General features: G+C 37.7%; 3 protein-coding genes across 4 annotated transcripts in view; all 3 read left to right on the forward strand.

Annotated features, from left to right (window-relative positions):
- The first annotated feature begins 19,450 nt into the window (after positions 1 to 19,450).
- On the forward strand, positions 19,451 to 30,008 carry LOC105055845 (serine carboxypeptidase-like 18). Its single transcript, XM_073247395.1, has 16 exons — positions 19,451 to 19,727; positions 19,821 to 19,966; positions 21,392 to 21,468; positions 21,536 to 21,658; positions 21,763 to 21,865; positions 22,578 to 22,615; positions 24,338 to 24,439; positions 25,217 to 25,297; positions 25,378 to 25,533; positions 26,142 to 26,213; positions 27,613 to 27,731; positions 27,842 to 27,955; positions 28,065 to 28,110; positions 28,207 to 28,265; positions 29,387 to 29,497; positions 29,597 to 30,008. The coding sequence occupies exons 1-16, from the start codon at positions 19,558 to 19,560 to the stop codon at positions 29,748 to 29,750; spliced, it is 1,671 nt and encodes a 556-aa protein (XP_073103496.1). The 5' UTR covers positions 19,451 to 19,557; the 3' UTR covers positions 29,751 to 30,008.
- Positions 30,009 to 30,053: 45 nt separating this feature from the next.
- Positions 30,054 to 41,597, forward strand: LOC105055846 (serine carboxypeptidase-like 18). 2 transcript variants are annotated; one of them, XM_073247402.1, is made up of 16 exons: positions 30,054 to 30,070; positions 30,312 to 30,401; positions 30,799 to 30,978; positions 31,084 to 31,229; positions 34,448 to 34,524; positions 34,591 to 34,712; positions 34,801 to 34,919; positions 35,613 to 35,650; positions 37,544 to 37,645; positions 38,400 to 38,480; positions 38,561 to 38,716; positions 39,310 to 39,381; positions 40,718 to 40,836; positions 40,947 to 41,060; positions 41,170 to 41,215; positions 41,309 to 41,597. In XM_073247402.1, exons 2-16 carry the CDS (start codon positions 30,379 to 30,381, stop codon positions 41,390 to 41,392), a joined length of 1,479 nt encoding a protein of 492 aa, XP_073103503.1. In that variant the 5' UTR covers positions 30,054 to 30,070; positions 30,312 to 30,378; the 3' UTR covers positions 41,393 to 41,597. The 2 variants fall into 2 exon arrangements, with proteins under 2 accessions (XP_073103503.1, XP_073103502.1); XM_073247401.1 differs by lacking the exons at positions 30,054 to 30,070; positions 34,448 to 34,524; positions 34,591 to 34,712; positions 34,801 to 34,919 and having other exon boundaries at positions 30,306 to 30,401.
- A 28,360-nt stretch (positions 41,598 to 69,957) lies between these two features.
- Positions 69,958 to 72,089, forward strand: part of LOC105055847 (serine carboxypeptidase-like 18) — an 11,972-nt gene continuing 9,840 nt past the window's right edge. Inside the window, exons 1-2 of the mRNA XM_073247399.1 lie at positions 69,958 to 70,308; positions 70,415 to 70,560. Coding sequence (XP_073103500.1) covers positions 70,139 to 70,308; positions 70,415 to 70,560 — 316 coding nt within the window. The 5' untranslated portion in view covers positions 69,958 to 70,138. The remainder of the gene's footprint in view (positions 70,309 to 70,414; positions 70,561 to 72,089) is intronic.

The raw sequence follows: 72,089 nt of genomic DNA on the forward strand, positions 1-72,089 counted from the left end.
AACTCTCTTTGCTTTTTGTCTGATGGGGATTTGGGCCCTGTCATACTCCAAATCCAACATCTGGTTTGGTCACATAATACGGCCACACATTGCCTTAGAGATCATGCAAGGTTTTAAGATAAATAAAAATTCAAATATTTTTAGAATTAATAAATAAAAGTTAAGATATCAACTAAATAGATTTATTAGGATAAATAATCAACTTATTCAATTACAATGATTCAAGTATTCTATAGTATTGAAAACTGAACTAATTAATGATATTAATAAATTCAGTACTTGAATTTCACGTCCAACCCGACCAATGCTATGTGTCTAACGACTCTGTAAATAAAGAGAATCAAGGGGGTAAGCTTTACAACCTAGTGAGAAACCCCATACACTTACTCTAATATAAAAATATGATTCAAAAATAATAAATAAATAATAAAAAAAAATTATAAACTATTAAATCTCATGTCATGCATCATTTTTAACTCAATAGCTATATAAGCATATAATACACATCATGCATATGCACAAAACCATGTCTTATAAATATGATTAGGATCAATTAACAATTATCTTTGGGATTTTTGGACTAATCATGGTCAAGTTCCAGCCGATGACTAGCAAGCTCAAATACCACATTTCTATCTATGATAGGGCTATTCTAGTACTATGTTCCTATCCATAGTGAGACTATTCTTAGTGTCATGCTTCTATACCCATTGCAAGGTATCCTCAGTATCATGTTTCTGTCTATGGTGAGGCTATTCTCGGTACCACATTCCTACTCATGGCGGAGGTGGAGCTATTCTCAATGCCACGTTCCTTTCCATAGCAGACTATCTTCAATACCACATTCTTACTTGTGTCGGAACTATTCTCAATACTATATTTCTATCCATAGTGGGCTACTCTCAGTGCTATATTCCTGCCCATGACAGACTATTCTCAGTTTAACGTGGCTAGTCTAAACACTCCTTTTTTATTATTAATTATTAAATCTCATTAATTCCAAAAAATACTGTATCGTATCATTTTCATTTCAAGATTTTCAATAGTTTGTGTCATAATCCAAATCATCTAAAAAACTATCAATATTCGATATAGCATATAATATAGAAAATACAATCAATCATGTTGATAATCACAAAACATACACAAGCCACAAGAACCAAAAGTATGTGATATATAAATAAATACAATATATCGGTGATTATGTCCAAGGATCCTTACCTCTATTGACAGCGAATTAAATTCATAAATATCAATCTGCACCTTGGTTTACAAATTGGGTGCTAAAAGGCCTGCTCAATGATTTCTTGTTCAAAAAATTATGGTCTTACAAAATCAATCTAGATGTTAATAAAAAATATATATAAAGTATAAATCATTCAATTTAAACCCATTATCAACATACCACGGCCCAACAAGAGTCCCTTGAAATTTATTTATTTATTTATTATTTTTTTCATAATTTTTTCTCAACCTGATTAGTGAGAGAGAGGCAAGAGAAATTAAAATAAAAAAAGAAAGAGAGAGAAAAGAGGCACCCTTCTCACTCTCTTCTTTTTCTTTAAATAGAGCACCCGAACCCTTTATTCCCTCCCCTCTTCATCTGGCCATGACTGTGGAATCGAGGCCGGTAGCTAATGACAACATCTGACATAGATTGAGATATACCCCAATAGCAGCCACAGCCATCGGTGGTTGACAAAATAGAGGAAGAAGGCTCGCAACAAGGAAGACGCTTTTCTTGCCCAAAACCAATGGTTCGCTAGATCCAATCAATGGCAATAAGCTTAGAAAAGAAGAAAGATCAAGCCTTAGGTCCCATACTTAAGTCCGACGAGGTCAGATGAGGAAGATTGGCAATCTCTCTAGTGAAATCCCAAAAAAAAGATTTGAAAACTCGAAATCAGTGATGATTTCTCAAGAGATTTGATGGTGGAAATCTAAGAAAGAGGGATCAGTACTTAGACAAGAATTAGGATTGTTTTAATCCAAGTTTGGTAGGCCAAATCTGGGTCTTCAATGAAAATTGAAAGAGAAAAAGACTCCCGATCGGAGTCTTCCTCTTCCTCCTCTCATGTGCCAAGCATATGGTTTGGTTGGAATTGTGCTAGTTTAGTTTAGGCTGGCCGAAGAGCCTAAAGGATGGGCCATTATAGAGCCATCAATGTGATGGGCTAGTCCAGTGGACCAAGCCATCATAATATCTCTATTATTTTTTTAAGGAAAGACTATTAGTCAAGGATTGCAAAACCATCATAAACCGTCCAGTTTGGAGTATATCAAATTGTAGCAGTGGTAGATTGGGATGATTTCAGCAATCGACATGAGAAACCGGCAAAAAAGAGAGATGGAGAAGGAAATAGAGGAAGAAAGAAAGATGCATGGGAGAGGAAAAGAGAGGGAGAGATGGCTTTCGAAGATTGTAGGAGAGTCATTGAGGCCACCGCACCACTATTGAGATTGCTAGAAAGCTAGAGGAGGGGCTCCACCCTCCTTCCAATTGAAATAGAAATTTTGACTCTTGTTTCATTTTTTATTTTTGCCATTTTTAGGTAAAGTTGGCAACAAAGGCCTTTCTCCTTCTCCCTCTTCTTCCCTCCCTCCTCTCTCTCTCTTATCCTCTCTCTCATTCTCCCTCTACATTCTCTGCTATGTTGATTCGGACTTGATATAGAATGACATGAAGATATACCGAACTATACCATCAGCTGACTGATTTAGTCCCCAATACTAGCACAGCAAACTTTGCTACCAGTAGTATAGGTGGAATGGAAGTTAAATATTATCCAACTATTGACATTATAAAAATAAAAAAAAAAGCATTCACTTCTCCAACTATTATGAAATTTAAAGGTTGGTTTGTGTTTATGACTACATGGTGCTAGCCTCATGCTTCTTGGATTTAACTATTGTGGTCCATATAGCCTTGTTTCATAGCTCAAGGTTTTTTTAATTAGGGTATGCCAATTTACAACATAATTTGATGATATTTAGAAAATGATTATGAAAGAAAATAAATTTTATCTTATTTGGTTGGTAAAAAAATTATTCTAAAAATGGCATTCAAAAAAATTACTATATTTGATTGGACGTAATCTTATATGAAATATTATCAATTTATTTATAATACTTTTGAATGATATTCTTTTATTGTTCAGTCCATTTATGACCCATTGATACGAAGGCTATCAATATTGACTATTCAAATATTGAAATATGTTTACATGAATTTATATATATATATATATATATGTATGTGTGTGTGTGTGTGAGAAAATATTTTTCTTATTTTGCATAAGTTTTAGTATTTTCAAATTCTTATTAAGTAAATATATTTAAACACAACCACACCTTTAATTGTTAAATTTGGAAAGAATTAAGTTATTAGACAGAAAATTAAAAATTTGTATTAGCATGATCATATATTGAAGTACTGAAAATGGTTAGTTGACGTTATATTTTGAGTTAGGATTGTTGTGGGATAGACAATATTAAAAGAGTTTTTGTAGGGTGCTACTCCTAGATGAGGCTAAAGTAGGGCCATTTCGGAAATAAATGGCCCACTATTTCTTCCTCGTTTCCGCATAATGGGCACGAAGAAGGGCCAATCAAGTTTCTCTTCCTCATATTACCGCCCACGAGGATATTTTTTTTATCGTAAAACCAACCAATTAAAGACTTTCATTTTTCCGATAGAGGGATTTTCCAGTTTATTATTGCGAAATGTGAGGTTACACCACCCCCCCCCCCCCCCATGGCTCACGAAGTAATAGCATTTGTCAATTGAGAATTTGTTTAAGCTGCACCATCTCAATAAAATCTCATCTTATGCGTTGTATTTGAGGTGGTTTTTGAGTTGGTCCAGCTCCTCTGTCACCCTAAATGGAAGCGAAGCGAAGGAAAAGCATTTCCTGGTTTGGGATGGCTAGAAATTCACTGACGGATATGCTTTGGTTTATAGTGAGGTGGTAAAACACTGGAAAAGGAGATTTCAATGGATCATCTCGAATCCAAGAGTCATGCCACAATGCTATTTGCTTCCCATTCCCATGTTTAAATCTGTCACTGCTGAAGGAAATGTCTCTTACCGAGTTTATATCCTTCTACGTTATTGAAGCTCCCCTGAGGTATTGGGTGGAAGTTGCACTTTGGTAACTTCCCCTTGTAGTGCATGCTTCTTATGAATCAATTGCCGGGCGCTGACAGTCCATGGGACCTGCATGGACCAAACACGCGGTCCACGTGCAGTTCAGATAGTTTTTTGCACGATCGAACAGCCCAAAATGCAGTCGATCATGATCGAACAGCTGATGTTGATTCTGGGTGTGATCAGTTGGTCAGTGGCCCTGATGTGCACAATCGGACGGCTTTGGTGCGAGCCAATTACGATCGAACGGTCACGGATGATTCTAGGCTTGATTGAGATTCTGTTTCCTACTGAAATAGTATTTTTATGATTCTGGAGCCTATATAGCTCCGATTGACGAACTGTTTATTATGTCGAAGAGTTGGTGACATCCTGGAGGTGCAAAAAAGTTTCAGCAGAGGTTTCAGAGAGCTTTTGTGAGGATTTTGAGATTTTTTTGTGAGAGACTTTTGTACAAAGATTGAGTGGTGAGTCCCTCTTGTATTGATTTTATTTTATTCTCTCATAGTGAAGCTTGCACGCTCCGTGGAGGTACACTTGAAGCCAATCCACATATTTGTATTGTATTTTTTGTTTTGTTTTTTCTTTCTTTTTGTTGCACCGTGTGGTACCAGATCCTGGTGGCACAACAATTGGTATCAGAGCAAGATGGTGCTAGAGCATAGATTGCAGCGGTAGTGATCGAGATCGAAGATGGAGAAGACAAGCATAATCAAGATGAAAATCAACAGGTTTGATGGAAAGAGCAATTTCTCCTTATGGTAAGCAAGGGTGAAAGACGTGCTCATCCAGCAAGGGTTGATCGATGCTCTCTTGTGTGATGAGAAGCCAACTACCATGGAGGTGCAGGATTGGAGGAGGCTGCAGATGCAGGTGGTGAGTACGATCCACTTATATCTAATGGATGAGATGGTGATCTATGTTCTTGGCGAGACTTCTCTGACAATGTTGTGATTGAAGCTCGAGGAGTTGTATATGGCGAAGTCTCTCACAAACACTCTCTTTTTTTAGAATAGTTCTACCAATTATGGATGGCTGAGGGTTAGAGCATGCAGGAGTATCTCAACCACTTTCAGTAGATCCTCACCGACCTCCTCAGCATTAGTGAGAAAGTTGAAGAGAAGACCAGGACGCTGGTCTTGCCAGCGTCACTCCTCCCTTCGTATGAGTCCTTGGTGACTGTTCTTTTAGTGGAAAAGAGTACCATCAAGATGGACGAGATCACAGCGGTGATTCTCCAGAACGAGGTTCTTAGGAGGGAGAACCTAGTTTCAAGCTCAGGTGGCGGCAACTCAGCTTTGACGGTTTTTGGAGGAGTAGGAGGCGGCAGATAGAGCGATAGGAGATCGTGGTGAGGGCGGTCCAAGTTTAAAATGAGGGACTTGAGCAAGATCAGATGTTACCGGTGTGACGAGTTGGGACACATAGCCAGAGATTGTCCTCAACTCAGGGATTGGATGATGGTTATTGCAACGACGGCCAGTAGCGACTCAAAAGGTGATGCCCTAAAGATATCTGACAAGGTATCTATTTTTTTTCCAGCAGTGGATTTTAGATTCTGTATGCACCTATCATGTATATTGCAGAGAAGAGCAGTTTGACTCTCTAGAGAGCAGTGAGGGCACTATTTATCTGCTGGATAATTCGAGCTGTGCGATCAGAGACATCGGGATGGTTAGCTAAAGGACACATGATAGTGTAGTGAGAAGATTGGAGGATGTCCGATACATATTCAATTTCAGACGGAATTTTATCTCACTGAGCAAACTGGATTCGAGAGGCTACAGGATGATAGCTGGTGGAGGAATACTGAAGGTGTTGCACGCGATAGAATTATTCTAGAGGGGAACAAGAACACAAGAGGACATTACTATCTGATGGAGAACTTAATGCGAGGTGGAGTTTCATGAGCTAGAAGGAGCCCAAAGCGAGGTAGAGCTCCAGGTGGAGGTGAATCGAGTACTAAACGGGAGACTTAGGAGGATGAAAGGCGACATTGCAGAGTAAGATTCCTATTGCCTTAGGAGACTTCTCCGAATAGGTCTTTGATCAGAATAGACACAGCCCATGATGAAATAGGATTAAGCGGTCTGGCTCGACTCCCATATTTGCTCATTTATGAGACTGTAGGCATGCCCTAAGGCGTGGGGGTGAGACGGATCAAAAGCTCTCAGAGATAGGTGGAGGTCGAATATCGAGTCGAGATAGAGATTGTTGAGATTTTACATCTCAAGATTTGATCCATATTGAGCCAACAACGAGATTCAAGATGAAAAATGGAGTCCAACGAGCTCAAGAACAGTCCAAACGGAGTCCAGACAGTGAAGATACGCACGAAAGAAGGACTGCAAGGTGTACGAGGCGGCAGCAATCGATGGCAGGCTGGCAGAGGCCTGCAGTGGCACCGCCAGGCCCGACGGAGCAGCACGTGCGGGCGTGCGTGGCCCAGTATGTGGGCGGGCCCAGCACGGGTGCGTGCGTGGATTGGTCTAGTGCGCGTAAGCAACCCAACGCCCCTGCGCTATCCACAGTGGACCGTAGGGCGCTAGCGATCCATGGGACCTGCGTGGATCGATCACGCAGTCCACACACGATTCAAGTGGTTTTTTGCACTATCGTACGATCCAGAATGCAGCCAATCACGATCGGACGGCTAACATTGATTTCAAGTGTGATCAGCTGATCAGTAGCCCTGATGTGCGTGATCAGATGGCTCTGATGCAAGTCGATCATGATCGGATGGTCACGGATGATTTTAGGCTTAATTGAGACTCTGTTTCCTATTGAAACAGTATTTTTATGATTCTAGAGCCTATATAGCTCCGATTGATAAACCGTTTGTTGCATCGGAGAGCTGGTGACATCCTGGAGGTACAGATTTGGTGAGATGATGATGCAGGAGGTCTTGTCAGACTAAAACAACTAAAAAGACTGTGTCAAAGAGTGGAACGTATCAACACTAATAAATAGGGAAAGACATTTTGATACAAGAAATAAGAGGAGCTAGGGTAATATATAAAAGTCCTAGTATTTTACCTGCCAAAAATAGGGAATAGAATTATTGCGGCCAATCTCCTGTAGCTCTTGTCGCCAGTGAAGAGCACCTGCAAAAAGAAGTTCGCACTGATCAAAATTATATCCGACGAAGATCCTCCGATACTTAAGTCAGTGGAGTGTTGACGAACAGCAGATAAATAGTATTTGAAGTGACAAAATATCAGTCCAAAATTATTTTCCCAATGCTATTTGTTTACCTCTCTTTTATGGATAATTCAAATGTAACCATCGAGCACATGGTCATGCTTTTTATTAGACCATGATCATGGAGTTAATGGGCTATTTATACCTATTAATGGTTATAACACATAGTCGATAATCGTTCATAACAGTTAGACACGTGGGTTCCGCATATTCTGGCATTATGTGATCATAGGGTGTCATTGATCATGTTCTGACATTCTGCATTGGCAGTTTCAGATAAACTGACTGTATGTTGGTAATAGCAGTCGGTTGATCATATGTCGATAGTCGTAGAAGTCCGAATGATTATCGATCGATAACTCTGATATACCGATGGTCATCGATCGGAGATTAAGAGTCATCGTAGTTGTCTATTGATAGCTGGTAATAGCCGACTATCAGTTGGTCAATTGACTATTAGTCAGAGTATTGTATTCATAACGCCGATGTAGAGTCATAGTCGGGAGTCGATTGAATTATCCCAACAATTATCCTACACTCCCAAGTTCAAGGTGGTCTGACGTATATATCATCACATGGTCTATCACGTTGGACAAAGAGAGTCGTCACGTACCTTCTGGAGCCCCGATTCAACTGTTAGCATTGATGATTTCTTGGAATATGAGAGATCTCCAACTATTTTGTTGTTTCGATAGCTGTGAAATCATTATTGAACTATCATTTTGGAGAGTAATTCGACATCCAAAAAATCTGGATGATTTAATTCTGAGTACCAGATCATGGCCACATGTCCGAGCGCCATTGGCTCTGTGTCGTTCATGTGGATAACAGTGAGGTGGCACGATCTGAGAGCAGATGCATCGAGCCATTCGATCAATGGTTAGTGTAGATGTTGCCACATGTCGATATCTGAGGATATTCAGATTTGATCGATTTCATCCGGACCGTTGAGGGGTCTTATATATATACACAGTCATTTTCATCTAGGCTTTACTTTGCATTTGTCACCATCCTCTACAACAGAAGGTTCTGTCGATTGTCCAGTACTAGAAGCTCCCAGGCTTTGTTTTTTGTGCCATCTCTAATTTCAGGTTGGGTTCCCTTGTCTTCTTCTTTGGGTTTTCTTCCCCTTAGGGTTTTCCTTCTCTCTTTTTAGTTTTCTATTTTTCATGGCTAATAGAAAACCTTCTTCTTCTCGAGATAGTCGGACGGAGAATCCGACCGACGACTCCCTTTCGTGTCTAGAAACGAAAGCTTCTTCCTTATCCGAATCTAATGTTGAACGGCTTCAGAAATAATATCGTATCTCAAAACAATATCAGCTTTCTGCTCCTGATCCGAAGGGTCGGATGAACTCTCCTTCTTCGGGCCAGGAGGCATTTTATGTCAAGGACCTTTGGATCGATCTTCGATTTTTGATTTTGGAGTTCGTCTGGAATCTTCTGGATTACTATGGTATTGCCCTGCTCAGCTGGCTCCAAACTCCATCCGACTGATCATTAGTTTTGCTTTATTGTATTATCTTATACTGATTGTTCCTCATCCTTCCCTTTTCTGATTTTTTTTTATCCATCATCCCCATTCGAAGGCCAAGGATTGGTGGTTCTTCAACCCAAGAAAAGGTCTTTCTTTCATTTTCGATCTTCCGTCATCCATTCATGGATGGAAGAATCAGTTTTTCTTTGTTTCTTCTTCTTCTCCCTAGGGCTTCCCTTCGTGTTGGGATGATCCGAGGATTGGTCCCAATGAGAACAGTCGGATGGAGATCGATGATCGGAAAGATTTTCTCCGACTAAAAAACATGATAGTTCCAGCACAGAGAGCTGATGACCAAAAAAGCTCTCTACGATATCAAGCTTAGTTCAATCACTTCTTTAGGTATACCATAGTCGGTTATTTTTACTTTTTACTTTTGTTTGTTTCTGAACCATATTGATTTTTTATTTTGATTGCAGCTATGCAGTCGAGGGCATGAGTATCAGCTATTGATATTCATCTACATGATGTCAAGAAGAAGACAGCATCTGAAGCTGGACCCTCCCGACCGTCGAAGAGGAGTCGAATCGCCACTCTATCAATACCGATGAGGGAGTCCGATATTCCATCGGAGATGGTTTTTGAGCTAGTTTTGGCATTGTCGGCCTCGACAACGCTCTCTGAGGTGCTGTCTGTTGAAAATAGGATGGCAAGAGATGATGGAGCCGTAGCAGTACCATCGGTAGCTCTATCAATAGAGGTTCGGATCGAGGTGGGAGTCATGGCTAAATCTGAGCAATCTATGGCTGCGCCAGTCGTTCTTCCAGCAAAACATTCTCGGGCACAGTCGAGCACCGACTTTTCTACGTTCTCAAGCATGGGGCTGTCGATCGAAGATCGAAGGAAGGCACCAACGACCTCGACAGATGATGGGTCATCGGGCCTTCCCATCCTTTTTGATATTCGGATTCTCGAAGATGAGTCAGCCTTGGCCAATCTTGCATTGGCCAAGTGGCTCATCGAAGCAACTCTTCTCCCGACTGATCGGGAGAACAGGAAGAACCAAACTGTCGTTGAGATATTTTTTTTCTTTTATCCGATGATACTTAGGATAGGTTTTTTGATATCTCTCTTTTTTTTCAATCTGATCTGACTTGATTTATCTTTTGCTTTCAGTGGGTGCACGATATGCACGATCTAGAGATCGGCTATCGAAAGATTGCTAACTTTCGTTGATCCTGGATGGACAAAGTGGCGGTCGTCACTCTCAAAAAAAATTCTACTGTCGAATAACTCTAGACGGCAACTGAACGAGAGAAAAAATTATAAAAATAAATCTTTCGAATGACGATCGATCTACAGTCCTCCAAGGCCGAACTTGAATCGGCTCACCAAGGCATTTCATCCCTCGAGTCTTGGATCAGAAGCAAGAAGCACTCCATCCATCAGCTCCAACTAGAGAAGGATGAATGCATTGATGAACTTGAAGCCGAATGTGAAAGGCATCGGGCCATCTTGGAAAGGTTGGCACTGGCCGATGCTGAGTCGGCCTCCGCATGAGCTGAAGCAGAGTCAGCAAGGAAAGCTTTAAGTCTAGACATCGAGAACTTCAAAACTTTTAAAGAATTCAAGAAAAAAAATTCTCAAAGATGGATATGCTTCTTATTGTGTCGGGTATGAGGACGATCGAGATGCGATCGAAAAATTATATTCGGATTTGGACTTGAGCAGCATCGTTCCTCCTGGCTCGGAAGATGAAGCTACTGAAGAAGGGGCCGCACCGATTGAAGATGATGCATCGACTGCACCAGAAGCTGTTCTAGTTGTCGATACTGTGCTGGAGTAAGGAGATGAAGACAACGACTGGTGATCGGTGTAGCATTTTTATTTTTCTTTTTGTAATCAAAAATTTTGTAATCGAACCTTGAATCTAATTTTGTAACTTCCTTTCTATGAATGAAAAAAAAAATTCTAAGTGCAAATTCCTCCTCCTTTTTGTGTATACTTGCAATGTCGTAGAGTCATAGTTTAACAATCGAAGATCGATCGATAAGTCGAACGTTCGGTAGTAATTGTAGAATCGTTCGTTAGTCGAATATCAATTGACATACTTTACCTTTTAGGTATTAGGATAAATAATGATAAGTCGAATATCCTTCAACTGACCGTAGCCAAATCAGTATGTCTAGTTATTTGATAAATGATGACAAGCTGAATATCTTTCGACTGACCGTAATCAAGTTGGTATAGTTCCAACTTGATCTGGATCATATTGGTATAGTATTCTGCTTAGTTAAAACTAAGTCGACATAAATAGTTGTTCGACTAGAGTCGACTTTTACAGTGAAAAGTTGAGATATAGTCGGTATCGAGATATAGTCGGTATATTGACTTTTACAATGAAAATCGATATATAGTTGTTGTGTCGATTTTTACAGTAGAAAATCAAAATATAGTCGATAAAACTTGACCATCTATTTATTAGTCTAATATCACTTTATAGTTGGTCGAAACTTTCGTGATTCTAAAATTCAATATTTTATTCTGAACACTGTACATATGAACAACTTTATTGATAATACATCTTTAAGTTGTCAGCATTTCACGTTCGAGGAATAGTTATTTCTTTAAGAGTTTTCAGCTGATATATGTCTCGATTATTCTGTAGGATCATTCCCAATTCGAAGATAATTTTTCTTGATCGAAAGGTTTTGAGACTTTTATTTTTTTTAGGATCAAGTCTCCTAGACAGAAAACCTTCGGTTTAACTTTTGCATTATAGTATCAGGCTACTCTTCGTCGATATACTGCCATCCGAATTTGAGCTTGCTATCGGACTTATGAAAGTAGGTCTAGATTGGCTCTCTGATATTCTGAATTGTTTGGCTCACTGTATTGTTCTACCCTTACTGATGGTAATCCGATTTGAAACGGAATCATCATTTTTGTTCCATAAGCTAGATTGAATGGCGATTCTTCTATTGGTATGCGAGTTATTCGGTATACCCACAGGATCGGATATAATTCTTCCATCCAAAGGTTTTTAGCTTTATTCAGTCCGATTTTGAGTCTATACAAGATTGTTTGGTTTATCATTTTCACTTCACCGTTGGATTGTAAATGGCCGATTGATGTGAGTTGGTGCGTAATATAAAATTTTGTACAGAATTTTTTAAAATTCTGATTGTCGAACTGTCGATCATTATCGATGATGATAGTATATGGTAGACTGAATCTGCATATGATAACTTTTGAATGAAGTTTTTCATCTTACTTTCAGTCATCTGTACCAGAGATTGGGCTTCCTCCCATTTGGTGAAGTAATCAATGACAACCACTATAAATTTTCTCTAGCCAGATACCGAAGGAAAATGATCGAGTACGTAAATTCTCTATTGTGCGAAAAACTATGATGCAATAATTGATGTCAACTGACTAGCCGGTTGATGCTGTATATTTGTATATTTTTGATATGGTTCACATCTCCGAATAAGTTCAGCTGTATCTTTCTTCATGGTGGGCCAATAATATCCTTGTCGTAGGATTTTATAAGTTAGAGATTTGTCCTCCAAGTGATTTTCATAAATTCCTTCATGAGCTTCTCTGAGTGTATAGTCGGTATCTGTCAGTCCCAAACACTTCAGTAAGGAAAGAGAGAACGATTTTTTATAAAGCTAGCCATTCATCATAATATATTGTGAGGTCATCCATCGGAGTCGTTTGGCTTTTGAGGGATCCGTAGGTAAAGTTCATCAGTTAAGTACTGGATGATCGGATCCATCCAGTTTGATTCATCATTAATTTCTAGCACTTCTTTGACTTTATTAATACTCGGCTGTTCAAGACATTCGATGAATGTCTGATCCAGCAGTTGAAAGAAGTAGTTGCAAGTCAGAAAAGTGCATCGGTCTGAGTATTTTTTGTACTTGGAATGTGAAAGATCTCAAAATATTTTAGAGTCGACATAAGATCTTTTATTTTCTGAAGATACTTCATCATAACAGGATCTCAGATCTCAAACTCGCCCTTAATCTATCCAGCAATTAGCTATGAGTTGGTGAAGACCTTCAGGCTATCAATGTCAAGCTCCTTGGCAATCTTTAAGCCGACTAAGAGCTTCATATTCGGCTTAATTATTTGAAGATTTGAAGTTAAATCGAAGGACGTATTCGGTTACAATTCCTTCAGAATTGGCGAGGATGAGTCCGACTCTACTACCTGGTGCGTTGGATGCTCCATCAATGTACAGCACCCACATCAATGTCAAGTCAGGCTCAGAGACTTCAACTTATTTTATTTCATCCTCTGAATTATTATCAAGTATAGTACACTTGGCAACGAAGTCGATCAAAACTTGCACCTTCATTGATGGACGAGGACGATATTGAATATTAAATTCACTGAGCTTTATTGTCCACTTTGCTATTTGACCTGAAGTATCAAGTCGGTGTAAAATTATTTTCAACGGCTGGTCTGTCAAGATGACAATGGGATGCGTTTGAAAGTACGGACGAAGTTGTTGTGATGATATGATTAGAGCGTAGATCATTTTCTCCACTCTTGAATATCTTACTTCGATATTATGAAGTACCTTACTAGTGTAGTAAATCGATCATTGAATTCAATTTTTATCTTTTTGGATGAGTACCGAACTAACTATCTCCGTTAAAGTTGTCAAGTAAAGATACAAAGTTTCTCTGATCTTTGATTTTGTAAGCAATGGTGGAGATGCCAGATATCTTTTGAGATCTTTAAAGGACTATCGGTACTCGTTTGACCATGAGAAGTCTTTTGCTTATCTCAAAATTTTAAAAAAAAATAAGCATCTTTCTATCGACCTTGTGATGAATCCGTTGAGTACAGCGATTCTTCCATTAAGCTGTTGTATCTCTTTCTTAGAGCTTGGATGCTTCATATTGATGATAGCCTTTATTTTCTCGAGATTAGCTTCGATTCCTCATTGTAATATAAGAAATTCAAGAAACTTCTCAGAAGTTATTCCGAATGCACATTTAGTCGGATTCAACTTTATCTGATGTCGTCGAAGTATGCTGAAGGCTTCTTCTAGATCTCAAACATGATCAGTAGTTTGAAAATTTTTCACCTGCATGTCGTCCATATAGATTTCTATATTTCATCCAACTTGTGCCTTGAAGATTTTATTAACTAGCCATTGATATGTGGCTCCAGTATTTTTGAAACCAAATGGTATAACTTTATAACAGTAGATATCTTTGTCAGTTATAAAGGTTGTATGCTCTTCATCTTCAGGTACCATCTAGATCTGATTATATCCTCCGAAGGCATCCATGAAGCTCAAGAGTTGGTGTCTCAAAGTTGCATCAATTAATTGATCTATCTTCGGCAAGGGAAAACTATCCTTCAGATAAGCTTCATTCAGATTCATATAGTCGATGCAGATTCTCCACTTTTCATTGATTTTTTTTACCATCATGACATCGACAAGCCAATCGAAAAAATTTGCTTCTCTTATAAAACCAGCTGCGAGGAGCTTGTTGACTTCTTTGTCGATGATCTTCTGCCTTTCAGGAGCAAAATATCGTTTCTTCTATCTCACCGGCTTAACCTTTGGATCAATGTTTAGTCGGTGGATTATTATCTTCGGAGAAATGCCTGGCATATCCATTGCTGATAAAGCAAAAATATCGATGTTTACACTCAGTAGATTTATTAGTTGCTGTTGCTCTGGATCAGACAGCTGCGATCTAATTTGGATCGTCTTCTCAAGATCTTCTTCTTTTAGTGAGATAGAAACCAGTTGTTCGGTTGTTCACCCCTCTCTTCATTTTCTCTTTGGTCTAATTTATCAACGGATAAAGAGTCTTTAGGTTAATTATTCTGTGTGGAGATTAGGAAGTAGCGTCGAGCAAGTTATTGATCCCACGCATCTCTCCGACTCTATTCTTTGTCAGAAATCGGACTAACAAATGATTTGTCGAAACTACTACTCTCAGGGCATTAAGTCCAGATCATCCGAGTATGGTATTATAAGTCGAAGGAACTCGGACAACTATGAATGTCAAGAGAACAGTACCCTATTATGGTTCAGTTTTTGTGATTAATAGAAGAGTGATTTCTCCCTCCATAGTAATTTCTTCAGTGAAACTGACTAATGACGTTAAGACTCTTCTAAGTTGATCAGTCGGTAGTTGCATTCGAGAGAAAGTCGAGTAAAACAGAACGTCTGTTGAGTTTTCATTATCTATTAATTTTTTTTTACATCATAATTTGCTATCGTTGTCGAAATAATGATAGCATCATCATGGAGAGTTTGTATTCTCCGAATATCTTCTTCCGAAAAAGTAATTACATTGTCAAGTTATCATTTCTTTACCGACTCTTTTTTAAAAGTTGCCCCCTAGTTCTTCGATCTCCCGGAGATCATGTTGATTATTCCCACCGTTGATCGATTGTTATTGTCTCCTCAATTTGTGACTGAGGTTGTCGGTCGGTAGAAGGTTGAGTTGGTTGATCTCATCGAAACTTCTCAAGATAGTCTCATCGAATCAGGACCTCTATCTCATCCCTGAGCTGGATGTACTGTTCGATATCGTGATCGTGATCATGATAGAACCGGCAGTACTTCTATCATGACTCCTTGATGGTGCTTTCATTGATGGAGGTGTCGTAGATATTCTGCTCCTTCGATTTTTATCAGAATCTGTGTACGAGAAGCAGAAAGAAGAGTATAGAAGTTATACCTGTCATAATTATTCGGCTTCAGACTCCATCGTCGAGGTGAAATTCGTTTATTGGTAGTTGGCGGACTTGATTAGATCGGAGCTCCACCCTTCTTCTGTTTCTTCTTCTGACCTTTTTCTTCCTCTGGTGTCGGTCATAAGCAGCTTCATCTGCATGAATGTACTTATACGTGCACTCTAAAAATTTGACATAGGTCCAAGGGAGAGTCTTGTCTAGAGAGTAGGTGAATCTGGATCTCTTCAGACCACTCTTCATGGCCGATATAGTCATGTTTTTGTTGAGATCCCTGACCTCAAGTGTGACCGTATTAAAACGAGTCATAAAGTCTCTCAATGTCTCTGTCTCACCTTGCTTAATAAAGAAGAGACTATCTAATGTCGGTGGCACCCTTCGGTTAGTGCTGAAGTAGGTCACGAAAGAATACTCGAACTGCTTGAAGGAGTTGATGCTTCCCGACTAAAATCTAGAATATCAGGTTCGAGCAGCTTTCCAAATGGTTGTCGAAAAGTTGATGCATAAAAGAGCGTCAATTGTCTTCTGGATCATCATGAGAGCTTTATAGCTCTTCAAATGGTCAATCAGATCGGTGGAGCCGTCATATGGCTCCATCTGGGACATCTTGAATTGAGATGGAATCGGTTCGTCTAAGATGCGTTGAGAGAGAGACTGAGTAGTGTGGAAGTCGTAGTCATTGAAAGACTTCTGACCTTCCACCTGAAGTCGGACAAGCTGACAATCAATCTTTTTGAACTTGCATTCATAGTTGTCAAGCTGTCGTTGCTGGAAAAAATCATGGGTAGAATCTCCGAAAGAACTTGAAGATGGAGAAACAGAAGGTGTTCTCGGCCTCTTTTCTTTCTTGATGCTATGTATATGGGAAGGAGAGAGAGAATACCGTGAATGATGGGTTGCACGATAGAAGTGCTGAGAACGTGAGGGACAGTCTCAATGAGAATGCTGAGATGGTCGCCGCTTGGGAGATGAAGAAGGTGAGTGCCGTGGAGGACGGCGGCTGTGCCTAGATGGCATGGAATGAGCCACCGGCTCCTCCACCGACGACTGTTGCTACTGTTGTATTTGTTACTGTTGGAGGCTCTGAACCGTCTTCGTTAATACTTTCATTTGCTGCATGAGTACAGCAATCTGTGTATCCGTAGTGACCACAGAACGTGAATAACTGGGCTCTGCCAATGGAGGTGGGGAAGGAATATCTTTCCAGCGAAAAGACTGCCTCACAGATCCAGTTGATTGCTGAGCTCTGATTTTTGCCATTATTGCTAATAGTCTCCCTCTACCTGGTGCGTCAATCTATTGCGGCCAATCCCATGTAGCGTCCGTCGTCCGTAAAGAGCACCTGCAAAAAAAATCCATACTGATCGAAATTTTATCCGACGGGGACTCTCTGATGCTTAAATCAGTGGGGTGTTGGTGAACAGTAGATAAATAATATTTGAAATGGTAGAATGTCAGTCCAAAATTGTTTTACTAATGCTGTTCATTTACCTCCCTTTTATAGATGATTCAGATGTAACTGTCGAGTATATGGTCTCGCTTTTTATTAGACCATGATCATGGAGTTAATGAGCTGTTTATACCCATTGATGGTCGTGACATGTAGTCGATAACCATTCATAACGGTTAGATATGTGGGCTCCACATATTCCGACATTATGTGATCATGGGGTGCCATTGATCACATTCTGGCATTCTGCGTTGGTAGTTTCAGATAAGCCGACTGTACGTCAGTAATAGCAGTCAGTCGATCATATGTCGATAGTCATAGAGATCTAAATGATCATTGATCGGTAACTTTGATATACTGATATCATCGGTCGGAGACTAAGAGTCGTCGTAGTTGTCTATTGATAGCTGGTAATAGCTAACTATCGGTCGGCCAACCAACTGTTAGTCGGAGTATTGTATTCATAAGATCGATATGGAATCATAATCGGGGGTCGGTTGAATTGTCCCAATAAAAATGATGGCGGAACACTTGAGATTCCCCCTTAATGTTAGGATGCATGGTTCGCATAGTTGCACAGTAATCCTACCTTTATCTCCATCATCTTTTATATATACATATATATATATATATATATTAAAATGAAAGTTTTGCCCTAATAAAGCCTCCTTCCGCCGTATATACATATCAGCATTTATTTTTATGCGAAAGTTTTGAAATTTATAATATAAATAATCTCTTCACCATCTGGCTCCATTAAGCCTTATACAAAGCCTAATCTCTTCTATTTATTCCACTAATTGATTGCAAAATAAAACCTCTCAAACAATCAGGGCTCTTATTAATTGCTGAACATATCAGCATTTACTTTTATGTGGATGTTTTGAAATTTATAATATAAAAACTTTTTCACCATCCGGCTCCATTAAGCCAAGCCTAAACCTCCTATTTATTGCACTAATTTATTGCAAAATGAAACCTCTCAAACAGGGGCTCTCATTTTTTTTTTTTTTGCTAAAAAAAAATGAGAGTTAGAAGGGACGATCTGATGCATCTACCTCTTCTAGGCGTGACCTCCAACTCCCGCTGGAGAATGTTTGATTCAGGACCGACTTTGAGTGAATAAAATATTTTCTCCACCATATGTGCGAATCCAATAGGTGAGTATATCATCCCAGTATTATTGAAAGCCAACGGATCATATGCCATTTTCAGACGTTGTGTCCAGACCGTCAGATACGCTCAGGGGCTCTCATTAATTGCGAAGTAAAATCTCTCAAACCACATAAAATTTCAAAGAGGATGACATAATGCGGTCAAAAAAAAAAATAAAAATAGAGTTTAAGAACAAGTTAGAGCAAGACGAGTAGTTTGATATCTAATCAAAAAAATAGAACAAGAAGAAATTTTTGGGGCAAAAAGTTCCAAAGAGGATGACACAATGCGGTAAAAAAAATAAGAAATAAAAATAGAGTTTAAAAAGTTAAAGCAAGATGAGTAGTTTGATATCTGGTCAAAACAAATAATATATGGAGAAATTTTTGGGGCAAACACTACTTTTCAGAACCAATCCGAGATGCCCAATGATGAGTTGAAGGAGGAAGGAGTCGGCCACGACTACAGACATGTGCTCCACTGCAGAGTAGTAGCTACTGTGTAATGAATGGTGGATGGCACATCCATGGCCACCCTCTCCCTCTCTATCTTACAGCTTGCCAACCACCCCACCCTTTGACGCACTTGGCTTTGTCGCACGTTCATTTCCCGCCCTTTCAAAATTTCAATCGGGTACACAAAGTCGATTTTCCATCGCAGTCTCATCCTAATATCAGAGATACGGGTTTAATAATTTATGAGTATATTAGATAATTATAATTGAAATTAGACCTTCCATTTCCATAGGCCAATTATTTCAATGCATTGATGAATGGAGCCTATAGAAAAGAGATAAGATAATTGATATTGTGCACCACTATGTGATATAATCCGTTGGCAAAGGAGACAAGTAACCTTCGGCAGCATCGCTACACAATTGGAAATGGCCAAATTACATGGCCCCGTCGGTGCTTCATGTTCAAATCTCATGCGTCATCCATGACCTAACACCGAGTACAAACAGGGCCATGTAAAAATTTCTCGTAGTGCTAAGACCTTGGCCACAAACCATTTTGCGTGGGTGTCGTATCCTCTGCTTGCTTGACGAAGGCACTGGGTTTGGATTTCACAGTAATATGCTTCGGGATTGTCGAATAATCACAGGGTGGCGCTTGTAGCCCTTGTGATGTTAGACTATGAAGTTACCTCGTTGAAATAATTAACCATCAGAAATAAGTGGCATGACTTGCCAAAATTGGTCTCTCATCGATATTAACCTTCTGTTACCGGTCCAATTTCATCTATCAGCGGACTAGAAATTTGGCAGATGCTCATTGTCTTGTACCATTAAATGAACCCCCACCGCTGCTCGTTATCAGCTACCGGCTCTGTCCCTTTTTTTCTCAGAAAGGGTGGGGAATGCCGTTGACCTTTAATTTGCAGGGGCCAAAGAATGACGGTAGCTAAAGAAGCTAGAAAGCTCTCCTCTTCCTTGGCGGCACTTTCCATACTTTTTGTGCTGCTGCTAACAGTTTATTCATGTCCTTCTCCTGCGTCGGCTCTGAACACCATCACCCATCTTCCAGGATTTCATGGAACCCTGCCCTTCTATTTGGAAACCGGGTGAGCTTTCCATAATTTTAATTGGTGCACGGCTGGTGCTTCGCAGTTATCGAAAAATTTAGGAAAGTTGTGCTTCTACTTTGCGTGTTTTAGATACGTGAAGGTGGATGAAGTGAATGATGCGCAGCTTTTCTACTACTTCATAAAGTCTGAGAGGAAGCCGGAGGAGGACCCTCTAATGGTGTGGCTGACAGGAGGCCCGGGCTGCTCGGCGTTCTCAGGATTGGTGTTTGAGATTGGTAAGGTTCTTTTAGTTTTAGCGATCATCATCCAAGTCGATGAATTCTGTTCAATAGTCGCTATGCTGCTTAGAAGTGTTGAGTTCACTTTGATCGCCTATTACATTGGTTAGAAGTGTTTAAATATGGATTGAACAGCTGCAGGAACAGACTTGAGGACCATAGGGTCAAGTAAGAAAATTATCATAATGGAAGTGGGGAATTCAAATCATGTCATGGATGATGCTGTTACTGCCTTGTCACACATGACTCTGTGAACGAGATGGAAGAAATATTAGCCATTAGCAGAAGTCCGTTGACATGAGGAGTTTGAGTGTAGCCATAAATTCTAGTGTATAGCAGATATATCCTTTATGAATTGATCTAGGTAAAATGCGCCGATAAAGCAAAATGTAAGCTACTAGCCATTAAGTGATTGTTTTTGGGTGAGATTGTTTAGTCACTGCACCATTGCGCTTTATCTATAGGTGCAAGTGAAAGAGTTGAAGATTGCTTGATTGTCAAAAAAAGAAAACTACTGTTAAAAAAATAAAAAAAAAAAGATGATGTGAGCTGAGTATTATGGGTTTGCTTTGAGATTGCTGGGTTATGACTTAGATATCATATATTTAAAACATGAAACTGATCTCTTTGTAATGGTGCATATGATCCAACCTTTCTCTCAAACCGAGTTTTGTGCACTAAAGTATCCTTTTTCTTTTCTTCAAAAAATGAATCTTCGTGGAATGCTATGTTGGCTCTATTGTGATGTAGATATTATAGATGTAAAGTATAGAAATAGCCTCTTCATATGTGGAGCTATATATATCTTGGCTCTTCTTAAACCCTACAATGATAGGAGTCTCAATCATTTCTTCCTGCTGGAAAAAGGAAAAAGAGAGATGACAGGGTAAGCTTCTGTCATTCTGTGGAATGGGATAATCCTACAACAAGCTAGCATGTTACGACTTGAGCACAATTTATAATCCTATAACAAGCTTCCAGCAAAGTTACACAGCACACAAACTTTGCTTATGTGACATTCGCAATGAAATTAAGATACAATCTGTGCAGCCATACCTAACCTGACCCAATTTAAATTATCTCACTGGATTTTTTGATTTTGTGAAACTTGGTGGTTCATAAAAACAAGTTGTTGAGACGAAGCATCTTCCTCTCTACGTACGTATTTGGAGAACCGCACACTTGCTTTTTAAATAGGCCAAGTAGGGATCCTCTGCTTTTAGGGCAAAACAGGGGCGGTTCGATATTGAAGGAGTCTTGTATTAGACAAGGATCCACTAATGCTCGATCATGGATCATCCTGCAAGGAAGCGAGTCTCCGATCATGTCGCATGACACCTACATAAGCTGCAATGGGTCATCAACTCCGCAATGTAAGCATTGGAGGATTGATGTCATTTGTACCTCTCTCTAATCTTGCAGGCCCTCTAAAATTTGATGTTGCCGGCTACACTGAAGGCCTACCAACCTTGGTCTACAACCCGTATTCTTGGACTAAGGTCTGATCTCTTTCTCTCTCTCTCTCTCTCCTCCCCTCTCTCTCTCTGAGCTTTGGTGGGTCTTCAGGTGTGCAACATCATCTTTCTCGATTCGCCGGTGGGAACTGGATTCTCCTATTCGAGTGTGGAGAAAAGCTACGAGACGGGAGACACCAAAGCGGCCCAACAAGTCCACACTTTCCTCAGAAAGGTGGGAGCTTTTGCTATTTCTTTCAGTTTATTGAATTCGGATGTTTAAGATGTTCAGGAGGAGATTAGTGCGATTGATTTACGAGCACCCGAGTTGTCATGCAGTGGCTTATTGATCACCCGGAGTTCCTTTCCAATCCACTCTACATCGGTGGAGATTCCTATTCTGGTATTGTTGTGCCTGTTGTTGCTCAAGAAATAGCAAAAGGTAATTTCTTGAAAACAGTTGTTTATTGGATGATTGATTAATTTTCTTAAGTCAGATGTGATAACAATCCAACAATCTCCGTTATAAGATTGGTAATCAAAAGATACAATGATTATTGGGAGGGAAAAAAGCTTTCACTCCTTTAAGCCTTTCTTACAAGCGAAAATAGCGGCATACATTCAATATTGCATCAAATCATTTGTCCATGTTTATAGATTCTTCGAGGTTTTCGGGACATAAATGCAAAGGGACTTGAAGAACAACGTCTGGATATTGAATAGTGGAAACTAATTAGCGCATAATGTGGATAATTTATGATGGTCAACAATTTAAGAATTACTAAGCAGGTCATATTCAATCATGGATATCATAACTTTTTAAAGTTCTCTCTCTCTCTCTCTCTCATTTTAAGTCAGAAGGAGACTAATGTGCATTAGCAACATTAGTCATCGATTTTATTAAGCCGAATCAAACTTAAGTACAAGAGTAATGATAATTACAAGAGGTGAAGGAACTACAGCCGGAACAAAAGAAGAGAAAAGAAGTTTTTGCAGTCCAGGAGTACATCTGGGGTTTAGACAGGAGACACTGACAGAATTTACAGAACTTTAAAGTTTTCCGAATTCTTCCCGAAGTACTGTTAAACACTGATAAATTTGATGTATTCATACATTAATATGCATTTATGACTTTAAGGTTTGTTGTGTTACAGGTGATCGAGATGGAGATGAACTGCTTTACAATCTCAAGGTTGGTGGGTCTTACCAAAAAATATACCTAAGTGTGTGTGTGCATTCATAAACAAAATATAATTGACTTCTTCCTCTATATCTTTCCCGACCTATTGGCAACATCAGTTATATTTTCTTTGCCTTTGTCAGAAAGTATAGGAACTGCAATCTAAGAAAGCTACAAGTAAACGGTGACAGGTTCAGGATCTAGCGGCATATATAGCTGTTTGGATGTTCTTTGGAAATTAAATGAACAAATTATTCTCAAAATAACATCCGTTAGCATGTACTTTATTAATTACCCTCTCTCTCTCTCTCTCTCTCGCTTTACATACATACTGAAGTTGAGACATTCAGGGCTAAAATGACATTGAGATAATAGCAAGGCTTATTTTAAAAATTATCTGAATGGTTGTTGGGAGTAAGATCCATACTCCTTTCTTAGATGGTCAACTCAGTAACAAACATTTGGGGATAGGCAAGACTTCACAATTATTTGATCATGATTCCACTGCTTTATACAGAATTATGCAAAGCCTTTTCATCATCACTGCTGATAAAGAATGTTTATAATGGTTAAATCTAACTGTATTTTGACCTAGGAAGCACGGATACTTCAACATGGCTGCCATACCTGTGTCGGATATGTTTCCAACACGGATACGCCGGGGATATATTGCGATACGTATCCACCGCGTGTCCGGCTGTTTTTTCTCTCTTTTCTAGTTTTTTCGGTGTTGGATATGGCTGGGTACAACTGGGATACGGCTGACTTTTGATGTATGGCTGGGTACAGCTGTTTTTCCTCTCTTTTTTAGTTTTTATGTTCATCTTTTAGGATTTTTGCTTGTAAGAACTATGCATTAATGATTTTTATTTTTCAAACATAGGTGCTCTAGAGCTATGATTTGTGTTTATATATTAAATTTATCTTGAATATTTATGTTTTTATATTAATATTATATTAATTCTATATTTTTTAATATACCATATCCCAGCCATATCATATCCTATATTTTAAGAATTTGTCGTATCTCCATATCCGTATAGTACTATATCCGTATCCCGTATCGTATTTGTGCTTCCTAGATTTTGACCTTAAACTGCATGTTGTTTCCATGGTGGTATATAGAAGAAACCTTTCGCACATTACCAAAGAGGTGAACTTAGTTTTGACCACTAAAGAACAACCTTTTCATTGACATGTGGTGTTTTCCACTTTTCCAAATTAATTAGATATTGCACAGCAAAGTAGCTCATTATTTCTTTCTTGTACAACATGGACCAATCCATCACAGATAAGACATAGTGATTACCAATCCTGCAACATAATCATAGTTTTGATAAAACAAAGAAGTGGTTTTTTGATGAACTTTAAAATGTAATAATAAAATGTTAATAATCATTATTTTGGAATTTCCATTAGTAACATATGTCAAAAATTTTTGGTGAGCTCGATCCAATGTGAATGATCCATAGGGGCATGACCACTAACAACAATCACAATTTGTTTGATGTTCTTGTACAGGGATCATTGTTACACGCTGTAGGCCTTTCTTTTCTGCTGTGGCTGTTCTTGTTATTGCTTCTTCGATGCATACCATTTTGCTTGCTGATTTTGAGATCTTCTGTACCATAAGAAGGAAAAAAAATATTCACATCTATTTCCTATGCCTGTAATCTTGCTTATAGTAACTTATCTTTATGTGCTTGTAAACTTCTTTTCTGGATATGGTTCCAGGGTTATCTGGTTGGCAACCCGGTAACAGATGAGAAGTTTGATAATGGGGCATTTGTCCCATATGCTCATGGGATGGGACTTATATCTGACGAACTTTATGAGGTGAAAAAATTTATCCAAACATTTTCCTAGATTATGTCAAACTCTTTATGCTTTCCTTGTGAACACTTAACATCATCAACAACTTGAGCAATCAGAATCCATGTTAAGGAATCCATTACTGAGGTATGTCAGATGCATCACACAAAGCATTCCTTGTTTTATTTATTTATTTATTTATTTATTTTGTTTTTATTAGCATTAAATTGGAGATGAAAAGAAGCCATATGATATAAATAAGTTGTTGGAAGGCAAGTATTACATCATAGAGATTGTTCAATAAATAGATAAACCTCTTTTGTAAGATATCTGATGATAATCTCTCTTGTACCATGTCTGTAGACATGTCTGTTAGTTTATATCATTGATTTTCATTAAATTCTCTCTTTTATATTGATTCTAGCTAATTTTCATTTTATTGATAATTTATAGTAAAATTCTTTTATTATTTTATGTTTGATTTGCAGAATTTTAAACATCATGCTGACCTTATATGGTCAAAGTAGCATCCAGAAAGCAACCACTGAAAGAGCACCATAATTATTGCATATGAATTTCATCATAGATAATGCTACTTTGAAGTTGTGTACATGTCCCAGCTTTGCCACAACAATAATAGTAATTTGGGAAAACTTTTGTCACAGATATTATATAATATCCAAGCCTAATGTTTTTGAGTTGTTTGCACTATGACTTCTTATTATGAAGAACTGCATTTATATTACTTAGTTTTGGGAGAAAGCATATAATATTTAATTTTGTACTATTTCTTTCTTTTAGTCAACCAAGAAAAGTTGTGGAGGAGAATATGCTAGTCCCAGAAATGAACAATGTGCAAATTATCTGCAGTCTATAAATGAGGTGGGTGTGCTATTCACTCTTAAAGGTAAAACATCTGTTTTGACCTCTTTAACTGGAAAAGGGTTTTTGGATACATGCAGTGTATTGAGGGAATAAACGAAGGCCAAATTTTGGAGCCAGTGTGCTTTTTCGTGAGCCCAAAGCCCCACATAGTTGCTGCATATAGCAGGAGATTGCTTAAAGAGGATATTAAAGAGTTTTCTTTATTAAAATCTGACCTTCCTTTGGAGTGTAGAGTAAATCCCCAACCCTTGAAGTCTCCAACACAAACTAACACATGCACCAACACTTTCAGATGCTATTGAGTGTCGTAATATGTATTCTCTAAACTCTTCTATCAATGTGCTCAAATGTATTAGCATCTTAAAATGCATTTACACTTTCAAAGGTACTTCTTATCACTGCTCTCAGGTTGAAATTTGATCATTGTTTGAAACTTAAGTTTAGAATCTTGCTATGTGAAAATACTGGTTCATCTGATTTGCTTATGGCCGGTCAAGTAATATCTTACACCTAAATTATCTTCATGTACGAGTGCTTGTACATGCATCTATGTTGGTTCATGTGTAACATAACTGCTGATGTTTATGCATTTATGTGTGCTTGCTTGTGCATTCTGATATGTGCAGCATGTGCAGCTGTGCAGGTGTTTATCTCTGTACTAATGTGTATGTGCTTGTTAATTAGTGCAAACGGACCTCCGCATATGCACTTAGATTTTCCCCTATTAGCTTTTATACATGCTAAATCATGTAAAGATTGTCCAGTTGCATAAAATTTGAAATTGTTGATGCATTTCTTGGACAAGTAATCTCACTGTTTCTAGCCATTTATTTTGTTTTAGAGTTCTGGATACTTGCTCTCCTACTTCTGGGCAGACAATGATACTGTTAGAGAGGTTCTCAATATTCATAAGGTATTATAGGTATTAGACCTGATTATCTTCACTTCTGAGCTGTTTTTTTCTTATGTAGTGAGATTACCAGTGTAAGTAACATGGAATCTCGTTGCGCATGTTATGTATGTATGCTATACAAATTTAACATTCTAAGGGTAGTAATAAGACAAAGTTTGCTAAATTTATTAATGGGATATTTCTGCATTGTAATCTGTGAAATGTACTTGATCTGTGTACTAATCCTTCCATTTTTAAAAGCATATCATTGCATAGAAGTCTGTCAAATGTACTTGATCTGTGCATTAATCCTTTCATTTATGAAGAATTTCTTAACAGTCCCTGAAAAAATTTGGTCCACTACATAGAGTCTTTGAAGTCTAGTTAACCACAGATAGAGCAGACATTTGTGGAATATGCGCTAATTGATGTTCAAGTTATTAGCTGTCCAAAATATCTTGACCATGTTAACCTTAAATTATGTACATCTTTTTGCAATGAGTCCCTAAAATCTTTGGGACTGACATATTAATCCCTCAATTCTTTTAAAATGTGCATATCAAATTATTAGTGGTTGTGATTTAACGTAGAAGCTGTCTAGAGGAATGAAGGATGAGAGACAGTTACAACTTAATTTCATATTAATCCCTCAATTCTTTTTTCGTTTTTTTTCTTTATATTTCTTGGAAGGGGTGTGATGGAGGAAATAATGAGGTGAGAGAAACTCTAGGCCTAAAATCCCAAAATCTGACTGACTAAATTTCGTAGTTCTCCCCTATCCCCCCATAGGTCATATTACAACTCAGGCAACCCTTAACCACAAAAAGTGGTTAGACTAGGCAAGGACTTACATATGTCTTGACAGGTATAACTTTTAGAGACTAATTTGCAATTTTGAAGAATATGAGGAATCGATGAGCAAATAATAGGATTTCAGGGTTCATTTGCTTGGATAGTGTTGCATTAGGGGCTACCAGCATAATATATTTATCTTTACCAATCAGATAAATATGTTCTGTTTTTGAATTACCAAAGGATGTGTCTGAATTCTTTGTCAAGGAACTGAATAAGATTAAATAGTATACTAGTATGGAAACCGATCAATTAGGTTACGATGCAACACCGGTAAATCAGTTTTCTCTTAGTAGTTATGAGAATACAAGAAATACATATGATATAGAGCTCTTTCTTTTTAGAAGCACATTTTAATATTTGCTTGCACACTAGCACAATGATTCCCTTCAATAGTCTCAGTCAAATGCGGCTTCTTTGCGAGTTACCATGGAATGTCATCCTATTATTTGTTACATAGCTTTGCTCATGGTGTTATAATTCAATCAAGCAAATTAAATTTATTCTTGTTGAGATGCTAGTGATGTAAAATGGAGTGAAAATGCATATTTTTGATGATGCCAAACAGGGGACAGTGCAACATTGGCAGAGATGCAACTATGGTCTACCTTATGCACACGATATCCCAAGTTCTCTGAAGTTTCATCTAAATCTGACCAGCAGAGGTTACCGAGCATTGGTATACAGGTGAAGTCCCTACACCTTTTGCATTAGATATTTTAATTTTACCTGCTATACTAAATTTTCTATTTTTCCGTGCCAAAATGTTATTATTTGATGCTGCTTTTCTTGCGCAGTGGTGATCACGACATGGTTGTACCCTTTTTGGGCACGCAAGCATGGATTAGGTCTCTCAACTTCTCCATCGTGGATGACTGGCGGTCATGGTCTGCAGATGGGCAAGTTGCAGGGTGATCTCTTGTTGCACAATTCATCTCAAGCACTAACCAATTTCATTAGGAAGCTTCACATTGTAGTTTTTAAAACATGCGATTATAAGTCTCGACATTCACTTCTCAGGTTCACGAGAACTTACTCAAATAACCTAACATTTGCAACTGTGAAGGTAAACAGAAAATTTCCTCCCGATGGTAGGAGATCATAAGGGACTTTATTCATATAATGATGTTTTATCCACCGTTTTTTTTTTTTGTCCTTGTAGGGTGGGGGACACACAGCTCCAGAATACCGGCCAAAAGAATGCTTGGTTATGCTTCAAAGGTGGCTATCTGGTGCCCCTCTGTAACATAATTATCCTCCTTAATTGAGTTGCGAGTATTGGCCCCAAAATCAGTAACCTGATTGAGAATGCTTGGGGTGAACTGATGTTCTCTATGATAAAATGTACTTATAAGAAGTCCCAAATTTAGAGAGAAGAGCTACCAATATTCTAGAGTAATTCATCTACAAAATTATAAATCCTAAAATGTACATCAGTTTTGTTGTATCTCCATTGTTTTCTAAAGGAAAGGCTGCTAGCCAAGGATCATAGAACCATCCTAAACCATCTAGTTTGAGGCATACTGAATCGTATTGGTGGCAGATCGGGATGATTTTAGCAATCAAAACAATAAACTAGTGAATGAAGGAGAGATGGAGAGAGAAATAAAAGAAGGGAGGGAGAGAGAAAAGGGGAGGGGAGAGAATGAGAGATGGGGGGGGGGGGTGTGAAGGAGAGGGTCTTTGATGGCCACCAGAGGGCTATCGAAGCTATGGCGTTGCTACAGAGCCTGTTGGAGAGCCGGAGAGACTCCATCCTCTTTATGATCCAAAAAGAGGCTTTGGCTCCCATTTCGTTTTACAGTTTGCCATTTTGGAAATTCTTTGTGCACCATGAGTGGTGTAGAAAATTCAATGTAAAGCATACCGTTTTATGTGGTTGATCCATGAAGCTATCGCTTATCGATGCACATTTAATGTTTATAGTATCGTATTTTTGTTTGAAAATTTTGAATGACGAAAATATCTCTTCATATTATGACATCTTGCGTGCAAGATGTCATAATTCTTGATAGTTGCATTGTGGTCCTGCATTTATCTCCATCATTTCTTTTAGATAGTGATGTTTCTATTTCCATTTTCTTTTGCATGTCAACAAACTGCCCCTATCCCTGCCTTAGAAGATAAATGAACTTGAATGGCTAAGTTGCATCTATGAGATGCCATATGAAAGGTACATTCCAAGCAATATAAAATACCATTGGAAGCTTACAAGTGAAGGTTACCGAGCTTTAGTTTACAGATGAAATTCTCAATTTCCACATCTTATTACTCAGTTGTTTCTATAAATTTATGATGTAACTTACTGTCAGGCTTTGTCTCATGTTTTAATTTCTTTATAGCGGGGACAATGACTTGGCTATACCTTTTTTGGGAACCAAGAAATGTATTAAATCTCTCAATTACATCGTGGATGACTGGCGGTCATGGCATGGGGATGGCCAAGTTGCTGGGTGAGCTCCTTACTGGAGGTGGAGTCAGCTGTAGATATGAATAATACAAATAGGAGCTTCTAAAATATCTAACCCAGTATTCTCTTGTTACTTTTTCAGACATACAAGAATACACTCCAAAATATCTAACATTCGTAACAGTAAAGATAAGATGTTATCTTCCTCAAATATTATTAGGAGAGGACTTCTTAAGCAAGTCAGTTTTCTATTATGTATGCAGGGTGCAGGACACAGCTCCGGAGCATCGGCCTAATGAATGTTTAGCGCGCTACGTTTAAAATATGGATAAATTACAAGCCAATACGAATTTAAAGCATCCTTTGAAGCTGAAATCTGAACAAGCTTGCAAATTGCTGGATCAATTGCAATATCAGATTAATCTGTGCATCCATGAAGAAAGGGACAGGCTAGACTTGAGCATTATTTGGTGGTTGGCTTTTATTTTATATTGTAAATCTATCCACAAATTTATGGCAATTAAGAAGTATGGAGTTTGTTTCTTCCCCCCTGACCCACTTGGCGCTGCCTATGTTGCACTGCCCTCTGAAAATTCCAATTGGATCCACCAAATCGGTATCCCATTGCAATCTCCCTGCCATACAAATATTCTATGTTGGTGTTAATGAATGTTTACCAATAGCCAAAATAGCTCCTAACATCAAAGAAAGGGTTAGTAGCTTGTAAGTATATTAAAATAATTATAATTAAAGTTAAACATGCTATTTCTATAGGTCAATCATTCGAGTTAATGATGTATGAAACTGACAAGAAGATTGATACGGTACTCCATCACGTCACATACTTTCTTTGACAGGGGATAACAACACTTTGACAAGATCGTTACCGGACAGAATGGAAATGGACACATAACATCGCCCCTTATGCATTTCTTGGTGCAAATCTGGTACGTCATCCATGACCTGTAATATGCTTCACGATTGTTGAATAATCACAGGGTTGGAGCTTGTAGCCCTTGTGATCATGTTAGATTATGACGTCGACCTTGTTGAAATAATTAACCATGGGACAAATAGCAAGCCATTAATTTCTGCCAGATAAACAAATGGGCACTACGTGACTTGTCCAAATCTGTCTGCTCCTCTCTTGTTATCCATCGACCTCTTCATTCTTTTAATCTACTGTTACCGGTCCGACTTCATCGATCAGATAAATTGAAATTTGGAAGATCCTCGCTGTCTTGTACCATTAAAAGAATCCCCACCCCTGCTCGTTATTAGCTACCGGCCCGTTTCTTTCCCCCCAAAAAGGGGTGGCGAATGCTATTGACCTTTAATTTGCAGGGACCAAAGAATGACGGTAGCTAAGGAAGCTAGAAAGCTCTCCTCTTCTTTAGCGGCACTTTCTATACTTTTTGTGCCGCTGCTAACAATTTTCTCACGTCCTTCTCCCGTCTCGGCTCTGAACACCATCACCCATCTTCCAGGATTTCATGGAACCCTGCCCTTCTACTTGGAAACCGGGTGAGCTTTCCATATTTTAACACCCGTGTTCTAATTGGTGCACGGTGCTGCTGCTCAATTATCTAAAAATTTAGGAAACTTGTGCTTCTACTTTGCGAGTTTTAGATACGTGAAGGTGGACGAAGTGAATGATGCGCAGCTTTTCTACTACTTCATAAAGTCTGAGGGGAAGCCGGAGGAGGACCCTCTAATTGTGTGGCTGACAGGAGGCCCGGGCTGCTCGGCGTTCTCAGGATTGGTATTTGAGATTGGTAAGGTTCTTTTAGTTTTATCGATCATGATCCAAGTCAATGAATTCACTTCAATAGTCCGTTATGCTGCTTAGAAGTGTTGAGTTCATGTTGATAGTCTATTACATTGGTTTTTTTTATGTGAACAGGAGGTAGCAGAGCTACCCCTTTTTATTGTCTATTACATTGGTTAGAAGTGTTTAAATATGGATTGAAGAGGAGAAGAGACCTGAAGACCATGGAGTCAAATAAGAAAATTATCATAATGGAAGCGGGGAATTCAGACCATCTCATAGATGATGTTGTTACCACCTTGTCTCTGTGAACGAGATGGTAATAGTAGCCATTACCAGAAGTCTGAGATGACATAAGTGTAGCCATAAATTCTAGCGTGCAGCAGATATATCCTTTATGAATTGATCTCGTTACGGTATGCCGATAAAGCAAAATGTAAGCCACTAGCCATTAAGTGATTGTTTTTCAGCGATATCTTTTGCTCACCGCACCATTGTCAAGAAAGAATCTTTTATCAAAAAAGAAAACTGCTATCAAAAAAAAAATGATGTGATATGAATATTATGGGTGACTTCAATATCATATATTTGAAATATGAAATGATCTCTTCATATATAAAGAAATGGTGCATATGATCCAATCTCCCTCTCAAGGCCAGCAATGTCGGGAGTTTTTGTGTATGAGATTTTTTTTTTCTTTTTTCCAGAAAATGAACCTTGGTATAATGCTAAGGTTGTGATCTATATATTATAGATTTGAAGTATAGAAATAGCTTCTTGTACGTGGAGCTATGTACGTTTAACTCTTCTCAAGCCCTGCAATACTAAGAGTCTCAAATATTTCTCTCTACCGGAAAAAAAAAAAAAAAAAAAAAAAAAAAAAAAAAAAAAAAAAAAAAAAAAAAAAAAAAGAAAAGATGAAAGATGATAGGACAAGCTTCTATCATTCTGTGGAGTGGGATTCATGTGACTTGATAAACCCGGTGCATGTTCAGTTGATGTGTAAAAACTGAGATTTTTTTTTTAACCCTCCAGCACAAACTTAAAAAAAAAAAAAAAAATTTGACTCACGTGCTGTGCACGAAAGAGAAGGACTCCCGATGGAGTCCATCTTCTCTTCCGATTTCGATCGGGAGAAGAGTCTAGCTCATCCAAACTCCAGCGAGATCCTCGGATCTATGCCTAAAATCCCTCCCCCAATCCTCTTCAATGCGTCACCCAATCAAGGCTTTAGAGGGAAAGAACCGTCGAGCATTTTTGACGAACCACCATCAATCCATCATCGGATTTAAGGTAATGATCTATCCTTTCCTTCCTCCTCTCTTTTCTGAACCCCCATGAGGCTTTTGATGGCTGGATTGAGCCGCAGGCCATTGGATTTCTTAGGGGACCAAATCTCCCCTATTTTCCTTCAGTCGGACCAGTCGCCGTCTTCGAAGATGGCCTTGCTCGGTCGTCGGGGACTGGAGCCACCCCACCAGAGCTGCTGGGGTCACTGTCGATGAGGGTCCTGGCCATGAAGGTGGCTGGCCTCAATTTTTTTCCCCTCCCCTGTTTCCACAAAGAAGAAGGAAGAAGAAAAACCAAAAAAAAAAAAAAGAGAAGGAAAAGAAAAGAAAAGAAAAGGAAAAGAAAAGAAAGAGAAAAAGAAAAAAGAAAAAAAAAAGAAAAGAAAAGAAAAAAGAGAGAGCTCTCTCTTCTATCTCTCGTCTCTCCACTTTCTCTCTCTACCATTTTCTCTCCCTATTTTCTCTCTCTATTTTCTCTCTTAAAATTTTCTCTCTTTATAATTTTCTCTCTCTAGAGATTTTACGACCAATGAAGGGTTTAGATACTTAGACAAATACAGATCTTAGTTGGCGTTGGGAGGGGTCCTGGATTTCTGATATTAAGATTGTTCATCGTAATTTTTTACTATCCCTAATCATTTATAATTTTTATATTTGATCCTGATTATGTAGAGATGCGACTATCTACACAAATATCGAGTAGAATATCTTTATTCCGAGTTCATAGATCGAGGAGTTCATCGATTTTTATATAGGACAATCATCGATAGTGGTAAGGATATTCTTGAATATAAATATCGATACATATATATATTTATTTTTGTACTACATGATTTGATTTCTTATGGCCGATATTTGTTTTTATGATCACCAGTATGATTACTTGTATATTCCATATCATATATTTGTATCAAATCATGATAGTTTTTTAGATGGGTTTGATTGTGATACCAACTATTGAGATTTTTGAAATGAATATAATATGATACAATATTTTCTTGGCATAATTGAGATTTAATAAAATAATGATAAAAAAAGAAGTATTTGGACCAGCCATGTTAAATAGAGAATAGCCTTGCCACGGACAGAAACGTAGTACTTAAGTTCGCCATCGTGGGCTGAATCGCAGATATTTTGAGTTTGCCACCATGGGCTGAATCGTGGTTATTCTGAGTTTGCCACTACGAGTTGAATCACAAATATTTTGATTTGCCATTGTGGGCCGAAGCACGGCTAATATGGATTGCCACCGTGGGCCGAAGTGTGGTTTATGGTTTGCTAGTCATGGGTTGAATCATGATCGTGATTAGTCCATGACCCTAAGATCATTGCTAATTGAATCGGATCAAGTTAATGAGACATAGATGATAAGAAATGAAACTATAATTAAGTAAAAAAGGCTTTACTTAATTATACATATACAGTATATTACTTTTGAAAAGATAGATATTCGATGGTATATGATGTATATTTTTTTTTATATATATCGATACTAAGTTATGTTAGATATTCGAGATGAGATTTCATGGTTTATGTTTTTTCTTTGATACTATTCATATATTATTTTTAAATTATTATTATATTAATGTGAGTCTGTGGAGTTCGCGGATGAGTGGATGAATATATAGAGTATCATTGATATCTCATTGAATGATTGAAGGAATTGAATTTGTAAGTATGCAAGTTTTATCAATTGCTATGAAAAGTAGATCATTATGATGTTGAGTTTGTAAAAAAATTATAGGCCTTGTATATTCTTTAGGGCTTGCCCTAGAGAGTGTGCAGCTATTATGTATCCGATTTGGATGCTGAATTTGGGCATAATAAAATAATATTAAAGTTAGGTTTAAGATCACTAGAGACTGTGACGTGAGTGATATCAACTCTACAATGTAAGCATTGAAGGATTGATTTGTACCTCTCTCCAATCTTGCAGGCCCTCTAAAATTTGACATTGCCGGCTATACTGAAGGCCTGCCAACCTTGGTCTACAACCCATATTCTTGGACTAAGGTCTGATCTCTCTCCCCCCCGCACACCCCCCCCCCCGCCTCTCTCTGAGCTTTGGTGGGTCTTCAGGTATGCAGCATCATCTTTCTCGATTCGCCGGTGGGAACTGGATTCTCCTATTCGAGTGTGGAGAAAAGCTACGAGACGGGAGACACCAAAGCGGCCCGACAAGTCCACATTTCCTTAAAAAGGTGGGAGCTTTTGCTATGTCTTTCAGCTTATGGAATTCGACTGTTTAAGACATTCAGGAGGAGATTAGTGCGATCAATTTACGAGCAGCCAAGTTGTCATGCAGTGGCTTATTGATCACCCGGAGTTCCTTTCCAATCCACTCTACATCGGTGGAGATTCCTATTCTGGTATTGTTGTGCCTGTTGTTGTTCAAGAAATAGCAAAAGGTAATTTCTGGAAAACAGTTGTTTATTGGATGATTGATAATTTTCTGAAATCGGATGTGGTAACAATTCAACAATCTCTGTTATAACATTGGTAATCAAAAGATACCATGATTATTAGGAGGGAAGAAAGCTTCCACTTCTTACTAACAAAAATGCGGCATACAGTCAATATTGCATTAAATCATTTGTCCATGTTTATAGTTTCTTTGAGGTTTTCTGAACATAAATGCAAAGGGGCTTGAAGAACAATGCCCAGATATTGAATAGTGGAAACTAATTAGTGCATAATGTGGATAATTTATGATGGCCAACAATTTAAGAATTACTAAGCAGGTCATATTCAATCATGGATGTCATAACTTTTTAAACTTTTTTATTTTTATTTTTTCAATTTTTGACTCAGAAGGAGACTAATGTGCATGAGCAACATTAGTCACCAATTTTGTTAAGCCAAATAAAACTTATGTACAAAAGTAACGATAATTACAAGAGGGAAGGAACACCGCAGGAACAAAAGAAGAGAAGAAATTTTGGCAGTCCACAGGTACAATTGGGGTTTAGACAGGAGACACAGACAGAATATACAGAACTTTAAAGTTTTCAGAATTATTGCTGAAGTACTGTTCCACTGATAAATTTGATGTATTCATATATTCATATGCCTTTATGCCTTTAAGGTTTGTATTGTTACAGGTGATCAAGATGGAGATGAACTGCTTTACAATCTCAAGGTTGGTGGGTTTTACCAAAAAATATACCTAAGTGTGTGTGCATTTGTAAACAAAATATAATTGACTTCTTCCTCTATATCTTTCCTGATATATTGGCAAAATCAGTTAGATTTTTCTTTGCCTTTATCAGAAAGTCTAAGAACTGCAATCTATGAAAGCAATAAGTGAACGGTGAGTGGTTCAGGATCAAGCAGCATATATAGCCATTTGGATGTTGTGTGGAAATTGAATGAACAAATTATTCACAAAATAACATTCATTAGCAAGTTCTTTATTAATTACTCTCTCTCTCTCACACACGCGCACACACACACACTTTACATAGATAGTGAAGTTGAGTCATCAAGGACTAAATTGAGATAATAGCAAGACTTATTTTAAAAATAATCTGAATGATTGTTGGGATCATGGTATTTTGTACCGGCCTGAACTGGCCGGTACATCCCGTACTGAACTATGCCAGCGCAGAACCGGTCCGGTTCAAACCGGATTTTAAGAAAATGGACTGAACCGGACCTAACCGATGGGTGAGAATTTTTTTGATTTTTTCTATTATTGGTATAGTATGGTACGGTAATGTATCGGTCGGCAACCGCATGGATTCCAATACTGAGTCCGTGAATCTTGGTTGGGAGAAGGATCCATACTCCTTTTCTTAGAAGGTCAACTTAGTAACAAACATTTGGGAATAGGGCAAGACTTCACAATTATTAAATCATGATTCCACTGCTTTGAACAGAACTATGCAAACCTTTTCATTGTCACTGCTGATAAAGAATGTTTATGATAGTTAAATCTAACTGCATGTTGTTTCCACGGTGGTATACAAAAGAAACCTTTCATAAGTTACCAAAAAGGTGAACTTAATTTTGACCACTAAAGAACAACCTTTTTGTTGACATGTGGTGTTTTCCACTTTTCCAAATTAATTAGATATTGCACGGCAAAGTAGTTCATTATTTCTTTCTTGCACAACATGGACCAATCCACCACAGATAAGACACTAGGAAGCACAGATGCGGCAAAATGGCTGCCGTATCCATGTCGATGTGTTTCCGATACAAAAACACTGGGGACACGGTGCGATACATACCCACAGCATGTCCGGTTGTTTTCCCTCTCTTTTCTGATTTTTCCGATGTCGGATACGACTGGGTATGGCTGGGATACGGCTCGATACTGAAACATTAGTGTTTTTATGCTAATCTTTTAGAATTTTTGCTTGTAATGACTGCATTAATGATGCTTACTTTTCAAACATAGATGCTCTTGAGTTATGATTTGTGTTTATATGTTAAATTTATCTTGAGTATTTATGCTTCTATATTAATATTATATTAATTTTATATTTTTTAATATACCATATCCCAGCGTATATTTTTAAAAATTTGTCATATCTTCGTATCCGTATCGTATCATACCCGTGTCCGTATCATATCTGTGCTTCCTAGATAAGACATCATGATTACCAATCCTGCAACATAATCATAGTTTTGATTAAACAAAGAAGTGGTCTTTTTATGAACTTTAAAATGTAATAATAAAAGGCTCCCATCACATTATTCCGGAATTTCCATGAGTAACATATGTCAAAAATTTTTGGTGAGCTGGATCCAATGCGAATGATCCATAGGGGCATGACCCTAACAACAATCACAATTTGTTTCATGTTCTTGTACAGGGATCGTTGTTACACACTATAGGCCTTTCTTTTCTACTGTGGCTGTTCTTGTTATTGTTTCTTCCATATACACCATTCTGCTTGCCGATTTTGAGATGTTCTGTACGATAAAAAGGAAAAAAATATTCGCATCTATTTCCTGTGCCTGTAATCTTGCTTAGAGTAACTTATCTTTATGTGCTTGTACACTTCTTTTCTGGATATGGTTCCAGGGTTATCTAGTTGGCAACCCAGCAACAGATGAGAAGTTTGATAATGGGGCATTTGTCCCATATGCTCATGGGATGGGACTTATATCTGACGAACTTTATGAGGTGAAAAAATTTATCCAAACATTTTCCTAGAGTATGTCAAACCCTTTATGCTTCCTTGTGAACACTTAACATCATCAACAACTTGAGCAATCAGAATCCATGTTAAGGAATCCATTACTGAGGTATGTCAGATGGATCAAACAGAGCATTCTGTGTTTTTTTTCTTTTTAATGATTAGCATTAGATTGGAGACGAAAAGAACCCATATGATATAAATAAGTTGTTGGAAGGCATGTACGGCATCATAGAGATTGTTTAATAAATAGATAAACCTCTTTTGCAAGGTATCTGATGATGGTCTCTCTTGGACCATGTTGTAGATGTATCTGTTAGTGTATATCATTGATTTTCATTAAATTCTTTCCTTTATATCAATTCTAGTTAATCTGCATTTTATTGATAATTTATAGTAAAATACTTTATATTTTAAGTTTGATTTACAGAATTCTAAACATCATGCTGACCTTAAATAGTCAAAGTAGCATTCAGAAAGCAACCACTAAAAGGGCACCACAATTGTTGCATATGAATTTTATCATAGATATTGCTACTTTGAAGTTGGGTACATGTCCCAGCTTGCCATAACAATAATTGTAATTTGGGAAAACTTTTGTCGTGGATATTATATAATACCCAAGCCTAATGCTGTTGAGTATTTTACACTATGATTTCTTATTATGAAGAATTGTATTTGTATTACACAGTTTGGGAGAAAGCATATAATATTTAATTCTGTATTATTTCTTTCTTTCAGTCAACCAAGAAAAGTTGTGGAGGAGAATATGCTAGTCCTAGAAATGAACAATGTGCAAATCATCTGCAGTCTATAAATGAGGTTGGTGTGCTACTCACTTTTAAAGGTAAAACATCTGTTTTGACCTCTTTAACTGGAAAAAGGTTCTTGGATACATGCAGTGTATTAAGGGAATAAACACAGTCCAAATTTTGGAGCCGGTATGCTTTTTCGCGAGCCCAAAGCCTGGCATAGTTGCTGCATATAGCAGGAGATTGCTTAAAGAGGATATTAAAGGGTTTCCTTTATTAAAAGCTGACCTTTCTTTGGAGTGTAGAGTAAATCCCCAACCCTCCAACACAAACTAACACATGCACCAACACTTTCAGATGCTATCAAGTGTCGTAATATGTATTTTCTAAACTCTTCTATCAATGTGCTCAAATGCATTAGCATCTTGAAATGCATTTAGACTTTCGAAGCTACTTCTTATCACTGCACTCAGGTGTTGATCCTTGTTTGAAACTTAAATTAGGAATCTTGCTATGTGAAAATATTGGTTCATCTGGTTTGCTTCTGGCCAGTCAAGTAATATCTTACACCTAATTTATCTTCATGTATGAGTGCTTGTGCATGCATCTGTGTTGGTTCATGTGTAATATAACTGCTGATGTTTATGCATTTATATGTGCCTGCTTGTGCATTCTAATATGTGCAACAGGTGCAGCTGTGCAGGTGTTCATCTTTTACTAATGTGTATGTGCTTACTAATTAGTGCAAACAGACCTCCACATATGCAGTTAGATTTGCCCCTATTTGCTTCCATAGATGCTAACTAATGTAAAGATGCCCACTTGCATAAAATTTGAAATTGTTGATGCTTTTCTCGGACAAGAAATCTCACTGTTTCTAGCCATGTATTTTGTTGCAGACTTCTGGATACTTGCTCTCCTATTTCTGGGCAGATAATGATACTGTTAGAGAGGCTCTCAATATTCATAAGGTATTATAGCTGATTATCTTGACTTCTAAGCTGTATGTATTGAGATTAGCAGTGTACATAACATGGAATCTCTTTGCGCATGTTATGTATATCTGCTACACAGATTTAACATTCTAAGGGTAGTAATCAGACAAAGTTTGCCAAAGTTACTCATGGGATACTTCTGCATTGTAATCTGTGAAATGTACTTGATCTGTGTGCTAATCCTTCCATTTTAAAAAGGAGACTGTTGCGTAGAAGTCTGTCAAATGTATTTGATCTGTATATTAATCCTTTCATTTTAAAGAATTTCTCAACAGTCCCTGAACAGAAATGGTCCATGGATAGAGCAAACATTTGTGGCATATGCACTAATTGATGTTCAAGTTGTTAGCTTTCCTAAATATCTCGACCATGTTAACCTTAAATTATGTACATCTTTTTGCAATAGGTCCAACAAATATTTGTGACTGGCATATTAATCCCTCAATTCTTTTAAGATGTGCATATTCATTGTGATTTAACGTAGAAGCAGTCCAGAGGAATGAAGAACGAGAGACAGTTACAGCTTAATTTCATATTAATCCATAAATTCTTTTTCGTTTTTTCCTTATATTATGTGGAAAGGGTGTGATGGAGGTAATAGTGGGGTGAGAGCAATTCTAGGCCTAAAATCCTGAAATCTGACTGAGGAAGAACTTATTTTCATAGTTCTCCCCTAACCCCCCTGGTAGTCAAAAGCATGTAGGTCATATTACAACTCAGGTAACCCTTAATCAAAAGGACTTCTATATGTCTTGACAGGTATAACTTTTAGAGACTAATTTGCAATTTTGAAGAATTTGAGGAATTGATAAACAAATAATAGGATTTCAGGGTTCTTTGCTTGGATAGTTTTGCATTAGCGGCTACCAGCATAACATATTTGTCTTCTCCAATCAGATAAATATGTTCTGCTTTTGAATTACCAAAGGATGTGTGAAAATTCTTTGTCAAGGAACTGAATAAGATCGAACAGTACACCAGTATGGAAACCCATCATTTAGGTCACTATGCAACACCAGTAAATCAGTTTGTCTTAGTAGTTATGAGAATACAAGAAATACATATGATATGGAGCTTTTTCTTTTAGAAGCGCATATTAATATTTGCTTGCACACTAGCATGATGATTACCTTCAGAAGTCTCAGTAAAATGCTGCTTCTTGGTGAATTACCATTAAATGTCTTCATTCTATTTGTTAAATAGCTTTGTTAATGGTGTTATAATTCAATCAAGCAGACTAAAATTTATTCTAGTTGAGATATAAGTGATGTAAAATGGAATATCAATAGATATTTTTGATGATGCCAAACAGGGGACAGTGCAACAATGGCAGAGATGCAACTATGGCCTACCTTATGCACACGATATCCCAAGTTCTCTAAAGTTTCATCTAAATCTGACCAGCAGAGGCTACCGAGCATTGGTATACAGGTGAAGTCCCTACAGCTTTTGCATTGGATATTTTAATTTTGCCTGCTATACTAAATTTTCTATTTTTCCACGTCAAAATGTTATTATTTGATGCTGCTTTTCTTGTGCAGCGGTGATCACGACTTGCTTGTACCCTTTGTGGGAACGCAAGCATGGATTAGATCTCTCAACTTCTCCATCGTGGATGACTGGCGGCCATGGTCTGCAGATGGGCAAGTTGCAGGGTGATCTCTTGTTGCACAATTCATCTAAAAGACTAACCAATTTCATTAGCGAGCTTCGCATTTTAGTTTTTAACACATGCGGTTATAAGTCCTAACGTTCATTTCTCAGGTTCACGAGGACTTACTCCAATAACCTAACATTTGCGACTGTGAAGGTAAACAGTAATTTTCCTGCCGATGGTAGGAGATCATGGGGACTGTATTCATATAAGGATGTTTTATCCACAGTTTTATTCTTGTCCTTGTAGGGTGCGGGACACACAGCTCCAGAATACCGGCCAAAAGAGTGCTTGGTTATGCTTCAAAGGTGGCTATCTGGTGCCCCTCTATAACATGATTATCCTCCATAATTAAGTTGCAAATATTGGCCCCAAAATCAGTAACCTGATTGTAATCTGCCGAAGCCAGAGAATGCTTGGGTCAACTGATGTTCTCTATGATAAGTAATACTTTCGAAAGTCCCAAAATTGGGGAGAAGAGCTACCAATATTCCAGAGTAATTGATCTTCAAAATTATAAACCCTTATGTTTACACCAGCTTTGTTGTACCTCCATCATTTTTTAAAGGAAAGTCTGCTAGGCAAGGATTACGGAACAATCCTAAACCATCTAGTTTGGAGCATACCAATCGTATTGGTGGTAGATCAGGATGGTTTCGGCAATCTAAATGAGAAATTAGCGAAAGAAGGAGAGATGGAGAACAAAATAGAGGGAGAGAGGGAGGGAGGACCTTTGATGCTACCAGAGAGCTGCCAAGGCCATGGCACTACTGTGGAGCTTGCTGGAAAGTAGGAGGGACTCTGTCCTTCCGATTGAAATAGAGGCTTTGGCCTCCATTTCATTTTTTATTTTGTCATTATTAAATAAAGTCAATAATAGAGGCTCTCTCTCTCTTCTTTCTTCCCTCTCCTCTCCCTCTATCTCTTTTCTTTCATTTGTTCTCGCTCCACTCTCCCTGATGTATCGGTTTGGTTTTGTGCAGAATGGCACAGGGGTATATCGAAGTATGCCACTAGCTAACCTGTTTAGGCTTCAATACTGGCACAGCGAATCTTGTTATCAATAATATGAGCAAATAATTTTTTTTTTTAATAAAGAAATGAAGTAAGAGATGTTCTTCGTTGATATATATATTAGTAAATAAGGTTATGTACAAGTAAAAAGAAGAAGATTCAGTATTGGGATTTGCAACAAGTGGTCAAAACTTAAGAGGCACGGTAAGCTTCCTCGAGAGCTAAGTATAGCAACTTTAGTGATGCAAGGGCCTGTCAGATGAAAGTGAATTAAAACTTCATCCTTCCACGTCCGCTAAGTGGGAGCTCAATCGATAGAGACCCATGCTTTATGAGACAGCCTTCACTGCGAGGATAAAAAAATTAGACCCACGTCCAGGACAACGTGCATGCATGAACGTCCCTTCTCAGGCTTATCAGAGGCAATGAAGCCACTCACTATTTACGTAATCACCAAGTGAACAGTCATCCTTCTATCGGAAGAGGTTGAAGGCTTAATTCTTAGAAAAACTCTGGAATGCTCTTAAGCTCAGAATGAAGGCGAGTCAGTGTGAAGCGAAGAGGATAGCACATGAAATTACTTGTCCTTAGAGTTCCTTATCCAATCAGCCATGAGGAAGCTGATAGTCCGAATTATCTCGTTGGAGTTACAGGCCTCCGAGCAGAAAATCCTGTTATTTCTCTCTTTCTATAGTGACCAAAGAGTGACTGAGATGAACACGTCGAAGGGTTTAGATCTGGAATTGCTATGCTTAGATCTCCAGTCGTGCCACAGGTCGAAGATGTCTTGAGGGAAATCGAAGATCCGACGCTTCTGTAGCATTCGTCTCCAAACTTCAGACGGGAATTGACACTGCAGCAATAGATGATCGACTGATTCGTTTTCAGAGTAACAAAATGTACATCTATTGGACCATTGAAGCTTTTTTTTTTGCAAGACATCTGCTGTAAGAATTTTATGGTGGTAGCATAGCCAGTTGAAGGGCTTGCACTTTTCAGGGATTGGCAATTGCCAAATGATTTTCCCCAGGTGAGATAGCACACTGCCATGCATCAAAAAAGTGTAGCATGTCGAAACTTTGAATCTGTGACTTGGGAACCAATTCCAGATTCTCTTGTCCTCGAGGTTTGTAAGTTCTATAGTCGACAATGCGGAAGACAGGTGACGTAGATTTATTTGAGCTGCCTATGGCAATGGGTATCTGAAGTTGGTCGACTAGTCTTGCTTGATCAGGAAATCCGCAATGGAACAGTATTTGTCCAGGGACAAGGCATATAAAATGGGAAATAAATTTCTGGGAGTTACATCAGAAAGCCATCGGTCGTTCCAGAATGAAGTGAGACCCATTCTCAACCAGCGCAGAGGTGAAAGCTAGCATATAATCTCTGAGATCCAATATTGTTCTCCAAAAAAATGACATTTTCCGTCTGTAATATTGAGAGGTGCGTAAGTTAAAACCTTTAGAGTAGTAGCAGTAGAGGATCAGGTCTTTCCAAAGACCATGGCCTTGTCCCACCATTTGAGGAGAAGACCAAGGTTGAGTGCTTTTAAGTTAATAACCCCTAATCCTCCCAAGGATTTAGGTCGACACACGTGGGACCAGCTTGCCAGGATTTTGAAATTTGAAAGCTGGTTGCCTCCATTCCAGAGAAAATTGCGACAGACGTAGTCGATTTTCTTAATAATGGACTCCGATAGAAGTGTAACAGACATCCAATACGTCGCGACCAGCCAATGTTAAGGTACGTTTCTTCTATCTAGCCCATTTTCTGTTAATCTTTTCAACCAAAAAATTTCAATATTTCTCGGTTAGAAACATATAGCGATAAGGAATACCGAGATAATTTAATGGGAGTTCAGATATTTTGCAGCCCAAAATAGCTGCGCAGCCCAAAATTGGCTTCTGCTTATGCCCAATCCTATGCGATTTGGAAAAGTTGATTTTTAAGCTCGGCAGAAAATCATGGTATCATCCGTGTATTGATGGGATGAAGGCTGCTGGAAAAATTTAGAGGTCCGATGGGATCCAAGAGATTCTCAGAGGCTGCACGCTTCATATTCAGGGAGTATATCTGCCATCAAAATAAATAAACAGAAGAGGGGAGAGTGGATTACCTTGCTTGAGTCCCTTTCGACTGGTTATCCATCTACCAGCTAGATGATCATTGAGGATCATGGCGGATTTAGAAGTAGCAAGGAGTTTGGATATTCATGAGATAAACTTAGAACCAAAGCCTCGTTTGCGAAGCAATTTGAATAAGGTTCCCCAAGAGACACTGTCGAAAGCTTTTTCGAAGTCAATTATAAACATGATTCCTTGTTCATTGGTGTTTCTGAAGAGATTGATGAGTTCAGATGTTGAAATATAGCTGTCGAGGATACTTCTCCCTGAGACGAAAGCAAACTGTGAGGAGGCCACCAGCTTATCAATAACATTACTGAGCCTTAATGAAAGTACTTTGGAGATAATCTTGATGATGCCATTTTCAAGGCTAATAGGCCTGAAATCCTTAACCGATGGGAAGTCAGCTTTCTTAGGAATAAGAGAGATGTAAGTGTAGTTTAATCTTGATAAGTCAGCAGTCCCCAAGTGAAGAGCTTTGAAACTTTCCATGAAGTCATCTTTGAAAAGGTTCCAGTGTTTTTGATAGAAGGAGAGAGGGAAGCCTTCCGGGCCTAAAGCTTTATCCACAGCCAAAGAGAAGATGGTGTTGCAAACTTCCTCCTCAGAGAATTCGGCTTCCAGACTCGACAGGTCAGGTTGTCCCTCAGGGAAAAGGTGTTCCCAGTGTAAATCAATATTCTCTAAATCAGGAGAGCCAAGGAGGGAGGAATAGTATGAGAAGAAGGCATGCTGTAACTCGATGGGGTTTGAAGTGTGAATCCCATTCACAAAAATCTGCTGGATATGATTTTTCCTACGCCGATTGCTGGCAATAATGTGAAAGTATTTAGTATTTCAGTCACCATTTTTGATCCATTGGTCTCGTGATCTTTGTCTCCAATAACACTCTTCTTGGACAGAGATGTCTTCAAGCTGAGTTTTGAGAAGGGTACGCTGAAGTCTTTCATCAGAAGACAGCCCATATTCTTCTTCGAGCATGTCATGTTCTTCTATTTTATGGGTTAACTCCTTCTTCTTAACGAGAATATTACCTACAGCAACCCTACTCCAATAACGAAGAATCTTCCTAAGCCGTTGAAGCTTGAGAACGAAGCCAGCACAAGGGTTAGAGGTATGAGCGCTTTCGGTCCAAGCAGATCTGATAATGTCCTAAAAGTCAGGGTAACAATACCACAGATTCTTAAAACGGAAAATCTTGATTCTGTTGGTGGAAGAAAAGTGATGAAAATGAAGAGGAAAAATATTTTTTTAATTTTTTTTATATTTTTAAAAGTGTATATAAGGAGCCTATAAATACAGATATGTAGACCCAAATATAGGGAATAACTAGAATATGTCAAGGAATACCAAGAATATTCTAAGGCATAATATCCTTGGATCCTTATTTAGATAATTTTTCTAATTAGGTTCAATCCTTCCAATACTCCCCCTCAAAATGAGGCGAAGATATCTCGAAGCCCCATCTTGTCAATCAATCTAGAAAAAGATGATGAACTAAGTCCTTTGGTCAGAATATCCACCATCTGATCAGAAGACCGAATGAAGGTAATACAGATCTGACCTGGATTAATTTTTTTCTTGATAAAATGACGGTCAATCTAGATATATTTGGTATGATCATGCTGTACAGGATTGCTTATAATCTCAATTGCTGCCTTACTGTCACAATACAACCGAAGAGAAAATTTATTCAGAAATTATAATTCTTGAAGCAACTTCTGAAGCCAAAGAAGTTCACATATGTCTAGAGCCATTGCTCTATATTCAGCTTCTGCCGATGATCGTGCCACCACTGTCTGTTTCTTGCTTCTCCAGGTAACTAGATTACCCCCTATATATGTGTAATATCCAGAGGTAGATCGCCTATCATCCAGTGATTTAACCCAATCTGCATCAGTAAATCCCTCTACCTGAAAGGTGTTGTGTCGCGAGAACAACGAACCACGACCAGAACATCCTTTCAAGTAGCATAATACTCTGAAAACTTCCTCCATGTGCGATTCTCGTGGATCATGCATGTACTGACTGATGACACTAACAGCATAAGCTATGTCGGGTCTTGTATGTAAAAGATATATCAACTTTCCAACCAACCGTTGGTACTTTTCTCAATCAACAGGGGCTCCACCATCTGTCACTGTCCGATGATTTTGATTTATCGGGGTAGCAGCAAGCTTACACCCCAATATCCCAGTCTCAGAAAGTAAATCTAGTACATACTTTTGTTGCGACAGAAAAATCTCTTTGGATGATCGTGCAACTTCTATGTCTAGAAAATATCTTAGTGGACCCAGGTCTTTCACCTCAAATGCTTGCTTCAGTTTTTCTTTGAGTTGTTTTATCTCATGATGGTCATCTCCTATTATTACATTATCATCAACATAAACCAAGAGTATAGTTTTCTTTCCCTTGAAATGCCTATAGAACAGAGTATCATCTACATTACTCTGTCTATATCCCATTTCTTTCACAGTCTGACTGAATCGATCAAACCAGGTCCAAGGAGACTGTTTAAGACCATAGAGAGAGCGCTTTAGCCTGCAGACTTTTTCAGTAGTTGCTCTGATCTCAAATCTCGGTGGTATTTGCATGTATACTTCCTCCTGAAGATCCCCATGAAGAAATGCATTCTTTACATCTAACTGATGTAATTCCTAGCCAAAGTTAGCAGCACATGATATCAGTGTTCGAACAGAGTTCATCTTGGCTACTGGAGCAAAGGTTTTATCATAATCTACCCCATATGTTTGAGTATAGCCCTTTGCTACTAACCGAGCTTTGTATCTTTCCACCTTGCCTTCTGGAGTCTGCTTTACAGTGTACATCCACTTATATCCCACGGGATGCTTACCAGCTGGTAGAGTGACCAGATCCCACGTTTGATTTTTGGATAAAGTAGTCATCTCTTCTAACATTGCTTCCTTCCACTTAGATTTTGCCATAGCCTTTTGCCAGGTACTTGGAATACAGATGGAGTTTAATGCAGCTATAAAGCTTTGATAAGATAGAGACATATTCTTATATGAAACATAGTTAGCTATATCATAACGGTAACGAGCAGGAGGAACAATTGGGTGAGTACTCTTCCGTTTTGCAATAAGAATATTAAGATCAGAAATGAAGGGAGTAGCAGAAATAATGTTACCATTAGAAGATTCTGATTCTGGAGAAGAGGCTTCAAGCGGTAAAGGCACCTAGGCAGTTGGTGAGTGCACACTGGACTCTTCAACTATTCCAATACCAGGCTCCCCCTGAACATCATTACTATGATACTTTCCCTGAGCACCAGAAAATCCAGGCGTGCATAGAGAGTCACCCAAAAGAAGTAATTCTGGTGTTCTATTATCAGATGGACGACTTTCATAATAAGCTTCAGTTTCTCGAAAAGTAACATCCATAGTGATAAGCATTCGTCGCTCAGGAGGGTAATAGCACTTGTATCCCTTTTGAGTAGCAGGATAACCAACAAAGACACATTTCAATGCTCGTAGATCTAGTTTTCCTACTGTGGGTCTATGATCTCGAGCAAAACAAACACACCTAAAGACCCTAGGGGTGACCACATAATCAGTAGAACCCTTCAAGCACTATATAGGGGTCTTAAATCTGAGTGTCCTTAGAGGTATATGATTAATCAAGTATGCAGTGGTCAAGATAGCCTCACCCCACAAAAACTTAGAAATTTTCATGGTAAAGAGTAAGGACCGGGCTACTTCCAATAAGTGTCTATTCTTTCTTTCAGCAACTCCATTTTGAGCAGGAGTATCAACACAAATGGTCTGATGAAGAATTTCGTGAGTGTGAAGATACGCATGGAACTCCCGACTAGTATATTCAGTACCATTGTCAGAACGTAAAATTTTAATTTGAGCACCAAACTGAGTACCCATAAATTTATGAAATTTCTTAAAGCAGTTTAAAACTTTCATCTTTTCTTTCAATAAATAGACCCACGTTACTCGACTAAAACAATCAATAAAAGTAACAAACCATCTATGGCCCAAGAGAGTAGTAGTACTACATGGTCCCCATACGTCAGAGTGAATTATAACAAAAGGTTCAGAACTTTTAACTCTAGATATAGGAAATACTCCTCTAGTGTATTTAGCCAACTCACAATGATCACAAACTAACAAATTTTTATTACAATTATTTGATAAAAAAGAAAATAAGCGACTAAGAATAGAAAAAGGAATGTGACCTAACCTATGATGGTGTAACATAAGTTCTGAAGTGGCACCTTCAGCAGACAATGCATACCCCATCAATGAAGAGTTCATATTTCTCTCATCAGTTGATAGATAATAGAGTCCATTGTGCAACCTACTACCCCCAAGTATCTTTCCTGTTTTCAGCTCCTGAAATTGACAATGAGAAGGCCAAAATGTGACAGAGCAATTCAAATCTCTAGTAACAGAGCTAATGGAGAGTAGATTTGTGGGAAAGGATGGAACATGCAATACTGATGAAAATCTTAAACTAGGAGTACAATCAATGGATCCTTTTCTTGAGACAGAGGCAAAGGATCCATCAGCTATTTAAATCTTGTCCTGTCCTGAACATGTTGAATATGAAATAAAACTATTAGATGCCCCTGTCATATGACTAGATGCTCCTAAGTCTATTACCCAAGAGTTGGATGTGCCGCAAGTAAATGCATGTGATAATGTATATGGAGTACCTGAGTGTGCAAAAAGAGAGGAATCAAGATACTCATCCTGGTGGCTAGGCTATTCCTGAGTAGAGGGTGTGGTGCTAGAAGTTGATTCATACTTCTCCATCATTCGTCGGAGGGTCTGGTACTCCTCTACAGATAAACTGTGTACAGTACCCTCAGTCTCTTCAGAGAGATTGGCTTGAGCAGATCCACGACCATGATTCTGTCCACCAGTTCTTCCATTACTACGACGACCACCACGACCCCGACTACTACACTCAGGCTGATTTGGACGACCATGGAGATCCCAGCAAAATACCTTAGTGTGTCCAGATTTCTTGCAATGAAAACATACCTTCTCAACTATCTGCTGTGGTTGCACAGTAAGAGCAGATCTTACAGGACTACTGGAGTCGGAGGTTACTCGTCGCCGTGTCGCCTCGCTCAAAATAGTAGAGAAGACTTGACCCAAACTAGATATCATATCTCTGACGAGAAGCTGAACTCTGACAGACTCATACTCCGGATTCAGACCATATAAAAAATTCTGAACCCATTCTTCTTCTAAGCATTTCTAAAATCCATCAACATCAATAGAGCATTGTGGAACAAAAGTTCTATAATGATTAGCCTCGGACCAGAGATGCTTCAATTCGGTGGCATATTCAGTGATAGATAAATTTTCTTGACGAAGCTGATGCAATTGAGATCTGATCTCAAATGCTTGAGCAAAATTCTGCTTCTGTGAGAATATTTGGGCCACTGTCTCCTAGACTTCCTATGCAGTCTCCAGCAGTTGCACACTTCTGGCCACATTCTGTATCATGGTATTGAGAAGAAATGCCAGAACAACAGAATTCTCCATTCTCCATTGGGTCAGATCCTGCTCACTATTAGCAGGTTTCTTCTTTGTGCCGGTGAGATATCCTTCTAAACCTCGTCCTTGAACAAGCAGATGAGTGCTTCTTTTTCATTGCAGATATATTGTTGGTCCACCAAGTTTTACAGCCACTTGAAGAGCATTCAGGGATCCACTATCTCTTGACGAGCCACCAGATTGAGTGGCAGCTGTAACAAGTCGATCCAGTAAACTTTCGAGATCTTGCATAGTAATTGCATTGGCCATCTCCAAAGACAAAGTATGATAATCTCACCGTCACACTTTCGAACACCGGATATTTCTTAACTACAGGCTTCCGAGCATCTACCTTTCTTCTTCTTTTTTTTTTTTTTGAAAAAAATAAGTAAAGAGGGAAAAAATAAAAAATTAAGGGAAGGAATTTCCTTCCTTACCGACACCCATCACCCATGAACCATGGGATGGGAGAAGACGACGGCTGACGTCGTGGTTCGTGCGGTGGGTTCCGGCGAATAGAGTGCGGTGGCGTGCGGTGGCGTCAAATTGTGGGTTCCGGCATCGGAGTGCGACAGTGAGGTGGCTAATCTGGTGCATGCGGTGGGACGATCGGAGCACAGATGGAGGCTGCGTCGGGGTGTGCGTCGTCGGATTGCAGCCAAGCAGCGTCGAGGTGAGGTAGAGAGGCGACCATGGACGAGACAGAGACCGGAGGCGAAAATGGAGGCAGAGAGACGGCGTCGGGGTGTGCGTCGGAGTGCACAGGTTACCCCAGCGTCGGATTGCAGCGGAGCGTGTGGCGGGGTTCGTTGGGAAGATGAAGAAGGGGAAGATGAAGAACGGTTTGGATGGCGGTGGTGGGGTTGATCTACTGGGTGATGAGGGTGACGGAAAGGGACAGAACGGAAGGAAAGAGACGACAATAATTTGGATTAAGAGGGAGGTGGTTCCAAAAAAAAAAAACTATGATAGGGAAGGAAGGGGAAATGGATCAAAACCTGAGTGCTCTGATACCATGATGATAATGAAGAGAAAAAAATATTTTTCTTATTTTTTTCATATTTTTAAGAGTGCATACAAGGGGCCTATAAATACTGGTATGTAGATCTAAATATAGTCAGGGATAACTAGAATATGCCAAGGAATACCAAGGAATACCAAAAATATGCTAAGGTATAATATCCCTGGATCCTTATTTAGACAATTTTTCTAATTAGGTTCAATCCTTCCAACAAAAAGTCAGAAAGAGAGCAAAAAATCTTGAGTGGCACATGGTCAGATGTTGTTCTTGCTAGAGCGAAGCAGTTAGTGAGGGGAAAATGAGAATGCCATTGCAGATTGATGAAATTTCTGTCAAGTCTGGCCAAGCTTGGAGATGCTCTAAAATTCGACCATGTGTACTTTCTTTGGTTCAAAATGATTTCTATCACCTCCAGTTCATTTAGAAGATTGTTGAAAGCTCTGAAAGAGGAAAGACTACTAGTGCTGCCTTGCCTATCCTCAGGGTGTCTGGTAACGTTAAAGTCACCCAAAATGATCCAAGGCATCTGAATATTTTGCTTAAGGTGCCTGAGTTCAGAGAAGAATAAATAACGATCTTCGAGGTTGGAAGGACCATAAGTAGTGGTGACCATCCATTGACAAGTAGAGTTAGATCTCTGAAACCGAGTGGATAGAGTAAACAGGCCTTTGTGGCAGTGGGAACCACTGATAAACGCGCTATTCCAGCAAGGAATGATCCCACCGGCCGAACCTTCGGCGTCCTTTCCATCCCATTGATCAAAATCTTTCCCACAAGCTGATTTAAGTAGCTTCTCATTAAAGGTCACTAGTTTAGTTTCTTGGAAGCAGGCGATGCAACAGTTAGAGGAGAGGATCGAGTCCCTGATGATACGCTGCTTTGAGGGGCAGCCCATACCTCTTACGTTCCAACAGAGGATTATCATGCTCGACAGATCAAACAACATGCACTTTGAAACTCAACTTGGAAAGAGTAACTTGCATTAGTAAAAGAAGCGGGGAACATACTATTGAAATTAGGGATGGCAATAGGATCGGATCGGACCATAAACGGATCGGGTCATAAATGGGTTGGATCAGAAAATCGTCAATCCAAACCCGACTTGTTTATTAAATAGGCCAAAAATTCAAATCTGAACCCGACCTATTTATTAAACAGATAACCCGACTTGATCCGTTTAATCTGTTTATTAAATAAGTCAAATTAGGTTAAATAGGTTAAACAGGTCGGGTTAAATGGATCAGAAATAAGTTAAACAGGTTTTAAACAGATTAAACGGGTCTTAAATAGGTTAAACATGTTAAACAGATCGGCTTAAATGGGTCAGAAATAGGTTAAATAAGTTAAACAGGTTAAATGGGTTATCTGACTCAATCCGACCTGGATATTAAACAGATTAAACGGGTCAGACATCTAAAAACCAAATCCGATCCAATTATTAGATGGATTAAGCGGGTCGATCCATTTATGATCTAAACCCGTTTAGCCTAAATCCAAACCTGTTTATAGTGGGTCGAATATGGATCGGGTTGGTGGGTCAGATCATATTTTGCCAGTCCTAATTAAGATGGTCCATAGCATATAAAACAGGAAACAACCTCGTGATCTCAGAGTGAGACAGAAAAGTGGAAAAGGTCAACAAAAAAGAGCTTCTGCGAGTGCAACAGTAACAAAATGAGATAAAATGCTTTCTAAATGGAGAGGACATCATGAAATTAAGCTACGGAATGCAGCAACCCAGCCGACCATTTGTTGCAGCGATCTCGCTCCAGAGATTTGATTTTGCCGATGGGGTCGAAAGAGTACACTATAAAAAAAATAGTTTTTAGTGATGGTCATTAACGACGGTAATTTTGTCGTTGCTAATAACACATTTTACCGACCACTAATGGTGACTAAACAATAAGTCATTAAAAAAAATAATAATAATTAGCAACGGCATTTTTGATTTTTAGCGACAGCAACTTTACGTCGCTAATAAGTAATAATTTTATTTTTTTAAAATTAGACCATAAGATTATTAGTGATAGAAATATCTTATTTGAGACGGTAATGTCTATAGCTAATAATCATTACTGACGGCATTATTAGCGACGGCTTTCGCCATTGCTAATAACCCTAATTTTTTCTCTAACTATTTCGTGCCACCCCCCCCCCCTCACTTCATTTTCCCCTACCCCCCTCCCCCGCTCTCATTTTCCCCCATCCGACGATCGAAACCCCCATTTCCCCGACCCCCCTCCTCGACCCCTGACCCCCCTCCTCGGTCCTCTCGATTTTTGGATTGGCTCCCTCATCAATGATCGCCCTCATTTTTCCCAACCCCCCTCCCCGGCCCCTGACCCCCCTCCTTGGCCATCTCAGCTTTTGGATTGGCCCCCCACCATTGACCATCCTTATTTTCTCCCACCCCGCTCCCTCGCCCTCATTTTCCCCATCCGGCGACTGAGACACCTGACCCCCCTCCCTGGCCCTCATTTTTTCCACTCGATTTTTGAGTTGGCTCCCCCTCCGATGACCAGCCGACCCTCCCCCCACCCTCTCATTCTCCACCCCCACCCCCCCCCCCCGCCCTTGATTTTCATCTCTCCATCCGATGACGTCCATGACCCCCCCTCTCCCCCTCTTCCGGTTCCCCAGCATCGCCTCCTCCTTCACCATCCCCACACCATCATTGCCTTGTCGGATCTTCCACCCCTTGCTGGATCTGCTCTCCCCTTGTCGGATCCACTGTTCCCTTGCCGGATCCACTGCCCCCGCGCCAGATCACCGTCCCTATCTTTGCACCACCATTTCTGTGCCATCGACGTCTCTATTTTTGTGCTTTTGGTGAGTATTAGCGATGGTGACGGCGACGGCGATCAAACTATCGCTAAAAATTTTTTTATTTTAATATATTAATTAATTTTAATTAAATAATTAATTAATTAATTAGGTATTAATTTAATTAATTAATTAATTAATTTAACTATGATTAGGGCTGGAGCTGGGTCCAGGCCAGCTCGATGGGCTTCGACTGATCTGAATTCGGGTCAGACTTCGGGCTAGGCTTGAAATAGTTTAGGCTTGAAATAGTTTAGGCTAGACTTGGACCTAATTATAAAGTCCATTTGAATTTTAGATCGGGTTCGGGTATATCTTTGGTTCAGCCTAGGCCCGGCTCGAGAGTGGGTCCAATACTACCGACCCACATCCAATCTAAAATCAGCAGTGCTTTATTCATAAAAATGCTATGATGATTGCTTATGTGAGATGTGCCTAAAGAGTCTAGAGAGAGATGGAGATGATACATTTTTGTTCTTACTGTTGTAGTTGCAGGACAAGCTTGAATGGTCTGTTACATCGCAGGCAACCGCTTGTAGCCACCTTATGGTTAAAGGTGTAGAAAAATTTGTAATGCTTTATTTTCCAATGGTTGATCTGAGCCTTCTTCTTTTTCTCTTTCCCTTGTTTACTTTGTTGGTCTCTGATTTAAATACTATTTTTAAGTTTTTATTTTATTTTTTAAAAAATTTTTACTCCTAGTTTGCAGCATTCTTACTTTGTATTCATCTAATGGTTCAGGCCCACCCAAATGGGTTCGGACCAGCCTAGAGTTGGGCTCGAGTTTGATTTTTTCTAAAATCATCAGGCCTAAGCCCAACCCGAAGCTCGAAAAGAATTTTCGGATCGGGCTTAGGTAGGGGTGGGAGGCTCGAGGAGACTATGATGGCTGCCTATGCGAGATGCATCTAGAGAGTCTAAAGAGAGATCGATGGAGGTGATGCATTTCTATTCTTCTTGTTGTAGTTATAGAACAAGCTTGGATAGTTTGTTGCATCACAGACAACCGCTTGCAGTCACCTTATGGTTAAAAGTACAGAGAAACTTGCAATATCTTATTTTTCAATGGCAGATCTGAGCCTTCTTCTTTTCTTCTTTTCCTTGTTTACTTTGTTGGTCTTTGACTTAAGTACTATTTTTTAATTTTTATTTTATTTTTTTTAATTTTCAATGAGTTCGAGCCAAGCTCGGGCCTCTCAGAGTCATGATACTTTAGCTGAAGCATTTGAAGATGTGATTTTAAATTACTACAGGTAAACTATTTTCAGATAAACATGATGAATATGAGTATAATATATCTTTGAAGGTGGCAAGATCTAGATATCAACTGCAGCAAGCTGATTTCTATCCATAATTTCAAACTCTTTTGCATATTTATCATGAAAAAATCTGCAATATTTGGACTTGAGATGTACATTTGAAAGGTAAAATCAAGTCAAGAAACAAGAAAGATTCAAACCTCAAGGATATTGCGCTCTCTATCTTGAGGGTGTTCGTATGTAAAGGTCAATATTTTAATTACTTATCACTCATTCAGTTGAGCTCATTGTCACAGCCATCACAGCAGATAAGTCAAGCAGTATTAATAATTTCTTTACTTACTTTAAATTTTTATATTTAGAAGCTTCATATAGTTAGGCTTGAGTCAGAAGAAGCAGATTTAGGGGTCAAAAGTCAATCTTCCTATTTGATGGATGGGATAGAGGTGTAGATACATCCATATCATTGAACGAGATATATAGAAATAATCCATTCAAAAATCGGAGGAGTATATCGCAATATACTCCTCCATGTCGGTTTAGACTTGAGGCGAAAGGGAAAGAAGAGGAAGAAGATGAAGAAGTGGAAGAAGAGGAAGAATCAGGTGAAGAATCCAAAGGATACCAAACATCTGAAGAGATCGATGAGTAGTGCTCTTCACTTGCGATGAACTTTTTCACCTCTAATTTATTTTAAATACTTGTCTTGTATTGCCACCCATCTGAAGGATATCAAACATTCGAAAGGTACCAAGAAGCTAGACCTATCAACTGATGTCGATTCTCCATCAGAGAGATCAAACTCTATATAATATCGAGCACCAAAAATAGCCAGATGTGCATAATATACTGGGAGAACTATCTAAGAAAAGATGTTATGTAAGATTGTTAGTTAGCATCTGCAATGTATCAACAGAAAAATGATTCTCATCCAATAGTATATGGTAATGTGTTGGTCTGTTGGTATAAAGTTAAGGTATCATGATATTTAGTTACATAAATATGATAAATAGTTATTTTATTTTGATACACAGTTAATCCAATATGATACATAGTTATTTTTATTTTTAGAGATTATAAATCATATTTTTTTAAGGTCAGATCCATTACAGCCAAGAAGAGAGCTCACATGCCGCCAGCTCGTATGCTTTTGCACCACACGTATGACGCGATAAACTCTAATACTTTAAATATTCTTTTTTATATTATTTTATCTTTTATTATTTAATATAATATTTTTTATGATATCTTGATACTCTCAAATTTGGACGATGTGGGGTCACTAGTGATCCCACAGTCACACGGAGCCGCGCCCAACTCTCAGAGTCAGAGGTGTGGTAGAGGACTCATCCGCCTTGCGGCACCTTCAACTTGATCGGAGGATAGACAGCTCATTCACGTTCAAAGACGCACATAAGTACTATATATCTTCACTGAATATATTTAAATTTTAGTCATATTAAAGTCTAACATTTATTGTTCAAAATAAATTTTATAGCACATTTATAGAGCCTGAGGTGCCTTGTGTGGTTATCGACATCATTCAATGATTGATGCCGGAGCCAGCGAACAAGTTCTCCAATTGGCCATCGAGGGCTTGTGATGTAGCCTGAGAGATGTTTCTAGTAAGTCAAAGATATTTAATTTTTAAATTCACAGTATATTTATATTCTATTTATTAATATATGATTACTTCTATTGCAGAAATACTATCGATTTGAGACTCCTCAGGATGAGGAGGCTGGCTATCAAACCTTCGAGAAGGTGGCCACGTAAAGGTTCCAGGATGGACTATACAGCCTTCAACAGTTCGTCATAGAGCACTTCAATTTTAAGTCACCATTGGACTGGAAGTCTTACAGAGATCACTGGATGCGGATGGATATATGGGAGGCCCTCTGTGACTAGTAGAGTACTGAGAAGTACTTTGGTAGGCGGCAAAGGGCACGACAGAATTGGTTCGTCTAGCAACATCTGATCAAGTACACTAGCGACTCCATTGGCACATATGTTGTGGCCGACAGATTAGTAAAAATTTTATACTTAAATTAATTTTATATTAAATTAATCATATGTATGTTTAATTATTAATTTAATTTTATTATTTATTTATTGTAGACATGGTAGCTAGATCATGCATCAGGGCAGCTGCAGATATGGAAAGCCACATACCAGTCTAGGAGGACTGGTGATTACTTAGATCCTTGATCTCGACAAATCACAGTAACAATTTAAAATATTATTTATTAAGTTTTTATATATACTGATATATATGGACTAATAAATTTTTAAACTATATAAACAGATAATATGGAGTATCTCGTATCGCGGCACGACGAGGACCCATCCTCTCAGCCCTCTTTGACCTTGAGGGATGGCTCAGAGTGGTGAATAGGAGCCGGATCACAGGATTCGACCATGACTTCAATCCTCCACCAACTCAAGGATCTTCATCGACATCCTCCTCTCAGGGCTCGATGATCCAGATGTGGGCTGCCGCACATGTGGAGGAGATCGTGCGAAGGCTTTGGAGCTAGCAACCTCAAAGCTTCCGAAATACCGTCCATGATATGGTTGTTGAAATTCTCCACGATCCACATCTGTGCGATCAGTTGGACTCGTTGTCACAGCCATCACAGTAGATAAGTCTATTAATATTTTTTTTATTTATTTTAAATTTTTATATTTAGAAACTTCACATGTTTAGACTTGAATCTGTAAAAAAGATATAGGAGGTAAAAATTTAATCTAATCATCCAAATGATGGGTCGGAGGTGTATGTAGCTCCGTATCATCAAATGAAATGTGTAAAAATAATCTGTTCGAGAATCAGAGTAGTATATCAAAATATACATTTTCGTATTGATACGTATACTTTCATATCAAAATTTATTAATAATATTTTATTTTTCTTCATTACAGGATGCTGGGATATTTAGCTTTCATCCACCGGCTGCTGGAAAGCACATACAAGAATAGAAAGAGGATGAGGAGGGGGATTGTACATAATTTTTTTTTATATGTATGCAATTTTGATACTTATAAAACAGTATCTGTATGTAAAATTATATAATTTATATTTTTAATATAATATAATATAATTAATTTTATATTTATGATTGTGTTACATAATTATTATCTTATTTATAATAGATTTTAAAAAATATTATTACTTGTTATTATGATTAAAATAGATTTTAAAATATTTAATTATAATTTTTTTTAAAAAAATTAAAAACTATTAGCGACAGTATTAGCGACGTAAACTATTGTCGCTAATAATTTTTAAATTTTAATTAAAAAAATTAAAAAATTATTAACAACGACAGTAGCGATGAAATCGTCATCGCTAATAATTTTTTGACACTTTAATTAAAAAAATAAAATTATTAGTAATGATTTTTTGTCATTAATAGCGTCGCTAATTATCATTATTAGTAATGATGTATTTGCCATCGCTAATAATATTAATTAATGATGAGATTATTTTTATTGAATTTTTAGCGATAGTATACCATCGTTAATAGCATTAGTAATGACAAGCTGATCATTAGTGACGGCAATTAGCCGTCGCTAATAATCTTTTTTCTTATAGTGATAGTTAGCTCCTAGGTTAACCCCGCAAGCTGCATCAAGTTTAACAAGATCGCTTGCCATCAGAGAATTGATGAAGGAGATGTCTTCGTCCGAGAGGGTATCAACATCAAGACCCACGGCCTTACCTTTCTTAGAGCGTAGGCAAGCACTTCTCTTTACCGGAGGAGAAAGAGACAGTGGTTGGCAGGAAGAGGGGAGGGTGTTGGAGATAGCAGTTGAGTGGCTAAGGTCAATCAACGGAGAAGAGAAGACATGGTGTATAGGAATAGGGTCGGGCGGGTTAGACTGGGTAGGCTTGGCCGATGGATGGTTCGAAGAAAGACGGTCACTGTCAAGTCAAGAAGGTACATTCGAATTTAAACCAGAAAAAGATGAGGCCAACGGAACAAAGGAAGCAGAAGTTAACTATTATCCAACTATTTACATTATAAAAATAAAAAAACTGATTTGCTTTTATAACTATATGATGATGGCCTCATGCTTCTTGGATTTAACTAGTGCAGTTCCTAAAGCTTTGTTTCATAATTTAATTTTTTTTTGGCTAGAATATACCAATTTACAAGATAATATAATGATATTTAAAAAAATAATTATGAAAAAAAATAAATTTTATCATATTTGATCGATAAAAAAATTACTCTGAAAATAGCATTGAAAAAAAAATACTATATTTGATTAGATATAATCTTATGTGAAAATATTATCAATTTTTCTACAATACCTTTGAATAATATTTTTTTATTGTTTAGTCTATTTGTTGGCCATTTATGGTCCACTCATATGAAAGTTATCAATATTGGCTATTTCAAATATTGAAATATATTTATATGAGTTAATAAATATTTTAATTAATTATATATATTAAAAATATATTTCTTATTATAAATAAGTTTTAGTATTTTTAAATTCTTATTAAGTAAATATATTTAAACACAACCACACTATTAATTCATTAATTTGAAAAAAAGTTAAGTTATTACATATAAAATTAGAAATTTGGATTTAGCATAATTGAGCTATCAAAATTGGTCGGCTAGTATTATATTTTTAGTTTGGATTGTTATGGGATGGAAAATATTAAATAGGAGCATTTGTGGGTTTCAACAGGAAAAGTGGGGACATTTTCTATCAAGTAATGGTAATTTTAGAGTATTTTCTCTTGGTAACCTGATGTTAGACAAAAATATGATTACTTAGTTATCTTCTTTTTCAGTAAAATAGGTATGGAACCTATCATTTATTTTACCATCTCTCTCATCCTTTCATCTTTTTTACAAGACTTTTTACAGATGAATTCTTGATAATTTTAATATTATGTATTAGTTGCCATCTTTTTTAAATTTATGCTTTAATTCTTAAAATTTTTAATTTTATTATATCTACATCTGTCATTTAACTTAACTAAATGATATTGAAATATTCTACTTATATTCTCCTAATAGTATTAATTTTGTATTTTCTAGACAATTTTACTCCTATTGCTCACACTTAATTGACTCCTTAACTAATGCCTCTCTATCATTGATTTTCTAGTGACCAAGTCCGAGGCAAGAATAGAGTGAAGGAGAAGAGACTGGATCTAGAAACTAAATTCAGCTATAAAATTTCAAGCTTGCTAGTATAGACCCGCAAGCCCGAATTCTTCGTCACCCATAGTAGTCTTATTTCTTTAAAAAAAATAAAAAAAAAGCTACATTAGCTCAGTAAGTAAAACCTACACTTCAATACCGAATCAAGTATAAATTTTTATATGATAATATAATATTTAAAAAATAATATATATTATAAAAATAAAATATTTTATAAAATAGTATATTAAAGCAAGTTGTCAAGCAAATCATGCATATATAAATCATAAATATTTTATAAATATGATTTATAAATCATTTTTATCATATGTTCATATTAAGTCTTAAAATATTGCTCACAGATATTCATGCTATTGTTGCTTTATATCCATGACAGGATAATATTTCTTAATCAATAGAGTTCTTGTTTCATATATCAACTTTATATCTGTTAGTAGGATTATATTTCTTATAAATGCTAGTTCCAGATATTGACTTTTTCAATTTTAGAAATTCATTCATAGCTATTTAAAAATTTTTAAAATCTTGATATCTTTTTTTTAATATATATATATATATAGATAGAAAAATAATAAAATTCATACTTCATAAATATACTATTTTTATAAAATACATTTATGAAATTACTTATCATAATAAAACATACTTTTTTATTTCACATATGCTGATCTTTTTTTATGAAAAATTTAATTTCATCAATAACAGACCATATACATGAAAAATATGATAATTTTAAAATAAATAAGGAGTATAAAATTCACTTACCTCATCTTTCCTAGATCTTCAAACTTCATTAAAAAATTGGCTCATCCTATTTAAAATATTGAATTATAATTATTTTTCTTTTAATAATTTAATAAAATTAAATAATAATAAAAGGAGGCTATTGATTGGGTGATTGGTTCGATAGATCATCCAGGCACCAAAGTGGTGCAGGATCTTCTTGTTAGAGTCAATACAGGTTCCTAGAAAAGGAAGGCATGATTCGATACTAGAGTCCATAGGTCTTCTTAAAGAGAGAAAGTGGGTGAAGAGAGAGAAAATAAGAAAGAGAGAATCATGATCTCTTCTAATGAAAGAAACCCCAAATAGGTCAAGGTCATGCCAGAGGGCCTAGTCAGGAGTCAACGATGGTGGACAGTCGCAATGATAACCGACTGATAGGAAACACGAGGGTAATGCTCGAAAAATAAAGGATCCGTCATCTTTTTATGATTTCTCTGATCATTAGCTGATCACTAGTGGCCATGACTTCCGAGAAGGAGGGTAGGGAGGTTGGGCAACATGGCTTAGGATGCAGCACCAAAGGGTAGTGGCGCCTGTGGTCGGAAAAAGAGGATGAAGGCTCGACCAAAATAGGGATTGAATGAGGGTTTGTTTTTTGGTGGATTTTCTGGCAAAATCAATGGCCAGTGATGTTGCACAAGGCCATGGAAAGAAGGGAAAGAAAGAGAGAAAAGAGGGCCAGAGATTACCTTAAGCTCTGACAATATCTCCGACCATGATTTTCAATTGATACAAATATACGAAAATCAATGAAAACAAGAAGAAAGAGGGAGAAAGAAGAGAGAGAATGGTCGACTACTTAGGATGGAGGGCTATAGGGGGTAAGTCGATTTTTTTATAGAGGAGATCTAGGGTTTTGATCGCCCTAGACCTCCAATTCTCTTCGAAGAATTTGGAGAGGAAGAAGACTCTTTTCAGAGTCTTCTTTCCTCTCGATTGCACGTGCCTAACAGAGCTGTGGCTGGGTGTGGCTTGACCTGGCTAGTCAAGTCGAGCCAGGTCCAAGATATAACAATTTATTTGCTATTATGTCGAGCATATTTGTCCTCCGATAACCTCGGTTAACCTTAACCTCATTTTCTATAAAATCAAAAGCATGTTTGCTGTTAACGTTTTTTTTTTTTTTTTGGGATGAAATGGGAGGTTTCCCACCAGTTTACTGTAAGTGGTTAATGCACAAGTGATCTACTGTACATATCCCTGATTTAGCCATAGCAGAGTTGGCTTAGCCCTAAGCAAAAGAAAGAAAAGGACAGAGGGAAGGTACTGTAGTTTCCTTATTTCTTAGGAGGTATTTGGTTGGAGAGAGTGGGGGTTTGGAATCAGAATCGAAATGGGTAACTCCCATTCTAACCGTTTGGTTGGGAGGAATCCCATTCCGATTCTGATTTCGATTTCAGGGTGGAATGGAAATGGGTCAATCTATATAGAACTCAATCCCTACTCTCCTCTATAGATTCAATTTTTCATTCAAATTCCGATTCCGATTTTGATTTCGATCATGAACCAAATATTTTGAAGAATTTAGCCATTCTGATTCTGATTCCAAATTATTTTCATTCTAGTTACGAATCAAATACCCTCTTATTGTTTCCATGGGTATTAGAGCAGATGACATACAATACATTGGAATGGCGGTTACAGCTGAGCTTACCAAAGCCGGTCGCCCTCCCGTTGTCACCAAATGCCCTTTCCAACCTGTCAATTTCTTTTCTGTTTCTCAAGAATGAATGTTTGGTGGTGGGGTCCTAGCTTTGAATGATGCAACGAGACGCAAGTATTTGGTGGGGAAGTCCGCAAGAGAGTATCCCAAGAGCGCCAAGCAAATTGGTTGTTTACAATATCTGAGAGACCAATGCTAAATAGTGAACTCTTGTCGCAGTACTATATCTTCGAATCAGTGAGCAATTAATTTAAAAGAGTATAGTATAAATTTAAGAAGTATTTAGTTGGAAGGAGTGGGGTTCTGAAATCAAAATTGGAATGAGTGATTCTCATTCCAACCATTTGATTGGAAAGAGTCCCGTTCCGATTTCGATTTCAAGATAGAATGAAAATGCCCAATCTGTGTAGGACTCAATCCCTACTCTTCTTTATGGATTCAAATTTTCATTCTAATTTTGATTCTGATTTCGATTCCAGTCAGGAACCAAACGCTTTGCAGGATTTGGCCATTTCGATTCCAATTCCAAGCCATTCCGATTTCTATTTCCATTCTGATTTCAGTTACGAACCAAACATCCCCTTAAGGTTTTGCGGATGGATTTTTGCGGTAGTGCAAAATATTATTGTATCATCTATATATTATAACGGTAATATATTCTTAATTTCTGATCAGCTGACAAAAAAGAACAGCAAAGAAGAAGGTTAAATTGGTGCAGTTGCGACTCTTAAGTGGTGCTTGGTTGGAGAAAGTGGGGATGTGGAATCAGAATAGAAATGGATGACTCTCATTCCAACCATTTGGTTGGGAGGAGTTCCATTCCAATCCTGATTTCATGATGAAATGAGAATGGCATAATCTTCATGAAACTCAATCCCTACTCTCCTCTATGAATTCAAATTTTCATTCTAATTCCGATTTCGATTCCAATCACAAATAAGTGCTTCGAGAATTTGGCCATTCCAATTCTGATTTCAAGTGATTCCGATTTTATTCCGATTTCGATTTTGATCGTGAATCAAGTAACTCCTTAAGATAGTTGCAATGATGAGAAGCTGCTTGCTCGTATTTTTTTTACTCGAAACAACAACGGTAAAGCTGATCTCTTCTACATGTAGTTTTTTCAAGAGATTGACAATACCCATATCTTAGAGCCTAAGGTACATTTGGCAGCTATTTTGGTATTCCTGGAATAGGAATACCAATTTCGAGAATATCTATTCACCATCCCCATTCCAATTTTGTGTTTGGTTGGAAGTTTACGAGGCCCATTGAAATTATACATTGTTATTTTTTAAATTAAAATAAGATAAAATTATTTCTCATCATTTCTCTAGCATAAGCCATTCTCCATGAAACATGGAATAGTTTAAATCAGATGGAAGGGAATAAGGTGCAATTAATGCACCTTTGACAGAAATTATAAAATCCGTGGTTCCACTGTCATTTCATAATATGTTTGAGGGAATAAGGTGAAATAAATTTTTATTCTACCTTATTTTCAGCGACCAAATGCTCCCTAAATGTTATTTGCCATCACTGGAACCGAAGGCAGTCACCGGAGACGGAAGATTTCTCAAGAGAAACCATGCCAAGTACTTGATTCTTCCACCAGCTCCCGCTCTAGGCCCGCGTTCCGTGTGTCTATGCATGCCATTATGCGCATGTAGTTGGTTATCTAACTATCCACATGCATAGGGGTGCAGATGCTACCACACACACATGCATAGGTTAACCGTATATTGAAGCATTATACATCGACATCTAATGATGCAATTTTCTAGATTTGCAATCTGTTTTGATCATGTATTTAGTATCAAATATTGTTTTTTCTTGCAGTCATACGCCCACTATTTGTCCCATTATTGGGCAAACAATCATGCTACCAAATAGGCTCTCCACATTCAAAAAGGTAAAATATCTACAAACCCCCTTAGCCATAGACCATAATAAAACTCAACTAAGCCTCAAATCTAAATTAGTTGGGGTCAGCTTCCGGATCATTCCCCTCTATTCCACTCGGTTTAGAGCTATACTTTTGGAAAGTTGCATGCTTTATTATTCTGATGTAGTTATTTTACGATTTGGGATTTGGTACTTCAAGATGGACATCGTTCGTAGAACCTGTCACGCCCCCGATCCGAGATTGTGAATCGAGGGTCATGGCAACCACCGCATACTCATAGAAAACTCTTCCCATAAGCATGCAAGGCATCTTATCATGCTATTCTAAAACAACAACGGAATAATTAGTCAATAAATTAAATCCAAAACATAACGATCTAAATTTCTTCTTTAATATCTCAATAAATTCAACAACAATTCAAAGACTTTGCATCAAATTCAATAAGTCTTTCAACCTAAAATAAAAGTATGAAGATTCTGCTTCTGATCACTCTTCCATTCATATCTTGTATCATCTTAATTCTTCAACATCTGTAAAAATAGTAAAATAGGAGGAAATGAGCTAGATAGCCCAGTAAGCAATGATCACTTCTCAACAGATTTCATCAGGCATTTAAGTAAATAATCATTTATAGAAAATAAGCATATAGAGTTCATCAATTCGAAATCAATTTCAATTATGCAACATAATTCATGCCAAATTCATTTCTTTTTCAAAAATTCAAGTTTCTTTCGAGATTTCAATTTTTTTTGTTCTTCAATTTTTTTCGTCAACCATGAGCTATGACCACATTTTCCTGTGGCAGGGTCATAATACCACGTATCTGCTTGCGGTAGGCTGCGAATCATCTGGCAGCCATGTCCTTTGAAACCGCTGGTCTCGCTGGCGGTTTGTCGCTGGTCTCTCTGGCGACATGTCGCTGGTCTCGCTGGCGACATAAACCCTCAGGACAATCAATTGCCAACGTATATGCCCCCATTGGCGGGGTCCTTTACATAGTCAGGTTGTCAATTCATAATGTTTCTTATATCATAATTCTTCATAAATCATATTTTATATTCTAATTTTGATAATAAAATATATAATCATGTAGTATCGAAATCAATCAATGTAATGCATCATGAAATCAATATGTTTAATCATGCTTCATCATAACATTTCAAATAAGATATTTTATAATAAAATACCATTCATCCAATTCATGCATTGTTTCACAGATCATGTCAGAAAAATATATTATAATTTATCGATAAATCTAGAAAAAGTGAAACATTACTTACCTCGAATGCATTCCAATAAATTCACATAATTCTATAAATTTTTCTTCCAAAAATTATGTTCGTAGATCATATTGCGATATCCCATGGTCAAACATCCACAATCCTATACAGAATCAATTTCAATAATTAGAAAGAATACGAATACCATATTTCAATGGTTTAGATTGGGTCCGATCATCTAATTTCATTTAATCAAAATCTAATTAGGACTTAAACGATCCAAAGTTTGACTATCAGATCAAATCGGATTCGAAGTGATAGGACCAAGATTTCTTCATCGATTTCATAAAATCAAGTGGAGAGAGAAAATCAGAGGAGAGAGAATTTATGAGGTACAATTCAAATTGATCAGGTAACACAATCTAACATTATGATTGGTCCCATATCTCGATTGGTGAAATCAACATGATCAAATCAAGTCATGACTAGATCGGGATCATAGATGATCAAATCTAAAGATTCATGGTCTGATCAAGGTGGGTGCCAGTACGCTGTCTGACAATCATGGATCATGGTTCTTCATTAGAATCAGATAAGGACTATTAAAAGAATTTTTTTCATTTACTAACCTTTTTAGAGAGAGAATCAATCAAGAGAGAGAATATTTTAGAGAGAGAAAATTCTAGAGAGAGAAAATTCATCTTGAATTCTTCAGACAATATGATTCAACAAATTCGATCGATCAGATCAAATCATGCTAAGATTATCATGTAGATAATTTAATAAAATTATAGAAATTAAAATCTTAAAAATACCTAATCTGATCAAAGTGGGTGTCGGTATACCGTCCGACGATCACAGATCAAAAATCTATCACGAGGATCATTTAAATTCATCATCATTCTTCTCAAAATTCTAAAAATCTTAAGAGAGAGAAATAATCTAGAGAGAGAATTTTAGAGAGAGAAAGTAGAGAGAGAAAGTCTAATTCTATAGAGAGAAAATACTAGTTCAGACTGAAGAGAGAGAAATTCTCTTTCTCATATTTTATTTTTTATATCATTATTTATTAATTAATTTAATATTTTTCTTTTCTTTTCTTTTCTTTTCTTTCTCTTTTTTTTCTTTTTCTTCACGGAAGAGAGAGGAGAAAATCCTATTCATTATTATTATATTATTATTTTTTTTTTTTTCTTTTCTTTTTTCTTTTTTTTTTCTTTTTTTTCTTTTCTTTTTCTTTTCTTTTCCTTCTTCTTCTTTTCTTTTTCTTTTTTTCTTTTCCTTCTTCTTCTTCTTTTCTTCTTTCTCGTGGGTTTCTTTTGGGCTGAAACAGGGGACCTTGAGGTCCCCTCGATGATGTTCCGACCGGCAGCGCAACCAGCGTGGGATGGCTGTCGGCAGGAGGAGAGGCGACCCGGCGGCAAGAGGAGGCCAAAACCAGTGGTCGGCGGTGACCACCGGCGTCGGAATCAAAGAGAAACGGCAAAAATGAAGGTTACTTCCGCAACAAAATCCGGCGACTCCGGTCGCCGACGAGCGTGCACACCGGTACGGGAAGGAAAGGGGAAAAGAGAGGAAAGGGAGGAGGCTTACCTCCGACGCCGGCGAGGCTTTTCCGTTGAGCAATTGGACGGCACAGGGACGGTCTTCCGCAGGATTTTTCCGACGATTGCCGCCGATTGAGTTTAAAATTTTCGGTGGAAAGGAGAGAGGAGAGATCTCCTCCTTAAATAGGACCGGAGGAAACTCGTCTCCGACTCCGATTGGAAGCCGGTGAGAGGAGGAAGAAGACTCCCTTCGGAAGTTCTTCTCCTCTATTTTTTTTTTTTTTTATTTTGGGCTTTGGCTGATTGTCGCATGGGCCGGGCCAGGCCACGACAGAATCCGTGCGAAGTCTTAATCGAGTCTCTCCTGGGATGGTTGGATCAGATGGATGCATTATTAAGGATGTGTTCTTCTGTAGAGAGTGAAAGATTTTTTTTGGGAGTAGGCCCCTGTTGGTGCTTTTGAGAAAAAGTCTGAGGGACAACTATCCAAGATTTGGTGAGATAATGATAGAGGAGGTCCTGTCAGACTAAAACGACCAGAAAACAAGTGTCACAGTGGAACGTATCAACACTAATCAAGAGAGTAAGACGTTTTTATACGAGAAATAAGAGGAGGGTAATGTATTAAGGTCCACATTTTTTACCTGCCAAAAGAAGGGAACTGAACGGTGGCGAAAAACTTGAGATACCCCCCTTAATTATTGTTAGGGTGCATGCATGGTTCTTATAGTTGCACGGTGGTCCTACGTTTATCTCCATCATTTCTTTTAGATAGTGAGGTATCTGTTTCCATTTTCCTAACATGTCAACAAGCTGCCCCTATCCCTGCCTTGGAAGATAAATGAACTTGAATGATATGAAGCAGGGAACGGCTGGAGAATGGCTAAGGTGCAACTATGAGTTACCATATGAAAGGTACAATCCAAGCAATATAAAATACCATCGGAAGAGAACAAGTGAAGGTTATCGAGGTTTGGTTTACAGATGAAATTCCCAATTTGCTCTTCTTATTACTCAGCTGTATCTACAAATTTATGATGTAACTCATTGTCAGGCTCAAATATTATCTTCCTCAAATATTATTAGGTAGAGGACTTCTTAAGCAAGTCAGTTTTCTATTATGTATATAGGGTGCAGGACACAGCTCCGGAGTATCGGCCTAATGAATGTTTAGCGCGCCATGTTTAATGATAAATTACAAGCCATTACGAATTTAAAGCATCGTTTGAAGCTGAAACCTGAACAGTCCTGCAAATTGTTGGATAAATTGTTATATCAGATTAATCTGTGCATCCATGAAGAAAGGGAGTCAAGGGACAGGCTAGACATTAGCAGTATTTGGTGGTTGGCTTTAATTTTATATCGCAAATCTCTCCACAAATTTATGGCAATTAAGACGTATATATGGAGCATGTTTCTTACCCCGGACCCACTTGGCATTGCTTATGTTGCACCGCCCTTTGAAAATTCCAATTGGATCCACCAAGTCGGTATCCCATTCCAATCTCCCTTCCATCCACAAATTCTATATTGGTGTTCATGAATGTTTACCAATAGCCAAAATAGCTCCAAACATCAAAAATAAGGGTTTAGTCGTTTGTAAGTTTATTAAATAATTATAATTAAAGTTAAACCTGTTATTTCTATAGACCTATCATTCGAGTTGATGATGTATGAAACTGACAAAATGATTGGTACGGTACTCCATCACGTCACATTATTTGACAGGGACAATTAATAAGGAGGAAGGTTTAAATATAAATAATACAAATAGGGGCTTCGAAAATATCAGACCCAGTATTCTCTTCTTACTTTTCCGGACGTACGAGAACGTACTCCAACGATTTAACATTCACAACAGTAAAAATAAAATATATATTTTTTTAAATATTATTAGAGAGAAGACTTTTTATGCAAGTCACTTTTCTATAATATATAGAAGGTACAGGACACAGTTTCGAAGTATCGGCTTCATGAATGCTTAGGTATGTTTAAAAGATGGATAAATTACAAATCATTATGAATTTAAAGCATCGTTTGAAGCTGAAACCTGAACAGTGCTCTAAATTGCTGGATAAATTGTTATATCAGATTAATGTGTGCATCCATGAAGAAAGGGATAGATTAGAAATAATAAACTTTTGCAGTATTTGGTGGTTGGCGTTTGTTTCATACTGTAAATCTCTCAGCAATTAAGAAGTATAGATTTTGTCAACCACCTCACCTTTTAAAAAAAAAAAAAAAAAAAATCTTTCTGATCCACGATGTCGGTATTCCATTGCAAACTTGCCTTAATATCAGACATAAGGATTTAACAGTTTACAAGTATATTAGATAATTATAATTGAAGTTGGACATTCCATTTCTATGGGCCAATCATTCGAGTGCATTAATTGATGAACGGAGCCTATAAAAAAGAGGTAAGATAATTGATATGGTACACCACTATGCGATATGTTCTCCTAGACAGGTGACCTCTTGGCACACCGCTAAGCAATTGGAAATGGACAAATTATATGGTCCCATCGGTGCTTCGTGTACAAATCTCATACGTCATCCATGACCTAACACCGAGTACAAACACGGCCATGTAAAATTTCTCCTCGTGCAATGACTATGACCATAAACCATTTTGCGTGGGTGTCGTATCCTCCGCTTGCTTCACGAAGGCACTGGGTTTGGATGTCACTGTAATATATATGCTTCGAGATTGTTGAATAATCACAGGGGTGGCGCTTGTAGCCCTTGTGATGTTGGAGTATGATGTTACCTTGTTGAAATAATTAACCATTAGAAATAAGTGGCAAGTAGCCACCCCTTAAAAACAACTGGTCAGTGCATAACTGGTCCAATTTCATCTATCAGCTGGACTTGAAATTTGGCAGATGCCCATTGTCTTGTGCCATTAAAAGAACCCCCAACTCTGCTCGTTATTTGCTACCGGCTCTGTCCCTTTTCCTCTGCAAAGGGGTGGCGAATGCCGTCGGTCGACCTTTAATTTGCAGGGACCAAAGAATGGCGGTAGCTAAGGAAGCTAGAAAGCTCTCTTCTTCCTTGGCGGCACCTTCTATACTTTTTGTGCTGCTGCTAACAATTTACTCATGTCCTTCTCCTGTCTCGGCTCTGAACACCATCACCCATCTTCCAGGATTTCATGGAGCCCTGCCCTTCTATTTGGAAACCGGGTGAGCTTTCCATATTTTAAAACTCATGTTCTAATTGGTGCACGGCTGCTGCTTCGCAATTATCGAAAAATTTAGGAAACTTGTGCTTCTACTTTGCGAGTTTTAGATACGTGAAGGTGGACGAAGTGAATGATGCGCAGCTTTTCTACTACTTCATAAAGTCTGAGAGCAAGCCAGAGGAGGACCCTTTAATGGTGTGGCTGACAGGAGGCCCGGGCTGCTCGGCGTTCTCAGGATTGGTGTATGAGATTGGTAAGGTTCTTTTAGTTTTAGCGGTCATGATCCAAGTCTATGAATTCACTTCAATAGTCGTTATGCTGCTTAATTATAAGTGTTGAGTTCACCTTGATAGTCTATTACATTGGTTAGAAGTGTTTAAATATGGATTGAACAGCTGGAGGAAGAGACTAGACGACCATAGAATCAAGTAAGAAAATTATCATAATGGAAGTGGGTAATTCAAACCATGTCATGGATGATGCTGTTACTGCCTCCTCACACATGACTATGTGAACGAGATGGAGGTAATATTAGCCATTAGCAGAAGTCTGAGATGACATGAGTGTAGCCATGAATTCTAGTGTATTGCAGATATATCCTTTATGAATTGATCTAGTTAAAGTGTGCCGATAAAGCAAAAGGTAAGCTACTAGTCATTAAGTGTTTGTTCTTTTGTGGATAAATAATTTTTTCATCAATCAAAAAAAATAATATTTTTAATTTATTTCTAATATGCCTCTAACCTTATAATAACAATATAATATAATATAATATTTATATAATATACTATAATATATTATTATAATATATTATAACAATATAATATTATAATAATATAATAATATTATATATTATATTAATATAAGATATCAACATAGTATAATATATTATATTATACTAATATAATATAATATATTATACTATATTATTATATATAACACTATTATATAATATATATCCTATTATATTAATATAAGATATTATATTATATTATAATAGAATAATAATATAATAATATACTATATTATATTATATTATAAAAGATATTATAGGAAATATGGATAGATCATACAAAATATTAATAGATCTTAGTAATTTATCTAGAAAATTAGTAATATAAAAAAAACATAGATAACAGATTTTTGAGTTATTTTTTAATGCATAAAAGAGCATACATAAATTATTTTTCTATCTAAATATTGCCTGAAAAATATTTATCCAAAAAAATTTAGATTCTTGGATAAATTTTTTACCTCAAAAGAATGGGTCCTAAGTGATTGATTTTTAGTGGGATTGTTAAGTCACAGCATCATTGCTCTTTATCTATAGATACAAGTAAAAGAGATGAAGGAATCTATTGTTAAGGAAAAAAACCACTATCAAACAAAAAAGAAAAGAAAAGAAAAGAAAAGATCATGTCATCTGAGTATTATACGTTCGCTTCAAGATTGTTCCATTGTAACTTGGTATTATATATTTGAAACAAGGAAATGGTCTCTTTGTGTAACATCTAATGATACGTATAATTGAACCTTCCTCTCAAAACGAGTTTTGTGCAATATAATACCTTTTTATTCTTTTTTCCTAGAAAACAAATCTTGGTGCAATGCTAAGCTTGTTCTATTGTGATTTAGATATTATAGATTTGAAGTATGAAAATAGTCTCTCTATATGTTGAGCTATGTACATCTAACTCGTCTTAAGCCCTGCAATGTTAGGAGGTTCAAACTCTCTCTATTGGAAAAAGGAAAAAGGTGAAAATGACGGGATTAGCTTCTATC

The sequence above is a fragment of the Elaeis guineensis genome, chromosome 13 (assembly GCF_000442705.2).
Source record: "Elaeis guineensis isolate ETL-2024a chromosome 13, EG11, whole genome shotgun sequence".
Taxonomy (NCBI): domain Eukaryota; kingdom Viridiplantae; phylum Streptophyta; class Magnoliopsida; order Arecales; family Arecaceae; genus Elaeis; species Elaeis guineensis.

Bases quoted from the DNA above. Each gene is read 5' to 3' on its own strand.
- LOC105055845 (XM_073247395.1), top strand. From the start codon at position 19,558: ATGACGGTAGCTAAAGAAGCTAGAAAGCTCTCCTCTTCCTTGGCGGCA. The intron at 24,440-25,216 runs GTGAAAAAATTT...TCTTTCTTTTAG, and splicing joins TATCTGACGAACTTTATGAG to TCAACCAAGAAAAGTTGTGG. The intron at 27,732-27,841 runs GTGAAGTCCCTA...TTTCTTGCGCAG, and splicing joins TACCGAGCATTGGTATACAG to TGGTGATCACGACATGGTTG.
- LOC105055846 (XM_073247402.1), top strand. From the start codon at position 30,379: ATGCATTTCTTGGTGCAAATCTG. The intron at 39,382-40,717 runs GTATTATAGCTG...GATGCCAAACAG, and splicing joins AGGCTCTCAATATTCATAAG to GGGACAGTGCAACAATGGCA. The intron at 41,216-41,308 runs GTAAACAGTAAT...TTGTCCTTGTAG, and splicing joins TAACATTTGCGACTGTGAAG to GGTGCGGGACACACAGCTCC.